The sequence below is a fragment of the Macaca thibetana genome, chromosome Y, assembly GCF_024542745.1.
Source record: "Macaca thibetana thibetana isolate TM-01 chromosome Y, ASM2454274v1, whole genome shotgun sequence".
In the NCBI taxonomy this organism is placed as follows: domain Eukaryota; kingdom Metazoa; phylum Chordata; class Mammalia; order Primates; family Cercopithecidae; genus Macaca; species Macaca thibetana.
Genome location: NC_065599.1, coordinates 12549126 through 12621214, shown reverse-complemented (window position 1 = coordinate 12621214; position 72089 = coordinate 12549126).

Here is a 72089-nt window from a genome sequence, read left to right as displayed (position 1 = left end):
GAGACACCCCTCTGTAGAGTGGATAAAGAGAAACTAACTTCTCCCCGAGGCTTTCCCAAGAGGTATGGCCGGAGTGCAAACACATCAGTTATGCAGTCAATGCTGAGTGAGTTGACGCAGTCAATGCTGAGTGAGTTGACTCAGTCAACGCTGAGTGAGGGGCCATGTAGTCAACGCCACACAGTCAGCCCTGAGTGGGGAGTAAGAGGGAGGGTACCTTGAGGACAAACCATGAAGCATCGTGCACATCTTCACGTGTCTCTGAAGCATAGCTTTATCCAGGATGACCTGACACCGGGACATTCTGCTCCCAGGTCCCATGTTGGTGCCAAGCAAAGGGAATCAGTTAAAAATCATGAACATTCCGGGCGTCTGTTTTTATTCTAAGAATATAGCACTCCATTTGAAAAGAAACAACGTCCTCCACCTTTCTGTTCTGGGAGCCTTTAACTCTGGAGATCTTCTCTTGCACATATACTGCTGGGCTTGCTTCTGTCCCCTACTGGGTGTCTCCACACGGTCGCCCTTGGAGAGACCAAACACCTGGCAGGTGATGTAGTTTCCTGTTGGCTCACAGAGTCTTCCCCCCTAAAAGAATCATCACCCCTCTCCTGACAGCTCAGGGCTGCTGACCAGCTCACATGGGTGCTTCTTGAAAATTCATTGCCCTCCCTTCCGTCATGTATCTCTCCAAGCCGTGCTGTATTTTAATGTACTTTTTCAAGGAGTTTATGATCTCCGCTGCTTTCATAGCATGTCAAGAGTATCAAACTGTGCTCCCCTCTTTGAATTGTTAATAAAACGACAGTACAATAGTGCATGGATATCAGAGGTCTGCAGACCTTTCTCAGGACTTACCAACCTGACACTAAATCATTAACGATTATTCCACCATCCTTGAGTTTTCAGACAGTGGCTGTATAATGATGCTTCTCTTGCTACCTGTTTCTGGTTTCTTGATGAGATGCTTATCTGGGGCTCTGTCAGGTCCTAATGGAATTCAAGCGGACTGGATTCACGTTTTCCTTTCCCGGCGCTGGCTCTGTTGATTTTCTCGTCGTGAAATAAATTAATTGCTTTGACAGGATTCAGGTGAAAATTCCAAACATATGGCTTATTATTTAATAATGATTTTACTGAAGGCTCTATTAAGGAACCCAAATGCAGTCAGGTTTCGATGAGGCCTTTAAATCTTCGATTTTGAAACTAAATGGTACTAACTATTCGAGTGAGAAAATAAGCCAGACCTGTCAGCTTCGAAGTTTAAAAATAACACCCAGGCAGACCCAATCGGTGAGTGGGTCTAATGGATGTTGATTGATTATGTCCTGCTTCCATCCACTTCCCATTTTGTCTTAGAGGCATTTCTACCTCTGGGAGTGGGTGACGGAAGAGAGGCTCTTTCTACCGAACGCTGCATAGTAGTGTAGACAAAAGAGAGTTTAGGGCCAGGCCGGGTGGCTCACGCCTGTCATCCCAGCACTTTGGGAGGTCCAGGCAGGTGGATCACAAGGTCAGGAGTTCGAGACCAGCCTGGCCAACGTGGTGAAACCCCATGTCTACTAAAAATACAAAAATTAGCCAGGTGTGGTGGTGGGCACCTGTCATCCCAGCTACTTGGGAAGCTGAGGCAGGAGAATCACTTGAACCCGGGAGGCGAAGGTTGTAGTGAGCTGAGATTGCACCACTGCACTCCAGGCTGGGTGACACAGCAAGACTCCATCCCAAAAAAAAAAGGAAGGAAGGAAGGAAGGAAGGAAGGAAGGAAGGAAGGAAGGAAGGAAAAGAAAGAAAGAAAGAAAGAAAGAAAGAAAGAAAGAAAGAAAGAAAGAAAGAAAGAAAGAAAGAAAGAAAGAAAGAAAGAAAAGAATGAATGAAAGAAACAAAGAGAAAGAGAGAAAGAAAAAAAGAAAGAAAGAAAGAAAGAAAGAAAGAAAGAAAGAAAGAAAGAAAGAAAGAAAGAAAGAAAGAAAGAAAGAAAGAAAAAGAGTTTAGAAAACAACACAGCTTACAGAAGAATGGTTTGTATTTGCAGTATGATGCATCGCTTTGGGAAGGTTTTGAAAACTTCAGGTTCCCCAGGTTGGGTTGTGAGGTCTTCCTGTGATTTTACCCATTGGAATGGAAGAGAACCGGTGGCCTCAACAGAGATACCCTTCCAGGTATGAGCTGTGAAGAGGGGCTCATCTTGAAAGGCTGTAATTCATGGATACATGTTGTGTTTGTCACCATGACCAACCCACCCCTACCTTTTCCATTATCCAAGTTTTCTTAGAAGCCGCTATATTGTAAACAGCACCGTAACATTTCTGGTCAGTCATGGGGCCATCTGAATTCATAGCATTTTCTCTGGAAGAGGCCTAAACAACGCCTCTTCCCCATGCCACTCCCCTCCACGGTATGCCATTCTCTTTCCAGCAGCCGTGTTGGTGTCATGGAAACGGAATGCGTTAAAATCATGAATATTTGGGCTGGGCGTGGTGGCTCACGCCTTTAATCCCAGCACTTTGGGAGGCCGAGGCAGGTGGATCAACGGAGGTTGGAAGTTCAAGACCAGCCTGGCCAACCTGGTGAAACCCCGTCTCTTTTAAAAATACAAAAACTAGCCGGGCGTGGTGGTAGATGCCTGTAATCCCAGCTACTCGGGAGGCTGAGGCAGGAGAATCGCTTGAACCCGGGAGGCGGAGCTTGCAGTGAGCCGAGATCGCGCCACTGCACTCCAGCCTGGGCAATGGAGCTAGACTCTGTCTCAGAAAATAAAATAAAATAAAATAAAATAAAATAAAAAAAACATAAAAAGAAATAAAAATAAAATAAAATAACAACACTCCCGGCTTCCATTTTTTTCTAAGAATCTAGCCCTCGATTTGAAAAGAAACAAACAAACATACAAACCCAAACCAGAGCTACACGCAATGTTGGGTGATCCATAGGGCTGGACAAACAGACAGAGGAATGTTGGTACGGTTTAGCACTTTTCCTTGTATCCTTTGTTATTAGAAATAAAGTCACTCAAATGAGAACAGATGAGGTCGTCTATCGAGAGGTTCTCTAGCAAGGGGGTCAGACAGCTTTACTTTTGTTTAGCAGAGACTCAAAGACAAGGAGAAGGGTGGGGATGGCTCATAGATGGAAATGGAGGGTGGGGACACTTGAAGAGAGGTTTCAAGTGTCCCCAGATTCGCACCTGCTGGCATGGGGGCGAAGGAAGTGCTGCCCAGTCTATGGTATTCTGTGACAGCAGCCTGAAATGGACTAAGACATCCCATAAGAAGAGGAGATGAGGACACAGACACACACAGAGGGATGAGCCTGTGAGGACACAGGGAGAAGACGGCGTCTCCAAGCCCAGGAGAGAGGCCTCAGGAGGAACCAGCCCTGCCCACACCTGGATCTCAGACTTCCAGCCTCCAGGACTGTGGGAGAATCAATGTCTGTTGTTTATAAGCCACCCAGTCTCTGGTATTCTGTGACAGCAGCCTGAGATGGACTAAGACACCTCATAAGAAGAGGAGATGAGGACACAGACACACACAGAGGGACGAGCCTGTGAGGACACAGGGAGAAGACGGCGTCTCCAAGCCCAGGAGAGAGGCCTCAGGAGGAACCAGCTCTGCCCACACCTGGGTCTGGGAGTTCAGCCTCCAGGACCTCACAAGAACAAATGTGTTAGCCAGTGTTCCTCAAACTTTTTGATACCAGCAACTGGTTTCAGGAAGACAATTTTCCTACAGACTGGCTGGGGGTGGACGGTGCGGAGACATGGTTTCAGAATGATTCAAGCATACTACATTTCTCTCTCTCTCTCTCTCTCTCTCTCCATCTCTCTCTCACTTTTTCTTTCTTTCTTTCACAGCCTTGCTGAGGTGAGAGTGGGTCACGGATACTGCAGCCTCAGTCTCCCTGGCCTCAAGAGATCTTCCCATCTCAGCCTCCCGAGTAACTGGGACTACAGGCACTTGCCACCATGCCCAGCTAATCTTTATTATTATTATTATTATTATTATTATTAGACAGAATCTCCCTCTGACACCCAGGCTGGAGGGATCTCAGCTCACTGCAACCTCCCCTTCCCTGGTTCAAGTTACTCTCCTGCTCCAGCCTCCTGAGTAGCTGGGATTACAGGCACCCACCAACACACCTGGCTAACATTTATGCTTTTAGTAGAGATAGGGTTTCACCATGTTGGCCAGCCTGGTCTTGAACACCTGGCCTCAAGTGATCCACCTGCCTCGGCCTCCCAAAGTGCTGAAATAACAGGCATTAGCCCCCATGCCCTGCCCAGCTAATCTTTTTAATATATTGTAGAGAAGGGGGTTTCCTCAGCCACGGAATGGTGGAAGTGAGGTTTACTCAGCCTGCATACTCTTACTAGGGTAAATTAGTGTGGTTTGTGAACTAGATGTGGAAAGTGTGTGTGTGTGCGTGTTGTGTGTGTGTGCATGTGTTGTGTGTGTGTGACCAAGCACATGACACTTATTGTGTACTTTATTTCTATTATTATTACATTGTAATAGAGAATAAAATAAGTATGCAACTCACCACCATGTAGAATCAACAGGAGACCTGAGCTTGCTTTCCTGCAACTAGATGGTTCCAGCCGGGGGTGATGGGAGCCAGTGACAGATCATCAGGCTTTAGATTTTCATAAGGAGTGCACAACCTAGATCCCTCACATGCACGGTTCACAGTAGGGTTTGCACCCCTGTGAGAATCTAATGCCACTGCTGATCTGGTAGGAGGTGGAGCTCAGGTGGTAACGTGAGCAATGGGGGGGTGGCTATAAATACAGATGAAGCTTCACTTTGCTCACCTACCACTCACCTCTTGCTGTGCACCCCAGGTCCTACCAGGATTGGGGACCCCCGGTTTAATCCCCCAGTCTGGTCTGTGGAACATGCTTATAGCCATCTCAGGAAAAAATACATCTAATAATGTTGTACATCTCTTCATGTGCTTATCTGGCTATGCGTCAAGGAAACATTAATCCATGAGTGCCAATCTACACCTTGATAGCCATAAAAGGGCTGGACGTTTTCCTCCAGAAATCACAACTTTCCAAATAACATTTGCCCAGGGAGAGCCCCGCTAGGAAAAACAATGGGCCCATTGTCTGATGGATTCTGGGGTACATGTCTGAGGAATGGTGTCCCAGAAGATTGATGTCAGGGGCCACATGTCCCTAAGGTACCAGGAGAAGTAGACCCTGAACTGGGGAAGGTTCAGAGGCCATCAGCTCCTGTCCAGCCCAGTGCTGTGGGTTCCAGAGTGGCCCTAGTTGTTAACATTGCAGGCAGCCATGCAGGATGCCTTGGGTGCATTAATTGTCCTCATTGTTCAGCATTGGATGCATCATGTGGATGCAGGATCGGGCACATGCCCACCATCCACTCCAGTTTTGAGTTAATGTTCCATGCACCTCTTCACCCTGGGATCCCTCTGGTGCAATCTTTACCTTCAAGCAGGCTGATGTTTTGTTTTCTTACCATCGATTTTGGAAGACTACCCAATCTGGGGCCACCCTCCTCAGGCTGAAAATGTTGCTTTCTCCCATCTGGAGGAGCAAGGTAAAGTCAGCAAGTTTTTTTTTTTTTAATGGTCCACTTTTATTTTTATTTTTTTTTTTATTATACTTTAAGTTGTGAGGGACATGTGCAGAACGTGCAGGTTTCTTACACAGGTATACACATGCCATGGTGGTTTGCTGCACCCATCAACCCGTCATCTACATTAGGTATTTCTCCTAATGCTCTCCCTCCCCTAGCCCCCACCCCGTGACAGGCCCCAGTGTGTGATGTTCCCCTCCCTGTGTCCATGTGTTCTCATTGTTCAACTCCCACTGTTGAGTGAGAACACGCAGTGTTTGGTTTTCTGTTCTTGCATTAGTTTGCTGAGAATGATGGTTTCCAGCTTCATCCATGTCCCTGCAAAGGACATGACCTCATCCTTTTTCATGGCTGCATAGTATTCCATGGTGTCTATGTGCCACATTTTCTTTATCCAGTCTGTCATTGATGGATATTTGGGTTGGTTCCAAGTCTTTGCTATTGTGAACAGTGTTACAATAAACATACGTGTGCATGTGTCTTTATAGTGGAATGATTTCTAATCCTTTGGGTATATACCGGGTAATGAGATTGCTGGACCAAATGTTATTTCTGGTTCCAGATCCTTGAGGAATGGCCACACTGTCTTCCATAATGGTTGAACTAATTTACACTCCCACCAACAGTGTAAAAGCGTTCCTATATCTTCACATTCTCTCCAGCACCTGTTGTTTCCTGACTTTTAATGAAGCTGGAAACCATCATTCCCAGTAACGGGATGGCTGGATCAAATGTTATTTCTGGTTCTAGATCCTTGAGGAATCCCGACACTGTCTTCCACAACGGTTGATGTCATTGACACTCCCACCAACAGTGTAAAAGCGTTCCTGTTTCTCCACATCCTCTCCAGCATCTGTTGTTTCCAGTCAGCAACTTTTTGATTCAGGTTCTCTTTTGAAAAGCCGCCAGCAGAGAAACTTGGACTTACCCCTGGTGCCCTTTGGTCTTTGCAGATTCCTCTAGTATTTGGAAGACAAACACTGCCAATGTCAGAAAACTCCCACACGTCTGTGATAGCAGGGACGTCAGCCTTTAGACAAAAGATTATGTATTTATTGGGAAAGTGCAGTGGATAGAAAATCACATGCATGTATGGGTGTCTGTGTGTAGGAAGGAAAGGAGCTCAACCTAAATAGGGCATGATTTCTGGGTCCCAGGAAACAGCCTCGGCTCTCTGTTTGCTTTGGAGGTCACCGTCGTCTATGTCATCCCAGCTGCCTCACCTGAGTTTCCTTCCTGTTATCGAGACCCCTGAAATAATCACAGACTTTCCTTGAGTCCCGGTCTCTTGTCATTAATCAGAGAAGCTTTGCAACGCACCTGCTTGGCCAGGAAGACAGGCGGCCTGGCCATGGGAAGGATGCCTGAGGAATTTCAAGGAAGACACATTGTGGTAGATGCTACCTTCATCCCCCTGCTCCCGTGTCAGTATTTTGGGATGGATTTTGTAATGAGGAGGGATTAATGGGTGAGACAGGTGTTCCTTCTGTATCTAGTTTTTGACACAAATCCTTCTGAATGCAAGGCAGTGTTTGCACAGAAAACATCCCCCCTTCCCTCTTTTATTTTATTTTATTTTTTGTTTTTTTTTCCAGTCTGACATCTAAAGATACGGAATCTACAGCACGGTTTGCAAACATGCCTCTTTTTAATTGAGGGAAAATCCCTTCCTTCTTTTATTTTATTTTATTTATTTTATTTTATTTTATTTTATTTTTTTCCAGTTTGACTTCTAAAGATACGGAATCTACAGCACCATTTGCAAACATGCCTCTTTTTAATTGAGGGAAAATCCCTTCCCTCTTTTATTTTATTTTATTTATTTTATTTTTATTTTTTTTCCAGTTTGACTTCTAACGATACGGAATCTACAGCACCGTTTGCAAACATGCCTCTTTTTAATTGAGGGAAAATCCCTTCCCTCTTTTATTTTATTTTATTTTATTTTATTTTATTTTATTTTATTTTTTTCCAGTTTGACTTCTAATGATACGGAATCCACAGCACCGTTTGCAAACATGCCTCTTTTTAATTGAGGGAAAATGCCTTCCCTCTTTTATTTTATTTTATTTTATTTTATTTATTTTATTTTATTTTTTCCAGTCTGACTTCTAACGATACGGAATCCACAGCACCGTTTGCAAACATGCCTCTTTTTAATTGAGGGAAAATCCGTGGCAATCAGGCTCCACTGCTCATTCAGGCGATTTCCTCCTTCGTCTATCAACTCGGCTGGAAATACATTTTATTCAGACGTGTGCATCGTCCTTTTTTTTTTCCACCCCACTCCGTGCCTCAAAAATACGTCCAGCGAAAATGAAGCCACATATGAAAATAACTCTTCAGTATGAAATATTTTCCTCCTGCTTCTGGGATGTGTCTCGGTGGTGCGGGCCCAGCCTGCCGGCCGCATAATCAGTGAGTTACACATGTTCATCAATTCTCTCCTGATTTTCCCCTGCTACCAATACACCTAGATGACAGATCAACAATTCAGATCAACAATTTGAATTAAACCTTTCCTTATACTCCTATCGATTTTTTTTTTTTTCCCCCACCATGGGCTAATAAAACGATTGTGGAACATTCATTCCTGTCCAAAAAAAAAAAGCACTTGATTCAAAATAAAATGCAGGCACGGTTTACCAGAACATGTTTTTTATCATGCTTAGAAGATGAGGAAAATGAGATTCATTGAATAAAAAAGATTCCAGCGAGTACATAGTCTTAGATTCTCTAGCAGAAAAAAAAAAAAAAAAAGCCATTTACCCATGCAAACTTTTCTGTTTCTGACAGGCTTTTTCTGGCTGTGGTTTGGGTATTATTTTCACGGAATATGAGTGCAGAGTAATTGCATTTCAGCCATAATTAACTTTAACACACCCTCCGAATAGCAGAATTCCTTAGGATGTTTAGGGGAGTTTATTTTTTGTCTCGTCCCTGAAACAAAGCCGCATGCTCTGCTCTGCCACAATTTGGACTTGATTAGTTAAAAATAGCCTGGAAACATTTTGGGGTGAAATTAAAATAGCAAAACTGTCACTACCTCCTCCTCTACCCTTCAGTATTGTCTAACGTGTCCCTTTTGTAGATTTCCTTCCCAATAAATGAGAGGAGTCACCATCAATAAACATGCTATGGAAGGTACCAATCTCAAGATGCAAATCATTTACCATGTTTCTAATTTTAGAACCTGGGGAGAGAGAAGAGCAGTATCTGGTTGCCTCAGAAGTTTTCCTCTCGTAGAGAAGGGGGAGACAGGGAAATTGCAAAAGCTACACCCCAGACTGTATTTCCAGTCTATGCCCCCGTGGATACCGTTGTTGGGAGTATCTTTTCTTCCTCGGGTCAGAGCAGGTGACCCTGGACAGCTCTTGCTAGCTGACCTCCAGAAAGAAAAGCACACGTTTTAAAGGCGGAACAAAACAGTTACTATTTCTTTTTTTTTTTTTTTTTTTTTTTTTGTACTATTTTTTTTACTTTGTTTTTTTTAATATAAAATAATAATAATAATTTTTAAAAAATTACTATTTCTAAGAGAGCTGCCGCCTGGGCCTTCATTGTACCAGGCAGGGAACACTGAGTAGAATTAACACATTCTCTCAAGATAAATGCACACCTGGCTTTTTTTTTTTTTTTTTTTCATCGAGATGTGCAGCTGCTTAGGGCTTGAGCTTGCAACTGCTGCAAATGCCAGTTTCTATTTATGCAACTGCCGCCTCCTCCCAAGCCTTTCCGAGGCAGACCTGTCCTGTGTTCGGCCCCTGTGTCTACGCTCTTATACAGACGAGGGACATTTCCCCCCTAATAAGCCTCCAGACGGCACCGAGTAATGTCTCCTGAGCTCTCCAAACTTGGGAATCCTGGAGGAATTTTTTTAATGGATGGGGTTTGCCTTTGCATGGCTAATTCAACACGTTAAAATGGCTTTTTAAAATTTTTTTTTATTTTTTACTTATTTTTATTATTTTATTTTATTATTTATATATTATTTATTTTATTATTTTTATTATTTTTTATTTATTTATTTTTATTTATTTATTTACTTATTTATTTTTATTTATTTATATTTATTTATTTATTATTTATTTTATTATTTATTATTTATTTTATTATTTATTATTATTTATTTGTTTTTATTTATTTGTTTGTTTATTTATTTATCTATTTTGAGATAGAGTCTCACTCTGTCACCCAGGCTGGAGTGCAGAGGCACGATCTCAACTCATGCACCCTCCGCCTCCCAGGTTCAAGCGATTCTCCTGCCTCAGCCTCCTGAATAACCGAGATGACAGGCACCTGCCACCAGGCCCGCCTCATTTTGGTATTTTTTAGTAGAGACGAGGTTTCGTCGGGCTGGTATCGAACCACTGACCTCGTGATCCGCCCGCCTCGGCTTCCCAAACTGCTGGGATGACAGACGTGAGACACCGCGCCCAGCCTGCTTTTTATTTTTTTTTTATTTTTTCTTTCCAAGACAGAGTCTTGCTCTGTCACCCAGTCTGCAGTGCAATAGCCCAATCTTGGCTCACTGCAACCTCTGGCTCCCACGTTCAATTGATTCTCCTGCCTCAGCCTCTGGAGTAGCTGGGACTACAGGCACCTGCCACCACGGCTGGCTAATGTTTGCATTTTTAGTAGAGACGGGGTTTCGTCATTTGGGCCAGGCTGGTCTCGAACGCCTGACCTCAGGCGATCTGCCCACCTCGGCCTCCCAAAGTGCTGGGATTACGGGCATGAGCCACCGCCCCCGGCCGTGCATATGCATTTTGTAAGCAGTTAACATGCATAAAAAACAAACTACCATATGATTACACTCTTGTCTTTTTTAGGTGGTTGGAACACCGGAGGTGGGGAGTTCAAGACCAGCCTGACCAACATGGTGAAACCCCGTCTCTACTAAAAATACAAAAATTAGCCGGGCGTGGTGGCGGGTGCCTGTAATCCCAGCTACTCAGGAGGCTGAGGCAGGAGAATCGCTTGAACCTGGGAGGTGGGGGTTGCAGTGAGCCGAGATGGTGCCACTGCACTCCAGCCTGGGCGACAAGAGGGAAACTCCATTTCAAAAAAAAAAAAAAAGTATCCCTAATTCCATTTCTCCACATCTGTGGCCGTGGAGTGACTGAGTACAAGGAGATGATATCCGAGAAACGTGTGTGTTGTTTGTATTTGCTTAATATCTGTGTTCCCCCAATTTGAGTATCCTGCCAACAATTTCCCAAAGAGGTGATGGGCCAGGGGCGCGGTGGCTCAGGCCTGTCATCCCAGCACTTTGGGAGGCCGAGGCGGGCGGATCACTTGAGGTCAGGAGTTCGAGACCAGCCTGACCAACATGGTGAAACCCCGTCTCTACTAAAAATACAAAAATTCGCTGGGCGTGGTGGCAGGCGCCTGTCATCCCACATACTTGGGAGGCTGAGGCAGGAGAATCGCTTGAACCGGGGAGGTGGAGGTTGCAGTGAGCCGAGACCACACCGTTGCACTCCAGCCTGGGAGACACAGCGAGACTCTGTCTCAAAAAATAATAAAAAAGCCAGAAAGTGGGTCACTGGCTTGCCTCGAACACTTCTTTTGCATAAGCAGTTTGATGTGAACGGCTCTGTAAAAACACTGTTTAAAAATCATGTAATTGCCAAATTTACTGTTTTAACTTTTCTTTTTAATATGCCATATTAAAAAGATATATCTATATATATCTATATATAGATATATATATATATATCTACATATATATATATATGTAGAAAGTTCTGACCCATTCTCATTCCTTTGATTGATTAAAAGAGAGATTTGGCCAGGCGCAGTGGCTCACGCCTATAATCCCAGCACTTTGGGAGACCGAGGTGGGCGGATCACCAGGTCAGGAGATTGAGACCAGCCTGGCTAACATGGTGAAACCCTGTATCTACTAAAAATACAAAAAAATTAGCCAGGCCTGGTGGCGGGTGCCTGTAGTCCCAGCTACTCGGGAGGCTGAGGCAGGAGAATGGCATGAACCCGGGAGGCGGAGGTTGCAGTGAGCCGAGATCACACCACTGCACTCCAGCCTGGGTGACAGAGCGAGACTGTCCCAAAAAAAAAAAAAAAAAAAATGGGTCACTGACTTGCCTCGAACACCTCTTTTGCATAAGCAGTTTGAAGTGAATGGCTGTTTAAAAGCAATCTTTAAAAATCATATCATTGCCAAATTTACTGTTTTAGCTTTTCTTTTTAATATGCCATTTTTTATTTTTTGTTTTTTTGGAAGTAAGAAGTTGTGAGCCACTCTTTTTCCTTTGGTTGATTAAAAGACAGAACCATGTTTTTCTTTTCTTTTGCTTTTTATTATTATACTTTCGGTTCTCGGATACAGGTGCAGAACGGGCAGGTTTGTGAGACAGGTGTACACGTGCCATGGTGGTTCGCTGCACCTGTCAACCCGTCATCTACATTAGGTATTTCTCCTAATGCTCTCCCTCCCCTAGTCCCCCATCCACCAACAGGCCCCAGTGTGTGACGTTCCCCTCCCTGTGTCCATGTGTTCTCATTGTTCACCTCCCACTTAGGAGTGAGAACATGAGGTGTTTGGTTTTCTGTTCTTGTGTGAGTTTGCTGAGAATGAGGATTTCCAGCTTCACCCATGTCCCTGCAAAGGACACGAACTCATCGTCAAAGAGAGATTTTTAAGTCCATGAAGAGTCTCTCCTATGACATCAGGCCACGTCGCGTTAACAAGATATAACCCCCGGTTCACAGACACCGCGGGATCTCTCCTGAATTTCTGTTTGTTTCTTTTTCTTTTTTTGTTTCTGTGTTTTAACTGGTCGTGAAGCTCTTTCGGGTACCCTCAAACCTCCTCCTTCATCGGACAGGAGATGGGAGCCACAGTCCAGAGTAATAAGGTTTTGCTTTCATTGTGGCAGAAAAAGTTGGTGTGTGTGCATCTGTCTGGTCAGGGAGTCGGGGCTTCAAAGAGCCTGTATGGTGCACCGGTCTTTGAAGTCACCGGTTAGTGGATTCGTTTGCAAAACCTGCTGTAATAAATGACCACAGGCTTGAATATTCGTTTGCAAAACCTGCTGTAATAAATGAGCATGAGTTTGCAAAACCTGCTGTAATAAATGACCACAGGCTTGAGCATTAAAACAATACAGACTTAGCCTCTCCCTCTCCTAGAGACCAGAAGTCTAAGATGAAGATGTTTCAGGGCTGAGGTCCCTCTGGACGCTGTAGGGGAGGCTCCTTCCTGCCTCTCCCAGCTCCCGGGGGCTCCAGGCATCCCTGGGCTTGTGGCCGCATCACTCCAGTCTCTGCCTCCGTCTCCACGTGGCCTCCTCCTCTGCGTCTGTGTGTCCTCTTCTGTCTCTAGAAGGACACCTGTCATTGCATTTACGGCCCACCGTACTCCAGGATGATGTCATCTCATACTTCTTGAGTTAACTGTGTCTATAAAGACCCTATTTTGAAATAAGGTCTCATTCACAGATACTGGAAGCTTGAGACAACAGAAGTTGATCCTTTCCCAGTCCTGGAGCCCAGGAGTCTGAGGTCCAGGTGTCTCAGGGCCACGTTCCCTCCAGAGGCTTTCATGGTGGATCCTTCCTGCCTCTCCCAGCTCCTGGGGGCTCCAGGCGTGGCCGTCTCCTCGGTGTCTGTGTCTCCTCTTCTGTCTCTTAGAAGGACACCTGTTATTGGATTTAGGGACCACCGGGATAATTCAGGGTGATCTCATCTTAAGGTCCTTTATTTACTTACATCTGCAAACACCCCTTTTTCGAATAAGGTCTTGTTCACAGGTTCTGGGGATCGGGACCTGGATAGACCTTTTTGGGGGATTACAATTCAGTCTACGTCACTTGTACCCAGTTCCCTCCGGAGGCTCTAGGGGAGGCTCCTTCCTGCCTCTCCCAGCTCCCGGGGGCTCCAGGCGTCCCTGGGCTTGTGGCCGCATCACTCCAGTCTCTGCCTCCGTCTCCACATGGCCTCCTCCTCTGCGTCTGTGTCTCCTCTTCTCTTAGGACACCTGTCATTGTGTTTAGGGCCCATCCTAATGTAGGATTATCTCATCTCCAGATCTTTAATCATATCTGCAAAGAACCATTTTCCAAATGAGGTCTCATTCCCAGGTTCCAGGGCTTAGGACATGGACAGATCTTTTGAGGTCACCATCCCAACCCATTGCAACTATGTTTGGTTCCTTCTTGAGGCTCTAGGGGAGGCTCCTTCCTGCCTCTCCCAGCTCCCGGGGGCTCCAGGCGTCCCTGGACGTGTGGCCGCATCACTCCAGTCTCTGCCTCCGTCTCCATGTGGCCTTCTGTTGTCTGTGTCTCCTCTTCTTTTTTTTCCTTTCTTTTTTTTTTTTTTTTTTTTTGAGATAGAGTGTCAATCTATTGCCCAGGCTGGAGTGCAGTGGCGCCATCTCGGCTCACTGCAACCTCCGCCCCCAAGGTTCAAGCAATTCTCTGCCTCAGCCTCCCAGATAGCTGGAAATACAGGCATCCACCACCACGCCCAGCTAATTTTTGTATTTTTTTTATTTTTATTTTTAGTAGAGACGGCGTTGTTGGCCAGGCTGGTCTGGAACTCCTGACCTCAAGTCATCCACCCTCCTCAACCTCCCTAATACCTTGTTTCTTAAAAGCCATCTTTGTCCTTTCCAGATGCACGTGCCCTGTTTGCAAGAAAGTGTGCAAGATGGCACGGGGCGTCCTAAGAACCGCAAAGCATTCTGAGGGTAGAACTCTCCCAAGCCTTGCTGATGTGAGCGGTGTGTGTGGGTGGGGTGGGGGGAGTCCTTCTAGGCCCAGTGAACCCTGGAACCTGTCCAGAGGTGGCAGGTGGGTGCACGAGGCTGCTGGGGAGAGCACACAGCCGCCACTCAAATCCCCTACTTTATTCAGTCTAAGTAATAGGTCCAGTGGGCCTGTAACCTGGTTTTATGGGTCTGTGGGGTCCTACTGTAAATCTCACACGCCATCCTGGCTGGCAATCGTTCCCCAGCCTGCGTTTTCGTCCCCTCCCCTGCATCCCCAGCCAACTTTTTCCATCGTTATCCTCGCAACGTTTCTGATCCCCTTGGCCACTTCGAGGGCGGCGGCACAGGGCCCCCGTTTGAACAGCTGTAGGTGGTTCCCTGCCAAGAGATGTCCCGGGAAATGCTGCAGAAAAATAAGCCGGCTGAAGGGAAAGTGGGTTCTAAAAAAAAAAAAACAAGATGCTCAGATTTTCACCTGCGTGGGATCCTAGGCCTGGCCACCTGGACAGTGGGGCAGAAGGAGGAGGAGGAGATGAGTTTACAAGACCTCTCCCCGCTGTTTCTCGCGGGCACTCTCAAAAAGTATTCGGAAAGCAGGTGTTCAAATGAAAATGTGTGCGTGGGTTTTCATAAGAGCTGAAACGTGGAAATGGAGCAAGGCCGAGCACGAAGATATGTGTCTGGGTCTGTGGTGCGTTCAGCTTACAGACAAAAGTGGCATCACCGTATATAGACACATAGGTATTTTATATATATTTATATATTATGTGTAATATATATACATTAGTTTGCAAAACCTGCTGTAATAAATGACCAGACTTGAGCATTAAAACAATAATATAATATACAACAATAAATATATATTTATATAATATATATTTTTACATATTTATATATTTTATAATATATAATATACATAAATACATATATATTTATATTATATTTTTTATATTTATATATACGATACAATTATATATTTATATATTATAATATACAATTATTATATTTATATATTATAATATACAATTATATATATTTATATATTACACAATTATATATATTTATATATTACTATATATTATATAAATATATTATATATTATATATAAAATGTGTATTTATATAAAAATATATAAATATATTATATATTATATGTATATTTAAATATATAAATATAAATAAATATGTTTATATAAAAATATGTATAATATATATATAAATATATATATTTAGAACCTGGAGGCAGAGGTTGCAGTGAGCCGAGATCACGCCACTGCACTCCAGCCTGGGCAATAGACTCATACTCCATCTCAAAATAATATACACAGATATATAAAAATACATATTATATATTTATATAAAATATATGTGTATATAGTGATAAATATTTTATATATAACTTATGTAAATATTGTATATATGTATATTATATATTATATATGTATATTATATATACTGCATATATATATTTTTTGAGAGAGTCTCAGTCTGTCAACCAGGCTGGAGTGCAGTGGCACAATCTCAGCTCACTGCAATTTCTGCCTCCAGGTTCATGTGATTCTTGAATATTGAATATTGAATGTTGTTATATTATATACAATAAAAATATTATATATCAAAAACACATTATTGATAGTATAGATTGATATATAGTATATGAAATTATATACTTAAAGATATGAAGGTGTGTATCTAAAAATATTTTATGTTTGTAATATAAAGGAAAAGATTTCTAAGTACTATTATATGAGAAGATGATGGTTATACAAATATATAATCTTTTCTTCTCCAGATTTTCTTACACCACATTCCCCCAATGTCCCCTTCAAGAATGTGGTGCTGGCCGGGTGCACCTGTCATCCCAGCACTTTGGGAGGCGGAGGCAGGTAGATCACTTGACGTCAGGAGTTCAAGACCAGCCTGGCCGACAGAGTGAAACCCCGTCTCCAGTAAAAATACAAAAAAATGAGGTGGGTGTGGTGGTGCTCACCTGTAATCTCAGCTACTCTGGAGGCTGAGGCAGGAGAACGGCTTGAACCTGGGAGGCGGACTTTGCAGTGAACTGAGATCGCACCACTGCCTTCCAGCCTGGGTGACAGAGTGAGACTCCATCTCAAAAACAAAAACCAGAATGTGGTCCTCACCTCTAATACTAATGCCCCAAATCCCTTACTGGGTCTAAAAAGCATGACTCATGTTTGTGACAACCTCATAGAGTTATTTTTTGTTCGGGGTTTGGAATTTTCCTTCAACGGTTGGATCAGTCCCAGAATTTTTGGCAGGTAACAAAGCACTATGATGACCGTGTATTTTTTCAAACATGCATTTTCTGGCCAGGCGCGGTGGCTCACACCTGTAATTCCAGCACTTTGGGAGGCCGAGGCGGGCAGATCACCTGAGGCCGGGAGTTCTAGACCAGCCTGGCCAACACGGTGAAACCCCGTCTCTACTAAAAGTACAAAAAAAAAAAAAATTAACCGGGCGTGGGGCAGGTGCCTGTAATCCCAGCTACTCGGGAGGCTGAGGCAGGAGAATCGCTTGAGCCCGGGAGGCGGAGGTTGCAGTGAGCCAAGATCACGCCTTTGCACTCCAGCCTGGGTGACAGAGCGAGCCGTTTAAACAAGAAAAAAAAAAATGCATTTGCTGATACCGGCTGCTTGAGGAACTCCTTCCTTGGAAAGGAAAACGTATATGATTATTTCACACCAACAAATGCTGCATCTCTGAATTTAAAACAAAAACACCTTCAAACATTTTTCTACAGTTTCAATTAAATGAATGAGGAAAAGTAAAGAAGTCAGTGCCAATTACAGATTTCTCATGTGTGTGATTAAGGGGCGGCGGCCGGACGTAAAACGAGTTCATGGCTTGGATTCTAAACAATGGGCATTTTGTTAAATTTCCATCGTTTTGGAACTGATTACTCCTGAAAAGGTAACAGGAAATTCACCACAGAGGTATTACCCCTCCAACGTACTCTCTTATGGACTAAACCTGCATTTGACGCATTTTGCAAATAATCCTGCATTTGGTGTCTTTTGCAAATAATCCTGCATTTGACATCTTTTGCAAATAAACTTGCATTTGATGCATTTTAAATAAACCTGCATTTGACGCATTTTGCAAATAATCCTGTATTTGATGTCTTTTGCATTCTGCATTAGGATTGCAAATAAATCCTGTATTTGATGCATTTTGCATTTTAAATAAACCTGCATTTGACGCATTTTGCAAATAATCCTGTATTTGATGTCTTTTGCAAATAAACCTGCATTTCACGCATTTTGCAAATAATCCTGCATTTCACGCATTTTGCAAATAATCCTGCATTTGACATATTTTGTCAATAATCCTGCATTTGATGTCTTTTGCAAATAAACCTGCATTTGACATCTTTTGCAAATAAACCTGCATTTGATGAATTTTAAATAATCCTGCACTTGACGCATTTTGCAAATAATCCTGTATTTGACGCATTTTGCAAATCATCCCACATTTGACGTCTTTTGCAAATAAACCTGCATTTGACGCATTTTGCAAATAATCCTGCATTTGACATCTTTTGCAAATAAACCTGCATTTGACTTTGCAAATAAACTTGCATTTGACGCATTTTGCAAATAATCCTGCATTTGACGTCTTTTGCAAATACACCTGCATTTGACATCTTTTGCAAATAAACTTGCATTTGATGCCTTTTAAATAATCCTGCATTTGACGCATTTTGCAAATCATCCCACATATGACGTCTTTTGCAAATAAACCTGCATTTGAAGTCTTTTGCAAAGAATCCTGCACTTGATGTCTTTTGCAAATAAACCTGCACTTGATGTCTTTTGCAAATAAACCTGCGTTTGACTTTTGCAACTAGTCCTGCGTTTGATATCTTTTGCAAATCATCCTGCATTTCACATCTTTTGCAAATAAACCGCATTTGACGCATTTTGCAAATCTCCCACGTATGACGTCTTTTGCAAATAAACCTGCATTTGACGTCTTTTGCAAAGAATCCTGCACTTGATGTCTTTTGCAAATAAACCTACATTTGACTTTTGCAACTAGTCCTGCGTTTGATGTCTTTTGCAAATCATCCTGCACCTGACATCTTTTGCAAATAAACCGGCATTTGACGCATTTTGCAAATCATCCTGCATTTGACGCATTTTGCAAATCATCCTGCCTCTGACGTGTTTTGCACATTCGATTGTGCGTGTGTGCTCGCGCATGTGGAGAACAGAACGTTCTGATACCCACAGAACAGAAGCGAAAATGCGGAAGCATTAGAAGGGGAAACTTACCGAAGCTCACTCAAAACCCCACATCTATTTCAAAGCGTGAAAGGGGTCCGGGTTAAGAGAACAGCTCTGCACCACAGGAGTCCACGCAGAGAGGCAGATGTGCGGTGCTTCATTCCAGCTTGCAAGGCCAGGGGCAGGAGGAGCTGCGGAATGCAGGGATTTAAAAGCATTCTATTTATTTCTTTTTTTTCTTTTTGGCTCTGCAGGACAAGACATACACACAGAATGCCACAGCCTTCCTCAGAAAGAACCGATTCATGAGGACACCGTCGGCTCACGGGTCTGGCCTGATGCTCGCAAACGCTCCCAAATGCCACAGGCTTTTCTACTTTCTTTCTTTTTTTTCTTTCTTTCTTTTTTTTTTGAGATGGAGTCTTGCTCTGTCGCCCAGGCTGGAGTGCAGTGGCACCATCTCGGCTCACTGCAACCTCTACCTCCTGGGTTCAGGCCATTCTCCTGCCTCAGCCTCCCGAGTAGCTGGGACCACAGGAGCCCGCCACCACCCCTGGCTAATTTTTGTAATTTTAGTAGAGACGGGGTTTCACCGTGTTGGCCAGGCTGGTCTCGAACTCCTGACCTTGTGATCCACCTGCCTCGGCCTCCCAAAGTGCTGGGATGACAGGCGTGAGCCACCGCGCCCGGCCAACTTTTCTACTTTCAATTTGCTAACCGGGGAATAATCGTTTGTAGTAATGAGCCCAGAGGGAATGAGTGGTGGCCGGCCACACGTTGTTAGAACCTGTCGCCCAGCACAGACACCCACCAGGGAGGCCGGTAATGATACTCAAAGGAGACCCGTGCCAGCACTGGTGACTTCGACGGACCCGGTGGCTGGAGTCTGGGTTAGACTCAGGAGTCCCTTCCATGTCCACACTGTCCAAAGCAGCATGACTGTCCGAAGCAGACCACTAAGAAAGTAAGAAATTGCAGGATGACCTTGAGTTCTCTGTGGTTTCCCGAAGTCCTTACAGACATCGGGGTAAGAGGCCGAGCCGGGGGGCTCAAGCCTGTCATCCCAGCCTTTTGGGAGGCTGAGGCAGGAGGGTCACCTGAGGTCAGGAGTTCGAGACCAGCCTGGCCAACATGGTGAAACCCCATCTCTACTAAAAATAAAAAAAATAATTAGCCGGGTGTGGTGATGTGCACCTGTCACCCCAGCTACTTGGAGGCTGAGTCAGGAGAATGGCTTGAACTCGGGAGGTGGAGGTTGCAGTGAGCTGAGATCACGCCCCTGCACTCCAGCCTGGGTGACAGAGTGAGATTCTGTAAACAAAAAATAATAATAATAATAAACAAACAAAAAAGGCCGGTTGCGGTGGCTCAGGCCTGTCATCCCAGCACTTTGGGAGGCCGAGGCGGGCAGATCACCTGAGGTCAGGAGTTCAAGACCAGCCTGGCCAACATGGTGAAACCCCCGTCTCTGCTAAAAATACAAAAATTAGCCAGGTGTGGTGGCAGGTGCCTGTAATCCCAGCTACTCGGGAGGCTGAGGCAGGAGAATTGCTTGAACCCAGGAAGCAGAGGTTGCAGTGAGCTGAGATTGCACCATTGCACTCCATCCTGGGTGACGGAGCAAGACTCCGTCTCAAATAAACAAAAAAAGAAATCCCAGCAGTTTGGGAGGCTGAGGCAGGTGGATCACCTGAGGTCAGGAGTTCAAGACCAGCCTGGCCAACATGGTGAAGCCCCGTCTCTACTAAAAATACAAAAAATTAGCCGGGCGTGGTGGCGGGCGCCTGTCATCCCAGCTACTCGGGAGGCTGAGGCAGGTGAATCCCATGAATCTGGGAGGTGGAGGTTGCAGTGAGTCTAGATCGTGTCCTTGCACTCCAACCTGGGTGATGGAGCAAGATTCTGTCAAAAAAAAAAAAAAAGACCAGGCACAGTGGCTCATGCCTGTAATCTCAGCACTTTGGGAGGCCGAGGCGGGCAAGTACCTCAGGTCAGGGGTTCGAGACCAGCCTGACCAATATGGTGAAACCCTGTCTCTACTAAAGATACAAAAAATTAGCAGGGTGTGGAGGTGGATGCCTGTCGTCCCAGCTACTCGGGAGGCTGAGGCAGGAGAGTCACTTGAACCCAGGAGGCGGAGGTTGCAGTGAGCCGAGATCGTGCCATTGCGCTCCAGCCGGGGCGACAGAACGAGACTCCGTCCCACAGAAGATCAAAATAAAAAAAAAAAAAAACGGGGTGGGGTGGCCCAGCCATTCCGTATCCTTTTTCTCCCAGATGTGAACCATCCATTTCTAAGATGTGGGTCACAGACAGCGGAACACAAGACTCACTGGTGTCCAGAGACTTGGGACCGTGTGGCCTTTGAACATCTGAACACCCTCCATTCCCCCCTCATATTCTCCAGCTCCCCTGTATGGAGAAGTGGGCCTTTGGGGGTCCTTTCAATCCTCTTAGGGTCTCTCTGCTCATCCCTGCAGAACAGAACAGATAGCCCAGCAGCCCGGCGGCCAGAGATGCTGTCCCTGAAATAGGCGTCCGTGGCAGCCTTATTGAAATGGGAAGGTTCATTATCCCGTTGCCATTTAATTGTTCTTTTGCCGGCAGAAAAGCCTGGAGTTTCTCTGAAAGGCGGTGATGATGTTGTCCTTTTACACTCCCTGGGGAAGAATGTTACAAAAATTCCCTCCCCAGCTTCTCCGGTGCCCAGCGTTTGCCTTCACATTGACTGACTCTGTAAAGTACGGATGTTACAGAGGGGAGGGCCTCCCAGCTTCCCTGGCTTCCCAGAGAAATTGGTGAGGGTTGTCTGCAGCCTCCCAGCCTTAAAAACACTTGACAAGTTGACATCCTTACTGCTAAGTGGGGCTGATGGAGGCTCGTCAGCCCCGGGACCCGCTGATGAACCGTGGCAGGGATCATACCCACAGCCTTATGCGAAGTGATAAGTTGGATTTGCTTCCAGCAGGGGTGAAAGCAATTGGGTCTCCCTCTTGTTCTCCATGTACGGCAAGAGCCAAGCGAGGGACTGACTCAGAACCCGTGTTCCCTCCGTTTGCAGTTCAGTCATCTCGGAAACACACTGCAAATTGTTTCAACCTTAAAAACGCGGCGGCGTGAACGTGCCTCCTGATGGCACCGGGTTTTGAGAAGATGAGAGGCCGTGGCGATGGATTTCAGATGTGGGTTTCCGAGGTTTGCCAAAATGCTGGGAGAAAGATGAAGGTAATTGCCAGGGTGGTTGTGGCCTTGCCAATAATCTTCTCTCTCTCTCTCTCTCTCTCTCTCTCGCACGCTTTTTTTTTTTTTTTTTTTTTTTTTTTTTTTTTGCTTCAAGAATCTGGTTGCCTTAATGAGGATCTTTGCACTGCTACGCTGACCTTTCACGTCTGGAACCCAACACAGAAGCTTGGCCTCAGCCGGAGTGATGTGGAGCCGTGTGGATCTGAAAGCTCTCGCTGGCCAAAGCAGCAATGATTTCTGACAAGGCCAGGCTGAATTCCCAAAGCACAGTCACAGCCACCCCCCTCTCTCCTCTCCCCCTCTTTTTTTTTTTTTTTTAAATGGTCCAAAATTGGCTGTTTAATATCTGAGCAGGCCAGAGTCTTGAAGGATGCCAGATATGGAAGGTTTATGCCCTGGGGTCATGGCAGGGTCCCTACCAGGTGAGGCAGCCCGTGATGACAGTCCCCAGTGAACAAGCAGGCGGCAGCCCGGTCCAGTGTGGGAGGGTGACCTTGGGAACCTGTGTAGATAGAAATTTCCGGAAGGATTTAAGCAGGTTAGGTTCCCACCCCATCACCCTTTTTTCAACATAGACACTCCATAAATAAAAAGGAGATTAAAAATGTGTCTTTCGGCCGGGTATGGTGGCTCATGCCTGTCATCCCAGCACTTTGGGAGGCCGAGGCGGGCGGATCACTTGAGGTCAGGAGTTCGAGACCAGCCTGGCCAACATGACGAAACCCCGTCTCTACTAAAAACACAAAAATTAGCCGGGTGTGGTGGGCATCTGTAGTCCCAGCTACTCAGAAGGCTGAGGTGGGAGAATCACTGGAACACGGGAGGTGGAGGTTGCAGTGAGCCGAGGTCATGCTACTGCACTCCAGCCTGGGCCACAGAGTGAGACTCCATCAAAGAAAAAAAGTGGGGAAAGGAAGGGAGGAAGGAAGGAAGGGAGGGAGGAAGGAAGGGAGGGAGGAAGGGAGGAAGGAAGGGAGGGGGGAAGGGAGGAAGGAAGGGAGGGAGGGAGGGAGGGAGGGAGGGGGGAAGGGATGGAGGGAAGGGAGAGAAGGAGGGAGGAAGGGAAGGAAAGAATGAGGAAGGCAAGAAAGGAAGGGTGGGAGGGAGGGAGGGCAGGAAAGAATGAGGGAGGGAGGAAGGGAAGGAAGGTAGGGAGAGAGGGAGGGAAGGAAAGAAGGAAGGGAGGGAAGGAGGGGAGAGAGGGAGGGAGGGAGGAATGGAAGGAAAGAATGAGGGAGGGAAAGAAGGAAGGAAGGGTGGGAGGGAAGGAAAGAATGAGGGAGAGAGGGAAGGAAGGAAAGGAAGAAAGGAGGGAGGGAGGGAAGGAAGGGAGGGAGGGAGGGAGGGATGGAGGAAGGAAAGAGAGGAAGGGAGGGAGGGAGGGAAGGAAGCAAGGAAGGAAAGGAAAGAATGAGGGAGGGAGGGAGGGAAAAAGAGGGAAGGAAGGAAGGAAGGAAGGAAGGAAGGAAGGAAGGAAGGGAGGGAAGGGAGAGAGGGAGGGAGGAAGGGAAGGAAAGAATGAGGGAGGGAGAGAGGGAAGGAAGGGTGGGAGGGAAGGAGGGAAGGAAAGAATGAGGGAGGGAGGGAAGGAAGTAAAGGAGGAAAGGAGGGAGGGAAGGAAGGGAGAGAGGGAGGGAAGGAAGGAAAAGAGGAAGGGAGGGAAGGAAGGAAGGAAGAAAGGAAGGAAGGAAAAGAATGAGGGAGGGAGGGAAGGAAGGAAGGAAGGAAGGAAGGAAGGAAGGAAGGAAGGAAGGAAGGAAGGAAGGAAAAGAATGAGGGAGGGAGGGAAGGAAGGAAGGAAGGAAGGAAGGAAGGAAAAGAAAGAAGGGAGGGAGGGAGGGAGGGAAGGAAGGAAGGAAGGAAGGAAGGAAGGAAGGAAGGAAGGAAGGAAGGAATTACAGGAAGGATTTAAGCAGGTTAGGTTCCCACCCTATGACCCTGTTTCACCATAGACGCTCCATAAAGAAAACAGAGACTAAACCTGTGTCTTTTGCAATGCAGGCTGTTGACAAAAATGAGGAACGGGATTTGGAGCTGCATGTCACCTGCAATGGCCACAGAGGAAAGCCTAGGCGGCCACTCTGGAAACAAAGGGGCTGTTCCAGGTGACGCCAACCGGCACAGACGAGGCTCAGAAGAGACGCCTGTGACAGAAGTGGAAGAGAAAGCTTCAGAAAGGGCAAAATTCAGCCACCGAAGCACAATCGAGGCCAAAGAGACGGCTGTCACGGAATCAGGCAGTGTCCGAAAGCCTCATACACACCGACATTGCAACATAACCTTTACCTGAGCAAATGTCCAGGTTCACCGCCTGGGGAAGCAAGCTACACTCTACAAAGAAATATCCAGTGGGCACAACAGGAGACATCTAACCTACACGGTAAAATAGAAGTAACGAGTCTCCCGCATCTACGGAGCCGTCTACACTTTACGATAGACACACTCACTGTCCTCCATCTGGGATCCACCTACAGTCTACAATAGACACACTCAATGTCCTCCATGTGGGGTCCACCTACAGTCTACAATAGACACACTCACTGTCCTCCATCTGCGATCCACCTACAGTCTACAATAGACACACTCAATGTCCTCCATGTGGGGTCCACCTACAGTCTACAATAGACACACTCACTGTCCTCCATCTGCGATCCACCTACAGTCTACAATAGACACACTCAATGTCCTCCATCTGGGATCCACCTACAGTCTACAATAGACACACTCACTGTCCTCCATCTGGGATCCACCTACAGTCTACAATAGACACACTCACTGTCCTCCATCTGGGGATCCACCTACAGTCTACAATAGACACACTCAATGTCCTCCATGTGGGGTCCACCTACAGTCTACAATAGACACACTCAATGTCCTCCATCTGGGATCCACCTACAGTCTACAATAGACACACTCAATGTCCTCCATCTGGGATCCACCTACAGTCTACAATAGACACACTCAATGTCCTCCATCTGGGATCCACCTACAGTCTACAATAGACACACTCACTGTCCTCCATCTGGGATCCACCTACAGTCTACAATAGACACACTCACTGTCCTCCATCTGGGACCCACCTACAGTCTACAATAGACACACTCAATGTCCTTCATCTGGGATCCACCTACAGTCTACAATAGACACACTCAATGTCCTCCATCTGGGATCCACCTACAGTCTACAATAGACACACTCAATGTCCTCCATGTGGGGTCCACCTACAGTCTACAATAGACACACTCACTGTCCTCCATCTGCGATCCACCTACAGTCTACAATAGACACACTCAATGTCCTCCATCTGGGATCCACCTACAGTCTACAATAGACACACTCACTGTCCTCCATCTGGGATCCACCTACACTCTACAATAGATACACTCACTGTCCTCCATCTGGGGATCCACTTACAGTCTACAATAGACACACTCACTGTCCTCCATCTGGGGATCCATCTACCCTCTACAATAGATACACTCACTGTCCTCCATCTGGGATCCACCTACAGTCTACAATAGACACACTCACTGTCCTCCATCTGGGATCCACCTACCCTCTACAATAGATACACTCACTGTCCTCCATCTGGGATCCACTACAGTCTACAATAGACACACTCACTGTCCTCCATCTGGGATCCATCTACCCTCTACAATAGATACACTCACTGTCCTCCATCTGGGGATCCACTTACAGTCTACAATAGACACACTCACTGTCCTCCATCTGGGGATCCATCTACCCTCTACAATAGATACACTCACTGTCCTCCATCTGGGATCCACCTACACTCTACAATAGACACACTCACTGTCCTCCATCTGGGATCCACCTACAGTCTACAATAGACACACTCACTGTCCTCCATCTGGGGATCCATCTACCCTCTACAATAGACACACTCACTGTCCTCCATCTGGGATCCATCTACAGTCTACAATAGACACACTCACTGTCCTCCATCTGGGACCCACCTACAGTCTACAATAGACACACTCACTGTCCTCCATCTGGGACCCACCTACAGTCTACAATAGACACACTCAATGTCCTCCATCTGGGATCCACCTACAGTCTACAATAGACACACTCACTGTCCTCCATCTGGGATCCATCTACCCTCTACAATAGACACACTCACTGTCCTCCATCTGGGATCCACCTACCCTCTACAATAGATACACTCACTGTCCTCCATCTGGGATCCACCTACAGTCTACAATAGACACACTCACTGTCCTCCATCTGGGATCCATCTACCCTCTACAATAGACACACTCACTGTCCTCCATCTGGGACCCACCTACACTCTACAATAGATACACTCACTGTCCTCCATCTGGGATCCATCTACCCTCTACAATAGACACACTCACTGTCCTCCATCTGGGATCCACCTACCCTCTACAATAGATACACTCACTGTCCTCCATCTGGGATCCACCTACAGTCTACAATAGACACACTCACTGTCCTCCATCTGGGATCCATCTACCCTCTACAATAGATACACTCACTGTCCTCCATCTGGGGATCCACTTACAGTCTACAATAGACACACTCACTGTCCTCCATCTGGGGATCCATCTACCCTCTACAATAGATACACTCACTGTCCTCCATCTGGGATCCACCTACAGTCTACAATAGACACACTCACTGTCCTCCATGTGGGGATCCATCTACACTCTACAATAGACACACTCACTGTCCTCCATCTGGGGATCCATCTACCCTCTACAATAGATACACTCACTGTCCTCCATCTGGGATCCACCTACCCTCTACAATAGATACACTCACTGTCCTCCATCTGGGATCCACCTACAGTCTACAATAGACACACTCACTGTCCTCCATCTGGGATCCATCTACCCTCTACAATAGATACACTCACTGTCCTCCATCTGGGATCCACCTACAGTCTACAATAGACACACTCACTGTCCTCCATGTGGGGATCCACCTACACTCTACAATAGACACACTCACTGTCCTCCATCTGGGATCCATCTACAGTCTACAATAGACACACTCACTGTCCTCCATCTGGGACCCACCTACAGTCTACAATAGACACACTCACTGTCCTCCATGTGGGGATCCATCTACAGTCTACAATAGACACACTCAATGTCCTCCATCTGGGACCCACCTACAGTCTACACTAGACACACTCAATGTCCTCCATCTGGGACCCACTTACAGTCTACAATAGACACACTCACTGTCCTCCATCTGGGATCCACCTACAGTCTACAATAGACACACTCACTGTCCTCCATCTGGGACCCACCTACAGTCTACAATAGACACACTCACTGTCCTCCATCTGGGGATCCACCTACAGTCTACAATAGACACACTCACTGTCCTCCATCTGGGACCCACCTACAGTCTACAATAGACACACTCAATGTCCTCCATCTGGGATCCACCTACAGTCTACAATAGACACACTCACTGTCCTCCATCTGGGGATCCACCTACAGTCTAAAATAGACACACTCAATGTCCTCCATCTGGGACCCACCTACAGTCTACAATAGACACACTCAATGTCCTCCATCTGGGGATCCACCTACAGTCTACAATAGACACACTCAATGTCCTCCATCTGGGATCCACCTACACTCTACAATAGACACACTCAATGTCCTCCATCTGGGATCCACCTACAGTCTACAATAGACACACTCACTGTCCTCCATCTGGGATCCACCTACAGTCTACAATAGACACACTCAATGTCCTCCATCTGGGATCCACCTACACTCTGCAATAGATACACTCAATGTCCTCCATCTGGGATCCATCTACAGTCTACAATAGACACACTCACTGTCCTCCATCTGGGATCCACCTACAGTCTACAATAGACACACTCACTGTCCTCCATCTGGGGATCCACCTACAGTCTACAATAGACACACTCAATGTCCTCCATCTGGGATCCACCTACAGTCTACAATAGACACACTCAATGTCCTCCATCTGGGACCCACCTACACTCTACAATAGACACACTCACTGTCCTCCATCTGGGGATCCACCTACAGTCTACAATAGACACACTCAATGTCCTCCATCTGGGATCCATCTACACTCTGCAATAGACACACTCAATGTCCTCCATCTGGGACCCACCTACAGTCTACAATAGACACACTCACTGTCCTCCATCTGGGGATCCACCTACAGTCTACAATAGACACACTCAATGTCCTCCATCTGGGATCCACCTACAGTCTACAATAGACACACTCAATGTCCTCCATCTGGGACCCACCTACACTCTACAATAGACACACTCACTGTCCTCCATCTGGGATCCACCTACACTCTGCAATAGACACACTCAGCCTCATCCATCAGAGGATCCCCCTACACTGTACAATAGAGATACCCAGTGACCACCGTCTTGGCACCCACCCACACTCTCCAACGGAGATAGATTCCCACTGTCCCCTCTTTTGGGAACCTACCTGCACTCTGCAATTAATATGCACATCGTCGACTTTCTGGGGTTTCTTCCTGCGATCTGGGATACACCTATGTGTCGTTCTCTGTCCTTGAGTAGCTGAAGGTAGTTGCTCTGGCATTTTTGGAAGGAAGGTTGGTCACAATCTAAGGCAATTTTGGAAGGAAGGTTGGTCACAATCTAAGGCAATTTTGGAAGGAAGGTTGGTCTCAATCTAAGGCCATTTTGGAAGGAAGGTTGGTCTCAATCTAAGGCATTTTTGGAAGGAAGGTAGCCCTTCATTTCGTGTCCACCTGCAGCCTCTTATGTTTTATTCTTGCGTTTTCTCTCACTATTTTGCCTTAGCAGAAGCTCAGCCATGAAGCCATGTCCATGAGATGTTCTGTAGAGTCTGGAGTAATCCCTCCTTTCCACGTGTTGTCCTGCCATGGAGTGCCCCAGAGTTCTGGGACGTGAAAGGTGCCATCCCCTGCCCAGCACCGTGCTGCCTGGCTCCCTCCTCATCCCAGTGGCTTCTCGAACTCCCCGGGCCTGCTGGAGGAAACACCTGTGCTGAAGGCCCGGAGGCCCTTCCCTCCAAACCCTGACTCCGGGGTCAGCCACAGCAACAGGTGTTTTTTCTCAGAATCGCCTTCTTGTCTGAACTGAGCCCCAGGATCAGAAGGCCAAGGGGCCAGGGGTCAGACGTAGCCATGCAGGGTTCCCCGGGGACCAGGGCTTACCAGGTGGTTGATATTATCAGAGCTCATTTGCTGAAGCTGGACTGGCGTGTTCTCGGCGGTCTCAAATAAATTTAACGAGAGGGACTTTCAAAGTCCACCTATTAGGGCCGTCTGCTCAATGGACGGGAGGGTTAACCGTAATTCGAGGAAGCAGTTTGGCCGTCTCCAAATACGAACACATGGACTGTGCGGCTTGGCCCCATTTGTGGTAATTTTCAGGTCTCATTTCCATTTGTAAGAAACATAACTACTTACATATGGAAAGAATGAATAAGAGAAGTCATTAAAATTTCTCTCATTTAGAGGGGGGAAAAAAAAAACAACTTAATGAAGTAATATCTTTACCAGGGCAGGCAGAAATGTAAATTAGACATTGGAAGAAAAGCTATTAACAGGATTGCTGGATGGCTGCGTTGCTTGCCCTGGTTTTTTTTTTTTTTAAATCTAATGAATTTATGAATTGCTAGTTCTCGGGTCACAGATTTTGCTAATTTCCGATGTGTTTAGCTCTCTCTGCAGTAAGAACAGAGGGTTTCCTTATGAACCACGGATGTTAAGTCCATTAGTGGGGTGTTTGCTAATCAGAACATAAATGGTAATACGTAGGGTCCAGCATTAAAAAAAAAAAAGACGGGAAAACACATGAATTATTTTAATTTGGGGTTTTCCCAACTGCTGTCCATTGTCACTGCAGATCATCAGAAAATTTAAACATCAGGGAGTAAGAGGCAACCTAGCTACGTAAAATATATGTCAAACCTTTCTCTTTTTTTTTAAACAGAGTCTTGCTGTGTCGCCCAGGCTGGAGTGCAATGGTGAGATCTCGGCTCACTGCAACCTCTGCCTCCCAGATTTGAGCAATTCTCCTGCCTCAGCCTCCTGAGGAGCTGGGATTACAAGCGCCCGCCACCACGCCCGGCTAATTTTTGTATTTTTAGTAGCAACGGAGTTTCACCATGTTGGCCAGGCTGGTCTCGAACTCCTGACCTCAGGTGATCCACCTGCCTCCACCTCCCAAAGTGCTGGGATGACAGGCATGAGCCCCGGTGGCTGGCCAAAAAAATTCTTTTTAAAAGGAGTCTTGCTTTGTGGTCTAGGCTGGAGTGCTGTAGTACAATCATGGCTCACTGAACCCTCAACCTCCCGGGCTCAGGTGATCCTCCCACCTCAGCCTCCCAAGCAGCTCAAATTATGAGCGTGCACAACCACGTCTGAGTAGGTTTTAGGTTTTTTTGTAGAGACAGGGATTCACCATCTTGCCCAGGCTGGTCTCCAACTATTCAGCTCAAACCATCTGCAGGTCTTGGCCTCCCAAAGAGCTGGAATTACAGGCATGAGCCACCGTGGCGAGCCTTAACATGTTTTCTTACCAGGCTGGGCATCGTGGCTCACGCCTATAATCCCAGCACTTTGGGAGGCTGAGGCAGGTGGATCACCTGAGGTCGGGAGTTCGAGACCATCCTGGCCAACATGGAGAAACCCTGTCTCTACTAAAAATACAAAAATTAGCTGGGCGTGGTGGTGGGCACCTGTGATCCCAGCTACTCGGGAGGCTGAGGCAGGAGAATCACTTGAACCCGGGAGGCAGAGGTTGCGGTGAGCCGAGTTCGTGCCATTGCACTCCGGACTGGGCAACAAGAACGAAACTCCGTCTCAAAAAAAAAAAAAAGTTTTGTTACCATCTTCTTCTCGGAAGAGAGGGCTGCACGCAGTAATCGCATGAGAATAGAGGGAAACGCTGGACAGAACAGCAATCTCATTGATCTTCCCGTGAGGCAGCGTAACCAAAAAATGAGAGCTGCTTCTATTTCAGCTGTGGCTTCTGCAGACGTCGAGGACATCTTATGACTGAAGGAGTGGAGAAGTGCTGTGTGTGCCTCAGCATAGTTCTGGGGAGAGAAGGATACTCCTGGCATCTCAACGCCATCTGCTGTCTAGACACTGTGCCCTTCCAGCTCTGGCAAGATTCTCTCCGTCTCCACCAGCATATTTTGTTGATGTTAGATACTGTCGATGCTCACAGACTTTGTGGACCTCCAGGTTCACCTGGTAACTCTTGCATCTTGGAGGCCCATCGAGTGGCTTTGGAATGCATGAGACAGATGTGGGACAGATGCTTCTCCCTTAACTTTTGTTTCCACCATCCAGCCATCGAGCGTGACCGCCGTATCTCACGGCTCTCCCTAAAAGCACCTCGTAAAAATAAGAAGGTGCCATTGTGAGTCTGATGGACTCTGCATGGTCCCCCCCACCGCCCCGTCCATATTCATGTGTGGAAGTCCTAAACCCCAGGACCTCAGCAAGGTGACTGGATTTGGAGCTGGGGTCTCTAAAGAGGTGATTGAGGTAAAAAGAGGTGTGTACGGTGGAGCCTAATTCAAGATGGCTGGAGTCCTTAGAAGAAGAGGCGATGAGGACACAGACACACACACAGAGGGACGAGCCTGTGAGGACACAGGGAGAAGACGGCGTCTCCAAGCCCAGGAGAGAGGCCTCAGGAGGAACCAGCCCTGCCCACACCTGGATCTCAGATCTCCAGCCCCCAGGACTGTGGGAGAATCAATGTCTGTTGTTCATAAGCCGCCCAGTCTATGGTATTCTGTGATAGCAGCCTGAGATGGACTAAGACATCCCATAAGAGGAGGAGATGAGGACACAGACACACACAGAGGGACGAGCCTGTGAGGACACAGGGAGAAGACGGCATCTCCAAGCCCAGGAGAGAGGCCTCAGGAGGGACCAGCCCTGCCCACACCTTCATCTCAGACCTCCGGCCTCCAGGACTGTGGGAGAATCAATGTCTGTTGTTTACAATCCACCCAGTCTATGGTATTCTGTGATAGCAGCCTGAGATGGACTAAGATGCCTCATAAGAGGAGGAGATGAGGACACAGACTCACACAGAGGGACGAGCCTGTGAGGACACAGGGAGAAGACGGCATCTCCAAGCCCAGGAGAGAGGCCTCAGGAGGGACCAGCCCTGCCCACACCTGGATCTCAGACGTCCAGCCTCCAGGACGGTGGGAGAATCAATTCATCTTATTGAAGCCACCAGGTCTGTGGGACTGTGTGATGGCAGCCCACGCGGACTAATGTGATGATAGACCAGCCATTCCCCAAAGCTGCTAGAGGAGTTGCTCTCTGCTCCCTGCTGTGGTCTGAATGTCGGTGTTCCCTTATATTCCTGTGTTGACATTCTCTGCTTCACGGCGATGGCATTAGGAGGTGGGAAGCTTTGGGAGCTGACAAAATCATGAGGATGGAGCTTCATGAGTGCTGTCTATGAACCGGGAACCCGGATCCCACCAGACTCTGAATCTTCCACGCCTTGGTCTTGGACTTCCAACCTCCAGAAACGTGAGCAATAAATGTCCAGATGTTTAACCAGGCTGTGGTATCTCCTGTCGTAGAAGCCTGGGTCAACCAACACACCTGTACAGAGAAGACCAGGAAAGTTACAGAAACGCTGGTCCTGAAATGGTGTTCATTTCTCTGCTCAATTCTTCTGGGGCATCATCCCACTGAGAACCAGCAAATAAATGATAATCCTGGAGAGCAGGTGTGTGCGGGTTTAAGAGGAGGCAGAGAGAGAAGGAAGTCATCGTTTGCCCCAACCCCTCCATGTATCTTCGTCCTACTGTAATCAAGTGGAAATGAGTAAGAAGAACCACGTCTGGGCCGGGCGCGGTGACTCACGCCTGTAATCCCAGCACTTTAGGAGGCCGAGGTGGGTGCATCACAAGGTCAAGAGATCGAGACCATCTTGGGCAACATGGTGAAACCCCGTCTCTCCTAAAAATACAAAAACTAGCCGGGTGTGGTGGCACGCACCTGTAGTCCCAGCTACTTGGGAGGTTGAGGCAGGAGAATTGCTTGAACCCGGGAGGTGGAGGTTGCAGTGAGCCAAGATCGCACCACTGCACTCCAGCCTGGGCGACAGACTGAGACGCCATCTAAATAGAAAAAAAAAAATTAATCAGATCTTGTGAGAACCCACTCAGTATCACGAGAACAGCATGAGGGTAACCATCCCCATGATTAAATTGCCTCCCACTGGGTCCCTCTCATGACAGCTGGGGAGAATGGGAACCACAATTCATGATGAGGTTTTGGGGTCAGGGGACAGAGCCAAACCATATCAAACAGCTTTATTTCTGCCCCCCAAAAAACTGACATGAGGATCTTGAAGAAATACCTGGATTCCCATGGTCACTGATGAATTATCCACAATAGCCAAGACACGGGCAAACCAAGAGACCATGAATGGGTGAATGGATAAAGAAATTGTGAAAATTAGGCCGGGTGCGGTGGCTCAAGCCTGTAATCCCAGCACTTTGGGAGGCCGAGACGGGCGGATCATGAGGTCAGGAGATCGAGACCATCCTGGCTAATACGGTGAAACCCCGTCTCTACTAAAAAATACAAAAAATTAGCCGGGCGAGGTGGCGGGTGCCTGTAGTCCCAGCTACTCGGGAGGCTGAGGCAGGAGAATGGTGGGAACCCGAGAGGAGGAGCTTGCAGTGAGCTGAGATCCGGCCACTGCACTCCAGCCTGGGCGACAGAGCGAGACTCCGTCTCAAAAAAAAAAAAAAAAAAGAAATTGTGAAAATTATCCACAATGGCCAAGAACAGACCAAACCAAGAGGCCATGAATGGATGAATGGATAAAGAAATTGTGAAAATTATCCACAATGGCCAAGACGGGGAACCAAAGCAACTGAGCATGAATGGATGAATGGATAAAGAAATTGAGAGAATTATCCACAAGAGCCAAGACATGCAACCAAGTGACCGTGAATGGATGCGCGGATAAAGAAATTGGGATATCAATAATCTAGTGCATTGGAATATTACTCAGCCTTGAAAAAGAAGAAAATCTTGTCCTTTGCAACAACACAGGTGAACCTGGAGGACATTATGTTTCGTGAGATAAGCCAGGCACGGAAATACAAATACTTCATAATACCCCTTACATGAGGAATCTAAAATAGTCATACTCATAGAATCAGAGAGTAGAACTCACGCCATGTCTTCCTTGGATTGATTTTGGCCAAGGAGAACAACGCATTCACGTGAAACATGGATATTCTTCTGCAAATGTGGTGACGTGACCTAAAGGCCTTTGCTGTGTTCATGCCAGCGCTGCCTGTCTTTATCCTCTGAGCCAAGAGATATTTCTCACATTTGCCTCAGAGCGGTGCCTCATCGTGAAACGACAGAAGGGAAGAGAAACCTCTGAGCTCTGGACGCGCTTTCCACACTCCCACGAGAGCTGACCACGGGTTTCGTCTGTCTTCTTCCCTTTCCTTTTTCATTTTTTATTTTTCATTGACCAATAAGAATTGCATATATTTAATATGCAATCAATGTACCCCATAATATATAATGTACAAATATATATACATTTAAATAGATATAATGTAATACATATCTATTTATATATTTATTTATATGTATAATAACATACCTATATTATTGTACCGCATAATACATTTATATAACATATACATATATTTTAAATATATTTACATATAAATACACATTTATTATATGTATTTATTATATTAAAATAAATATATATTATTGTACCCCATTATATAGTTATGTATGTAATATGTATAAATATATATTTAAAGATATACAATATATTTAAAATAATATATTTATATATTATATAATAATTGTACATATTATATATAAAATATAATTATACATATGTGTAAATATAATTTATTATATTATACATAAAATATAATATAATATACATAAAATATAATTGTATGTATTATATATATAAAATATATACTATATAGTAATTGTGCATATTATATATTATTATATATAATAATATATTTTATATAATTTATATAATTATATAAATATAATAAAAATATAAATAATATATTTTATATAATTAATATATTTTATATAATTAAAATATATTATATTAATATTAATATATTATATATATTATTATATATAATGTTATAATAAATTTTATATTATAAAATATATTATTATATATAACATTATAATATATTATATATTATAAAATATATATAACATTATAATACATTTTATATTATATATTATATAATTATACGTGTTATATAGTATAATTAATATTAAAATAATATAATTTGTAACATCATATATTATATAGTGTATAATATATAAATATAAATTTACATATGCATATTTATTATATGTATTTATATGTATTAAATGTATAATAAAATAAATACATATTATCATACCCTATTACATATCTATACACACACATACCCCATTATATACATATATGCATATGTATATAATGAATTGAAATTAGGATCTATAATGTACATATTATGGGGTGTAATGTGACATTTTGACATAGGGTTATACACGTTTCACATTTTGAAATCTCTGAAAGAGTCAGTTTTCAACGTTCTCTCCAAGCCCATGTTTAACGCGGCTGTTGAAAGTGTAAGCCAAGATTTAGGACGTCCCCGGCTGCAAATATCTTACCCTCCACGCCAAGGCACCATCATCTCCCAAGCTGGGTTCTTGGAATTTTGCACAAGAATGTACAGCGTCTAGGCCCCCAGATGTCTGGCATCCTATAAATGCATTCAACAAGGCCAGGTGCAGTGGCTCACGCCTGTCATCCCAGCACTATGGGACGCCAAGGCAGGTGGATCACCTGAGGTCAGAAGTTCGAGACCAGCCTGACCAACATGGTGAAACCCTATTGCCACTTAAAATACAAAAATAAGCCGGATGTGGTGGTGCAGGCCTGTAATCCCAGCTACTCCGGAGGCTGAGGCAGGAGAATCACTGGAACTCAGGAGGTGGAGGTTGCAGTGAGCCGAGATCCTGCCATTGCACTCCAGCCTGGGGGACAAGAGGAAAACTCTGTCTCAAGATAGATAGATAGATAGATAGATAGATAGATAGATAGATAGATACATAGATAGATAGATAGATAGATAGATAGATAGATAGATAGATAGACAGATACATAGATAGATACATAGATACATAGATAGATACATAGATAGATACATACATACATACATAGACAGATACATAGATAGACAGACAGATAGATACATAGATAGATAGATAGATAGATAGATAGATAGATAGATAGATAGATACATACATACATACATACATACATACATAGACAGATACATAGATAGACAGACAGACAGATAGATAGATACATAGATAGATTAGATAGATAGATAGATAGATAGATAGATAGATAGATAATAGATAGATATAGGTAGATAGACAGATACATAGACAGACAGACAGACAGATAGATAGATAGATAGATAGATAGATAGATAGATAGATAGATACATTCAATGTCCCCTCAGTTGGCTCCATACCCTTCTCCTGTAAAATTCCCAACGTCCCACAGCCAAACCCAACTTCTTGTTGCCTGGGCAACAAGAGCGAAACTCCATCTCTAGATAGATAGATAGATAGATAGATAGATAATAGATAGATAGATAATAGATAGATACATAGATGATAGATAGATAGATGATTGATAGATAGATAGATAAATAGATGATAGATAGATAGATGATAGATAGATAGATAGATAGATAGATAGATAGATAGATAGATAGATAGATACATTCAATGTCCCCTCTGTTGGCTCCATACCCTTGTCCTGTAAAATTCCCAATGTCCCACAGCCAAGCCCAACCTCTTGTTGCCTGGGCAACAAGAGCAAAACTCCGTCCCTAAATAGATAGATAGCTAGATAGATAGATAGATAGATAGATAGATAGATGATAGATAGATAATAGATACATAGATAGATAGATAAATAGACAGATGATAGATAATAGCTAGATAGATAGATAGATAATAGATAGATAGATAGATGATAGATAGATAGATAATAGATACATAGATAGCTAGCTAGATAGATAATATATACGTAGATAGATAAATAGATGATAGATAGATAGATAGATGATAGATAATAGATGATAGATAGATGATAGATAATATAGATAGATAGATAATATATAGATAGATAGATAATAGATAGATGATAGATAGATGATAGATAGATGATAGATAGATGATAGATAATAGATAGATAGATACATAGATAGACAGATAGATGATAGATAGATAGATAGATAGATAGATGATCGATAGATAGATAGATGATATAGATAGATAGATAGATAGATAGATAATAGATAGATAATAGATAGATAGATAATAGATAGATAGATGATAGATAGATGATAGATAGATAGATAATAGATAGATAGATAGATGATAGATAGATAATAGATAGATAGATACATAGATAGATAGATAGATAGATGATCGATAGATAGATAGATAGATAGATAGATAGATAGATAGATAGATAGATACATTCAATGTCCCCTCAGTTGGCTCCATACCCTTGTCCTGTAAAATTCCCAACATCTCACAGCCAAGCCCAACTTCCTGTTGCCTGGGCAACAAGAGTGAAACTCCATCTCTAAATAAATAAATCAATTATATTCTATTCTATTACATCATATTTATTCTATTATATTATATATTGAATGTCCCCTCAGTGGGCCCCATACCTGGTCCTGTAAAACTCCCAACATCCCACAGCCTAGCCCGACTTCTTAGGATGGATCCTTTCTTAGGCTATGCAATCTTTTCCTAATTTCTTGGGATAAGAAAGCTGTCTTAGGCTCAGACAGATTAGGACGGACAGAGAAAACCCGAAAGCATCTTCAGGTACCCATTCTCGGGCGTCTGGCTGTTTTCCTGAGGTCCCCCCAATGCGTTTTCTTACCCGAAGAGAGCTCTGGGAACAGTGGGGTTTTTGTTTCTGTGGGATTTGCCCCCCTCTCACACAGGGCAGGTGCTAAACGTAGATTTTCCTAAGCGGTGGTTTATGGGGCTCTGGGGGGGGGTGTCAACGGCCTTAGACAAGCGCACAACATAAAAGTCAGAGGCTGTTGGAAACGTTTAAAGAAACGGGAAGGGGGCGGCCGGGGATTTTATGTCCCGACCACACTGGGTGTGGATGGAAAGAGCTGGGTGGGTCTGTGTGAATGAAAACATTTATAGAACCCCACGCTCCTGTTAGCTCTTAGGTGAGTTATTAAAGTCCAGTTAGTGTAAACACGGGGGTCGTAAACCTGCAGGGCTCAAGCACCAATTAAAATAATAAAAAGCAAAGGGGCCACCGCCAACTGAAGGGTCTTTGGCACGGGCTGCGAGGGAGAGGAGGAGGGAGGCCCCAGCCGGGCTGCCTGGGAGGGGGAGGCCGGAGGATTCCGGCTCCATGAAGAAACACACAAGGTCACAGGGACAGACACAAGGCTATGGGGACAACCAGGATAGGCATCCCCGGGTATGGGACAGCTGGAGATTAAACGGGTGTTGACGGGTTCATCCTGGTGTCCATCAAGGGGTAGACACTGCATATGCTGTGGACGCCCGGGCAACAGAAAGGACAGGGGTACCATGGGCATGTCCCCAAAGTCCTCAGCCGCTGGGTTTGGGATGCAGGAGGGGATGCGCCGTCTCCCCCTTGGGGCTGGGATGGAGGAAGGGTCAGGTCTACACCTGAAGTCCCTGGGATTGAGGTGGAGGAGAGGCAGTGTCCACACCCTCACCCACTGGGGCTGCAATGGAGGAGGAGGAGGGGATGTGTCCACACTCTCCCCTGGGACTGGGATGATGGAGGAGGAGGAGGGGATGTGTCCACACTCTCCCCTGGGACTGGGATATGGAGGAGGAGGAGGAGGAGGGGATGTGTCCACACTCTCCCCTGGGACTGGGATGATGGAGGAGGAGGAGGAGGGGATGTGTCCACACTCCCCCCTGGGACTGGGATGATGGAGGAGGAGGAGGAGGGGATGTGTCCACACTCTCCCCTGGGACTGGGATGATGGAGGAGGAGGAGGAGGAGGGGATGTGTCCACACACTCTCCCCTGGGACTGGGATGATGGAGGAGGAGGAGGGGATGTGTCCACACTCTCCCCTGGGACTGGGATGATGGAGGAGGAGGAGGAGGGGATGTGTCCACACTCTCCCCTGGGACTGGGATGATGGAGGAGGAGGAGGAGGAGGGGATGTGTCCACACTCTCCCCTGGGACTGGGATGATGGAGGAGGAGGAGGGGATGTGTCCACACTCTCCCCTGGGACTGGGATGATGGAGGAGGAGGAGGAGGAGGAGGGGATGTGTCCACACTCTCCCCTGGGACTGGGATGATGGAGGAGGAGGAGGAGGAGGGGATGTGTCCACACTCCCCCCTGGGACTGGGATGATGGAGAAGGAGGAGGAGGAGGGGATGTGTCCACACTCTCCCCTGGGACTGGGATGATGGAGGAGGAGGAGGGGCCGTGTCCACACTCTCCCCCCAGGGGCTGCCATGAAGGAACTGGCTCTCTCCTGACCCCCTCGTTCCTCCCCATCCTCCTGAAACCGCCTTTGCAAACATTATACCTGAAGAAGTTACGACAGCGAAAGAGATTAGACCTCGCCACCGCCCCCACCCCTCTTCCTTCTCACCTCCAAACTGTCTTCATTCGTTCCTGGGCATAGACCAAAGTAGCCTCCTGGAAGGAATTTAGCTTCTAGTTTAAACTCTGACACAAAACTGACAATGGCCCTTTTCTTGGAGGGCAGGGAGGTGGGGAACCCTCTTGCTTGGGGACCAGTCTGCCTCGGCAGGACTAACCAGTTAGCTACAAGAGGAGGAATTACCGTTGAGGGACCATATGGAGCCTCTGGCTCCAGCAGTCTGAACCTCCCCAATAGTTCCTGGGGATGCACCATTGATGCAAAACCTAAGGTCAGGGTTGGATGAATAGCTCCTGGGGATGCACCATTGATGCAAAACCTAAGGTCACTGTTGGATGAATAGCTCCTGGGGATACACCATTGATGCAAAACCTAAGGTCACTGTTGGATGAATAGCTCCTGGGGATACACCATTGGTGCAAAACCTAAGGTCAGTGTTGGATGAATAGCTCCTGGGGATACACCATTGGTGCAAAACCTAAGGTCACTGTTGGATGAATAGCTCCTGGGGATACACCATTGATGCAAAACCTAAGGTCACTGTTGGATGAATAGCTCCTGGGGATACACCATTGGTGCAAAACCTAAGGTCACTGTTGGATGAATAGCTCCTGGGGATGCACCATTGATGCAAAACCTAAGGTCACGGTTGGATGAATAGCTCCTGGGGATACACCACTGTTGCAAACCCTGAGGTCACTGTTGGATGAATAGCTCCTGGGGATACACCATTGATGCAAAACCTAAGGTCACTGTTGGATGAATAGCTCCTGGGGATGCACCATTGGTGCAAAACCTAAGGTCACTGTTGGATGAATAGCTCCTGGGGATGCACCATTGATGCAAAACCTAAGGTCAGGGTTGGATGAATAGCTCCTGGGGATACACCACTGTTACAAAACCTGAGGTCACTGTTGGAGATATATTGCAGACCCTGGATTCCAACGCAGGAGATGACACCACCCAGACCTGTAATCTGGCTCAACCACATATCAGCCATCCCACACAGGAGCAGACAACAGCAAGAATTCACTTCAACCCCCTACGATTTCATCCCCAACCTGACCAGTCAGCCCTCTCTACCTCCCGAGCCCCCAGCCACCAAATTACCCTTAAAATCTCCAATCCCCTGCCGGGCGCGGTGGCTCACGCCTGTCATCCCAGCACTTTGGGAGGCTGAGGCGGGTGGATTGTGAGGTCAGGAGTTTGAGACCAGCCTGACCAACACGGTGAAACCCTGTGTCTACTAAAAATACAAAAATTAGCCGGGTGTGGTGGCGGGCACCTGTCATCCCAGCTGCTCGGGAGGCTGAGGCAGGAGAATCACTTGAACCCGGGAGGTGGAGGTTACAGTGAGCGGAGATTGTGCCACCGCACTCCAGCCTGGGTGACAGAGAGAGACTCCGTCTCAGGAAAATAAAATAAAATAAAATAAAATAAAAGTAAAGTAAAGTAAAATAAAGTAAAATAAAATAAAGTAAAGTAAAATAAAATAAAGTAAAATAAAATAAAATAAAATAAAATAAAAAGGTAAAGTAAAATAAAGTAAAATAAAATAAAATAAAATAAAATAAAATAAAGTAAAGTAAAATAAAGTAAAATAAAATAAAATAAAATAAAATAAAGTAAAATAAAATAAAGTAAAATAAAGTAAAGTAAAATAAAATAAAATAAAATAAAGTAAAATAAAATAAAGTAAAATAAAATAAAGTAAAGTGAAATAAAATAAAATAAAGTAAAGTAAAATAAAATAAAGTAAAGTAAAGTAAAATAAAATAAAAAAGTAAAGTAAAATAAAATAAAATAAAGTAAAATAAAACAAAACAAAATAAAGTAAAATAAAATAAAGTAAAGTAAAATAAAATAAAATAAATAAAACAAAATAAAGTAAAGTAAAATAAAATAAAATCAAGTAAAATAAAGTAAAATAAAATAAAATAAAAATAAGAATAAAAACTTCAATCCCCAAATTATCGGGGAGACGGATTTGAGTAATAATGAAACTCTGGTCTCCCACACAGCCGGCTCTGCGTGAATTACCCATATTCTCCACTACAATTCACCTGTCCTTTCTTCCCATAACCAGTCGAAAACCCTATGCTCTTTGGGATTGTAAATTTCCTTCCTCTTTTTCCAGGTCTTCCTCCGAGCTCCTGTGTTCACCTTCCCGGCTGTGATGATGGCAGGTATCTCAGCAGGGCCATCCTCTTCCTTGGGAGTTTGAACGTGGCACGCAGCTTTTAAGCCTTCCCAAGACTAATTACACCATCTGAGAACCCTGGGCTGTGGACGTGGTTGCCGTCGTGCACCGGTTGCACGTGATTTTCAGGTGCGTTGCTGTTTGATTGACCCGTCTCGTCCTGGGAGGAGCCTTTGACCATGTCTCCTGGGTTTGAGTTGCAGCCTGGGATGACCCTGCTAGACCTCGAGTGACCCCCACAAAGGAAATCCTTGCTGAGTGTATCTGATGGGACAGCCGTGTTTGTTGTTGGAAAGGCCAGCATGGCTGTGTCTGGGGTCAAAGCAACATCTATTTTTTTTTTTTTTCTTTCTGAGATGGCGTCTCACCCCGTTGCCCAGGCTGGAGTGCAATGGCGCAGTCTTGGCTGACTGCAACCTCCACCTCCTGGGTTCAAACCATTCTCCTGCCTTAGCGTCCCAAGTAGCTGGGACTACAGGTGCACACCACCAAGCCTGGCTAATTTTTGGATTTTTTCATAGAGACGGGGTTTCACCGTGTTGGCCAGGCTGGTCTTGAACTCCTGACCTCAGGTGATCCACCTGCCTTGTCCTCCCAAAGTGCTGAGATTCCAGGTGCCCACCACCACATCTGGCTAATTTTTGTATTTTTGGTAGAGACGGGGTTTCACCACGTTGACCAGGCTGGTCTCGAACGGCTGACCTCAGGTGATCCACCCGCCTCGGCCTCCCAAAGTGCTGGGATCACAGGCGTGAGCCCCCGCGCCCGGCTTCTATGTGTATATATTTGGAGACAGGGTCTGGCTCTGTCTGTGGCCCAGGCTGGAGTGCGGTGGCGCGATCATGGCTCACGGCAGCCTCGACCTCCCGGGCTCAAGGGTTCCTTCTGTTAAGGTCACCCGTGCCGGACCGTTCCCTTCTCCTCCCACAGGCCTCACAGTCTCTGGCGCTCACGCCCCTCTTCACTGACCCCTCCAGTAACTGTTTGTCCAGACAGTTACAGGATGCGGTTAACACGTGTGTTCACCCCGCATAACAACGCTGGAAAAATCATCTCCAGGATGCGGTCAAGATACCTGCCCCTCCCTACTCAGCTCTCCCGACCCCAACCCAGTTCTCCTGCACCCCTGACCCACCTTCCCCACCCCCCGACCTGGTTCTGATCCTATAAAACCCTGCTATCGTCTGTAACTGGGGCTGCCTGCTCTAACTCTGGTAAAAACCCAGCCAAGCAGCTCACTAAAGCTTGCTTGCCTGACTTTGGGTCTCCCCATCCTTTTTTTTTTTTTTTTTTGACTGACTTTCCACCTCCCAAACACCTGGGACTGTAGGTCTGTGCACCAGGACACCCGGCTCATTTTTGTTAGTGTTTGTAGAGCCGTAGGTTTGCAACGTGGCCCACGCTGGTCTTGAACTTCTGAGCTCAAGCCGTCCTCCCACCACAACCTCCCAAGTCGCTAGGACGAGAGGTGTGATGGTCATTCCCAGCTAAGCTATTTTAGCTTTTATTGATTGACTTATTTTTGGAGACTGAGTCTCACTCTGTCGCCCAGGCTGGAGTGCAGTGGCACGATCTCGGCTCACTGCCACCTCCACCACCTGGGTCCAAGTGATTCTCCTGCCTCAGCCTCCCGAGTAGCTGGGACTACAGGCACCTGCCACCACGCCCGGCTAATTTTTATATTTTTAGTAGAGACGGGGTTTCACCGTGTTAGCCAGGCTGGTCTCGATCTCCTGACCTCGTGATCCCCCCGCCTCGGCCTCCCAAAGTGCTGGGATTACAGATGTGAGCCACCGCGCCTGGTGTATATTTGGAATTTATACCTGCGCTCCTACAACACTGGCCTTAAAACCCTGGTTGTTGACCGAATGATAGAAATAGACGAACCACAGCAGAGTTTGTCTAAATGCACCGTGTTTTGAAAGGGTTTTAAGGACAGGGGCTGGGAGCCAGAGGGTGCAATCCCGTGATTTGAGGTTTGGAACGTTCTTTCCGTCCCCCAGGCTGGAGTGCAGTGGTGCGATCTCGGCTCACTGCCACCTCCGCTTCCCGGGTTCAAGTCGAAGGGGTGGCCTCCCTCTCCACACCTGTGGGCGGTTCTCGTCAGGTGGACCCCGAGAGGCTGAGAAAAGAAATAAGAGACAGAGACAAAGTATAGAGAAAGAAAAGCGGGCCCAGGGGACGGGCGCTCGGCATAAGGAGGACCGTGCTGGCCTGGGACTGGTCTCTGAGTTCCTTCAGCATTCATTGATCATTATCTCTTTACCATCTCAGAGAGGGGGATGTGGCAGGACAATAGGGTAATACTGGGGAGAGGGTCAGCAGGAAAACATGAGAACAAAGATCTCTGTGTCATAAACAAGGTGACGCAAAGGTGCCGTGCCTTGAGGTGCAGGTCTACAAACATATATACAAACATCTATACAAACATCCCGTATGCAAACATCTGGAATACAAACATCTCTGCATGAAAGAGCAGTATTGCCGCTAGCACGTCTCGCCTCCAGCCCTAAGGCGGTTTTCTCCTATCTCAGTAAATAAAACATACAATGGGTTTTACACCATTGCCCAGAGACCAGCAGGAGACCGAGGCCTTCCTCTTATCTCAACTGCAAAGAGGCCGTCCTCTTTTACTAATCCTCCTCAGCAGCACAGACCCTTTACAGGGTGTCGGACTGGGGGAAGGTCCGGACTGGGGGAAGGTCCGGTCTTTCCCTTCCCACGAGGCCATATCTCAGACTATCCCATGGGGAGAAACCTTGGACGATACCTGGCTTTCCTGGGCAGAGGTCCCTGCGGCCGGCCTTCCGCAGTGTTTGTGTCCCTGGGTACTCGAGATCAGAGAACGGTGATGACTTTTACCAAGCAGACTGCCTTCAAGCCCTTTTTTAACAAAGCACATCCTGCATAGCTCTGAATCCATTAAACCTTGAGTCAACACAGCACACATTCCTGCAAGCACAGGGAGCACACATTCCTGCAAGCACAGGGTTGGGGCTATAGGGTTACAGATTAACAGCATCTCAAGGCAGAAGAATTTCTGTGAGGACAGAACAAAATGGGGTCTCTTATGTCTGCTTCTTTCTACATAGACACAGCAACAGTCTGATCGCTCTTTCTTTTCCCCACACAAGTGATTCTCCCACCCATACCTCCCAAGTAGCTGGGACTACAGATGTGAGCCACCACCTCTGCCTAATTTTTGTATTTTTGGTAAACACAGGGGTTTCACCATGTTGGCCAGGCTGGTCTCGAACTCCCGACCTCAGGTGATCCACCTGCCTCGGCCTCCCAAAGTGCTGGGATGACAAGCATGAGCCACCGCGCCCAGCCTCACACAGTGGTTACTAATCCCTCTCCCATTGCACCAACAAATTAAGTTATGTCATCCCAGCCCTTCGGGAGGCCGAGGCAGACAGATCACACAGTCAGGAGTTCAAGACCAGCCCGGCCAACATGGTAAAACCCCGTCTCTACTAAAAATACAAATTAAAAAAAAATCACCTCAGGTGATCCACCTGTCTTCAACTTTACCTCCAACCTCCAGAGAAAGGAGAGGGGGATGGAGATGGAGTTTAATGGCCAATGGCAGATGAAGTGGTGTATTCCGGCCATCTAATAGAGCCTCTTTAATCCCTGCCAGAGGGCTGGGGGTTGCTGGTTGGCGAATGCACGCAGATGTTGGGACCAGCCAGGTACCACACAGCTTGCCCTGAGTACCTGCTTCACCTTGTCCGTCATCCTTTGTAATAAACCGGTTAATACACCGAGCTGTGTCCTTTACCACGGTGAAGAGAAAATAAAACTTGGGGTCCCCCAAGTCACTAAGCTAAAGGGAAAAGTCAGGCTGGGAAATGCTTCGGGCAAACCTGCCTCCCATTCTATTCAAAGTCACCCCTCTGCTGACGGAGGTAGACGTATGTCTGCTTGTCTCCTTTCAGAAGGTTCGTCAGAAACTCAGAAGAATGTCAGCAGGGCCGGGCGCAGCTAATTTCTGTGTGTGTGTGTGTGTGTGTGTGTGTGTGTGTGTGTATGCATATACTTGTATATATTTTGTATATATGTATGTGTTTTGTATATATATGTGTATGTATCTTGTATATATGTATTTTGTATATATGCGTATATGTATACATGTATATGTGCACACATATACACATATACACATATACACATATATGTATAAATATGTATTATACATGTATACACATATATACATATACACACATATACGTATATATACATATACACACATATATGTACATACATATATACATATATACATGTATACATATACACACATATACGTATGTACACATATATACACATATATGTATATATACACATATATACACACGTATATACACATATATGCACATATACACATATAAACACATACACACATATACACACATATACACATACATATATACATATACACACACATATACACATACACATATACACATACATATATACATACACATAAACACACATATACACATACATATATACATATACACACATATATACATACATATATACACATATACATATCTACACACATATACACATATATACATATATACACACACACACACATATATATATATATATTTTAAGTAGACACAGGGTTTCACCATGTTGACCAGGCTGGTCTCGAACTCCTGACCTCAGGTGATCCACCTGCCTCGGCCTCCCAGAGTGCTGGGATGACAGGCGCGAGCCGCTGAGCCCGGACCCCACTCAGATTACAGGCGTGAGCCACCTCAAGAGACGGTTCTTTCCCGTCCACGCTGTGTTCTTGCCAGTGAGGTTACACATCACCCACGTTCAGGCGTGCTGATCAAATAAAACCCGTCCTCAGAGGAAAGAAGACTGATTACTCAAGAAAGAAAGATGGCTGGATACTGTGGCTCACGCCTGTCATCCCAGCACTTTGGGAGACTGAGGCGGGCGGATCACCTGAGGTCAGGAGTTCCAGACCAGCCTGGCCAACACGGTGAATCCCCGTCTCTACTAAAAATACAAAAAAATTAGCTGGTCGCAGTGGCAGGTGCCTGTAATCCCAGCTACCCAGGAGGCTGAGGCAGGGGAATTGCTTGAACCAGGGAGGTGCAGGTTGCAGTGAGTCGAGATCACGCCACTGCACTCCAGCCTGGGCAACAGAGTGAGACTCCATCTCAAAAAAAAAATAGGCCGGGCGCGGTGGCTCAAGCCTATAATCCCAGCACTTTGGGAGGCCAAGGCAGGTGGACCACGAGGTCAGGAGATCGAGACCATCCTGGCTAACACGGTGAAACCCCATCTCCACTAAAAATACAAAAAATTAGCCAGGCGTGGTGGCAGGTGCCTGTAGTCCCAGCTACTCAGGAGACTGAGGCAGGAGAATGGCGTGAACCCGGGAGGCAGAGGGTGGAGTGAGCCAAGATCGTGCCACTGCACTGCGGCCTAGGAGACAGAGCGAGACTCCGTCTAAAAATAAATAAATACATAAATAAATAAATAATAAGGACACTGTTTCTTCCAGAGATTTGAGTGATGAGTGACGTGTAAAAGGGTCCACTGTATTGAAAACACCAGATAAAGACACTGTCCAGGATGGAGATGAGATCAAGGAAACAGATTTCACTGGAGACTCGGATAGGACAGGGGAGCTATTGACGAACTCAGACGGGGTTTCCTCAGCATTAGCTGCTCCATGCAATGCTGACAATAGCAACGTTTTGCCCTCACAGCGGTTAATTAGTTGGTGCAATGGGAGAGGGTTCAGTCAGCAGACTCTTGCCATAAAATATGCAAGGAGGAGATGATGTTGGATCAAACTGTTAAAATCAAGCCATCATCCATCAGTGTGGACAGCGGTGAGTCAATGCCTTGAAAGTCTGAGGGGACTCGGCCGTGTCTATGTAGAGGAATGTGAAGAATGGTTGTGTCTTTCGGGTAAGCAGCTTTGCTGACAAGAGTTTTCCCTGCAAAGCTTATATAAAAGAAGAAAGAAGGAAGGAAGGAAGGAAGGAAGGAAGGAAGGAAGGAAGGAAGGAAGGAAGGAAGGAAGGAAGGAAGGAAGGAAGGAAGGAAGGAAGGAAGAAGGAAGAAGAAAGAAAGAAAGAAAGAAAGAAAGAAAGAAAGAAAGAAAGAAAAAAGAAAGAAAGAAAGAAAGAAAGAAAGAAAGAAAGAAAGAAAGAAAGAAAGAAAGAAAGAAAGAAGAAGGAAGGAAGGAAGGAAAGAAAGAAAGAAAAAAAAAGAAAGATGCAAAGAAAGAAAGAAGAAATAAAGAGAAAAAGAAAGAAGGAATGAAAGAAAGAGAAAGAAAGAAAGAAAGGGAAAGAAGGAAAGGAAGAAAGAAAGAAGAAGGAAGGAAGGAAAGAAAGAAAGAGAGAGAAATAAAAAAAGAAAGATGCAAAGAAAGAAGAAAGAAAAAGAAAGAAAGAAGGAAAGAAAGAAAAAGAAAGAAAGAGAAAGAAAGGAAGAAAGAAAGAAAGAGAAAGAAGAAAGAAAGAAAAAAAGAAAGAAAAAGAAAGAAAGGAAGGAAGGGAAATAAAAAAGAAAAAGAAAGAAAGAGAGAGAAAGAGAAATAAAAAAAGAAAGAAGGAAAGAAAGAAGAAAGAAAGAGAGAGAGAGAAAGAAAGAAACAAAGAAAGAAAAGAAAGGAAAGAAAGGAAAAGAAGGAAGGAAGGAACAAAGAAAGAAAGAAAAAAGAAGGAAAGAAAGAAGAAAGAGAGAAAGAAAGGAAGAAAGAAAGAAAGAAAGAAAGAAAGAAAGAAAGAAAGAAAGAAAGAAAGAAGAAAGAAAGAAAGAAAGAAAGAAAGAGAGAGAGAGAAAGAAAGAAAGAAAGAAAGAAAGAGAAAGAAAGAGAGAGAAAGAAAGAGAGAGAAAGAAAGAGTTAACTCAGGTTCAATGGTTTCATTCTATCAGAGCCTTCTCTTTCTGGCAGACGCTGACTTTGGTGCAGGTCTTTACAGCTTTGAGCCTTAATCCTGAGACGCACCAGACGAGGCTGTTGGGACGAAATGAATCATGCAGCCGCGTGAAAGCATGTTGAAGCCGTCACTTCCAGGACTTATGAATGGAGCCTTATTTGGAAATACGGTTTTTGCAGATGTCATTAAGTGAAGGATCTTGAAATGACATCACCCTGGATTAGGATGGGCCGTAAATCCAATGACAGGTGTCCTTCTAAGAGACAGAAGAGGAGACACAGACACAGAGGAGAAGGCCACGTGGAGACGGAGGCAGAGACTGGAGTGATGCGGCCACAAGCCCAGGGACGCCTGGAGCCCCCGGGAGCTGGGAGAGGCAGGAAGGATCCTCCCCTCAAGCCTCCAGGGGGAAGTAGATACAACTGTAGCCCAGAATCTGGTAAGAAGATTTGCAAATAGGTTCTCTGCAGATGTAATTACTGAAGGATCTGGAGATGAGATCATCCTGGAGTAGGATGGCTCTTAAATGCAATGACAGGTGTCCTTCTAAGAGACAGAAGAACCAGGCGCGGTGGCTCACGCCTGTAACCCCAGCACTTTAGGAGGCCAAGACAGGTGGATCGCGAGGTGGAGAGATCAAGACCATCCTGGTCAATATGGTGAAACCCCATCTCTACTAAAAATACACACACAGGAAAGGAATTAGCCGGGTGTGCTGGCGGGCGCCTGTAGTCCCAGCTACTTGGGAGGCTGAGACAGGAGAATTGCATGAACGCGGGAGACGGAGGTTGCAGTCAGCTGATATCGTCCCACCGCACTCCAGCCTGGCGACAGAGCGGGACTCCCTTAAAAAAAAATTACAGAGGAGGAGACACAGACACAGAGGAGGAGGCCACGTGGACTTAGAGACAGAGACTGGAGTGATGGGGCCACAAGCCCACGGACACCCGGATCCCCCAGGAGCTGGGAGAGGCTGGAAGGAGCCCCTCCTAGAACCTCCAAAAGAACCACCGCCCTGCAGACACCTTGATCTCAGCTTCTGCTTCCAGAATTGGGAGACCCTAAATTTCTGTTGTTTTAAGCAATCCAGTTACTGGTGACTTTTTGCAGCGGCCCAAGAAACTCAAACCGTTCATCCATCGAAGATCATCAAAGAAAAGAGTGTCCTGGCCGGGCGCGGTGGCTCATGTCTGTCATCCCAGCACTTTGGGAGGCTGAGGCGGGTGGATCACCTGAGGTCAGGAGTTCGAGACCAGCCTGGTCAACATGGTGACTCCCCGTCTCTACTAAAAATACAAACATTAGCCGGCCGTGGTGGTGGGCAACTGTAATCCCAGCTACTCAGGAGGCTGAGACAGGAGAATCACTTGAACCCGGGAGGCCGAGGGTGCAGTGAGCCGAGATTGCGCCACTGCACTCCAGTCTTGGAGACAGAGTGAGACTCGAAAGCAAGCAAGCAAGCAAGCAAGAAAGAAAGAAAGAAAGAAAGAAAGAAAGAAAGAAAGGAAGAAAGAAAGAAAGAAAGAAAGAAAGAAAGAAAGAAAGAAAGAAAGGAAGAAAGAAAGAAAGAAAGGAAGAAAGAAAGGAAGGAAGAGGAAGGGAGGGAAAGGAAAGGAAGGAAGGGAGAGAAAAGAGTGTCTTTGTCAATGAAAGAAAGAAGAAAGGAAGGAAGAAGGAAGGAAGGATGGAAGGAAGGAAGGATGGAAGGAAAGAAGGAAAGAAAGAAAGAAAGAAAGAAAGAAAGAAAGAAGGAAGGAAAGAAAGAGGGAGGGAAAGGAAAGGAAGGAAGGGAGAGGAAAGAGTGTCTTTGTCAAAGAAAGAAAGAAAGAAGAAGGAAGGAAGGAAGAAAAGAAGGAAAGAAAGAAAGAAAAGGAAAAGAAAGAAAGAAAGAAAAGAAAGGAAGGAAGGAAGCTTAAGGAAGGAAGGAAGGAAGGAAAGAGGGAGGGAGGGAAAGGAAAGGAAGAAAGGGAGAGGAAAGAGTGTCTTTGTTAAAGAAAGAAAGAAGAAGAAGGAAGGAAGAAAAGAAGGAAAGAAAGAGAGAAGGAAAGAAAGAAAGAAAGAAGGAAAGAGAAAGAAAGAAAGAAGAAGGAAAGAAAGAAAGAAGGAAAGAAAGAAAGAAAGAAAGAAGAAGGAAAGAAAGAAAGAAGGAAAAGAAAGAAAGAGAGAAAGAAAGAGAAAGAAAGAAAGAAAGAAAGAAAGAAAGAAAGAAAGAAAGAAAGAAAGAAAGAAAGAAAGAAAGAAAGAAAGAAAGAAAGAAAGAAAGAGAAAGAAAAAAAGAAAAAGAAAGAAAGAGGAGGGAGGGAATGAAGGAAGGAAAGGAGAAAGAGAAAGAAACAAATGGGTGAGGGAGGGAGGAAAGGAGAGAGAGTGAGGTTTGAAAGGGTGCACTTGAGTTCTTGCTGTTGAGAAAGTGTTGTATATTCTCTACCCTCTGCAAATCTACCTGAGGAAGACACACCACCACTTCCAGCAGTGGAGATCAAACACCTTAATGAACACAGCAAGTCCCGTGTCCACCGCTGCCTTAGCAAGACAGGTGCTCCCCAAGGAGCCTTCTCGTGGAAGGAAAGGTAGACCTGTTACGGGACACGGGTCTCCATCTGGATCCCAACAGAGGGTTCTGGCATCCGGCGCAAGCAAGAATTCCGGGCCAGTCCACGGTGCAAAGCAAAAGTAACACTTTATCACGAAAGTAAAGTGGAGAAAATCCAGCTCTACCCCGTAGCCAACAGGTTTGCTGAAATGGTAGACAAGAGGGATGAGTAAACTGATGAATTCACAGGGACTGAATCCACGAATTAGGCCTCCGTTTCTATATCTAGGTATCAACAACCGTGGGATGGATCTGACATGCCCAGTTCCCAGAGCATTTAAGATTCTTAAGAAAGCAAAGTACTGAAAGTAGAGCTATGCCAGAGACAGAATGGGGGGTTCCCAAAAGTACAAGGAGGAATGTGTCCACCCTGGGTACAATATTCATTTATATACACGCGAAAAAAAGATCATGGGCAAACTGGGCGTCCTGGCTCAAGCCTGTAATCCCAGCATTTTGGGAGGCCAAGGGGGACCTGATCCCCTGAGGTCAGGAGTTCGAGACCAGCCTGGCCAACATGGAGAAACCCCGTCTCTACTAAAAATACAACATTAGCTGGGCGTGGTGACGTGCACCTGTAATCCCAGCTACTCGGGAGCCTGAGGCAGGAGAATCGCTTGAACCCGGGAGGCAGAGGTTGCAGTGAGCCGAGACCGCGCCACTGCACTCCAGCCTGGGTAACAACAGCAAAACTCCATCTCAAAAAAAAAAAAAAATCATGGGGAGATGTGTTCATCTACAAGGGTTTGTGATAAAGGATTAATTTTCTTAATTACAATATATTTTTATTTTTATGTATTTATTTTTGAGACACAGTCTCCCTCTGGCACTCAGGCTGGAGGGCAGTGGCACGGTCTCGGCTCACTGCAACCTCCTTTTTGGTTCTTTCTCTCTCTGTCCCTCTCTCTCTCTCTCTCTTTCCCTCTCCCACTCTCCCTCCTTTCTACCCTCTCCCTCTCTCTCAGGTTTAACTGATCCTCCCACCTCAGCTTCCTGAGTAGCTGGGATTACAGGCAAGCACCACCACACCCGGTTAATTTTTGCATTTTTTTTTAGTAGAGACTGGGTTTCACCATATTGGCCAGGCTGGTCTTGAACTCCCGACCTCGTAATCTGCCCACCTCGGCCTCCCAACGTGCCAGGATGACACGCGTGAGCCACCGCGCCCCGCCCTGCACCTCCCTTTTAATTCATACAAGGGTGGGCTTGCAATGTACTCCCAGGCCAAAGTTTGAGCTCCCAACTTGCACTTTCAGACATTACTTTGAAGCATTTGAATAACAACGAATTCAAACGAATAACAACCAACACTTGGCAGCTCCAAGACCATTCTTTCCTTTACTTTTATTTCATTATTTATGTGCTATTCTCAGTACATTAACATGAAGCGTTGGCCGCGGCCGGAGATGGAAATTTTATTATTTATATGTAATAAACGTATTCATTAATAATTGACGGAATTACACAGACAGCACACAAATCAAGACAGCAAATTATTAATTTATAACACACTAGAGGGGATTTATAAAATTCCAGTAAATACAGTGTTTAATCAACTATAGACTTTAAAAAAGAAAAAAAAAAAACTTTTTGTTAGGATGCAGATCTTGTTTATATTCCTTCGTGGCTTATTTCTATATTTGCATATTAGCAGATATAAGCTACATTTAAAGATAGTATATGTATATTTCTTTTTCTTTCGTAGAGATGAGGTCTCAGTATGTTGCCCAGGCTGGTCTCAAATTCCTGGTTTCAAGTGATCCTCCTGCCTTGGCCTCCCAAAGTGCTGGGATTATAGGCAGGAGCCACCACACCAGGCTAGCGTAGCAGGACGAGCCACAGACAAAATCCCTCAGACACCGAGTTGTAGAAGGAAGGCCTTTATTCAGCTGGAAGTGTCGATAAGCTACTGTCTTAAAATCCGAGCTCCTTGAGTGCACAATTTCTGTCCCTTTGAAGGGCTCACGGCACTAGAGATTTCACATGAAAGCGTCGCGATTGATGGAACAAGCAGGGGGCACGTGACGGGGGCTGCACGCACCGGTGGTCAGAGAGAAACAGAACAGGGCAGCGAGTTCCACAACGTTCTTCCGCACCACGTGTGGAATCTACGGATAACATCGGTTGCTAAGTCATGAGTTGATTTTTTTTAACTACTAGGTTTAGGCCAGGCAGGCCCAGGCCTGGTTTCGGCTCCAGTGCCTGGCGCCGGGCTGCCTGCCTTTGGTTTCACTTCCTTGTTTTTTCTTAAAACAGGTACTGAGTATAAAACAATGTAAAACAATATGAGAGGGTCTCTCTCTTCCCTCACTAGTATACCTATTTTGTTAAAATAATATAGTATAATATAATAATATAATAGGCAGGAGATATAGCTCAGTTTGCTGAAATGGTAGACAAAGATAGTGAGTCAATTAATGAATTCCCTGTGGCCAAATCCTCTAAGTAGGGACTCAGGTTCCACATCTGGGTATCAGCAACCATTTGATGCGAAATGCCCAGTTTCCAAGTCTAGCCGTCGTTGAGGATGTACAAATTAGACCGAACTTGAAGTCGAGAGCAAACATTCCTCTTAGCTCTCTAGACCACCCATTACATCTTCATTGAAATGAATATTCTCTCTCTCTCTTCCATTTAACTCATAAAAATGGTTTGAACTGAGGATAGGAAATCTTTATTTGACACATTTCCAAATGATCTGAGTGCAATTATCCTGGCTGTTGTCTCTCTCTGTCCGTCTGTCTGTCTCTATGTCTCTCGGTCTGTCTCTCTCTCCCTCTCTGTCCGTCTCTCTCTCTCTCTCTGTCTCTCTCTCACTCTCTCTCGCAAGGAGCTGCTCTCCTCTCTCCTTTCTTCTGTTCCGACCTGCGTGTGTATGTGTCTGTCTGTCTGCATGCAACATTATTTTGCATGCATTTTACAGCAAGGAGCCAGCGTCCTTTTTTTTCTCTCTTTTTTCCTTTTTTTTTTTTTTTTGGCATTATGAGAATTGAAATAAAGACATGTATGTGGGAGTTAAGAAGAAATCACTTAGGCAAATAGTAAGGATATGGAAGTCCTTAGCGAGGCTTTTCTCTTTAATGAAAACCAGCCCCAAGTCATTTTCTAACAAAGAGCAGTCTGTAAAGTTGAGCTGCAGACATAGGCAAGCCAGCGAGCAGCTTGCAAGGGGGGGGTGCATCCTGGCAGGGACTAGGCACTAGACACGTTCAAGATGGCGGCTCCATCTTCCCGGCAGGAACTAGGGACAAGACACGTTCAAGATGGCGGCTCCATCTCCCCGGCAGGAACTAGGGACAAGACACGTTCAAGATGGCGGCTCCATCTCCCCGGCAGGAACTAGGGATTAGACACGTTCAAGATGGCGGCTCCATCTCCCCGGCAGGAACTAGGGATTAGACACGTTCAACATGGCGGCTCCATCTTCCCGGCAGGAACTAGGGGACTAGACACGTTCAACATGGCGGCTCCATCTTCCCTCCTCTTTGTCAACCACATGTACAGTAAGAAAAGCAGACAAGGCAGCGCCGAGCAACTGGCAATGCCACTGGCACAAGGTTAGGGTGAGGCCACCGGCCTTCCGCGCTCACTCTGTGGACGGCGCACCTGATCCAACCAATCTTTGAGCCCTACCTAAATTCAACACGGTCTTCGCCCGCCTGCCTGTAAAGTCTGCGCAGGTCAGGTGCCTCCCCCCTTGATGGCTCTCTCTCTCTCTCTCTCTCTCTGCCTTGCTCTCTTTTTCCCTCTCCCTGCCCCCTCCTTCCCTCCCTCCGCCTCCCTCCCTCCTTCCCTCCCTCTCCCCCTCCCCCTTTCTCGCTCTGTCTCTGTGTCTCTCGGTCTTTCTCTCTCTGTGTCCCTCTCTCTCTCTCTCTCTCTCTCGCAAGGAGCTGCTCTCCTCTCTCCTTTCTTCTCTTCAGACATGTCTGTGTGTGTCTGCCTGTCTGTCTGTCTCACTCTGTCCCTGTGTCTCTCTCTATTTCTATATCTCTCTCTATGTCTCTTGGTCTGTCTCTGCCTCTCTATCCATCTCTCTCTCTCTCTCGCAAGGAGCTGCTCTCCTCTCTCCTTTCTTCTCTTCAGACCTGTGTGTCTGTGTGTGTCTGTCTGTCTGTCTGTCTCTGTTCCTGAGTCTCTCTATCTGTCTCTCTCTTTCTCTCTCTATCGCTCTCCTCTCTTCTTCTGTTTGGACCTCTCTCTGTGTGTGTGTGTGTGTGTGTGTGTGTGTGTGTGTGTGTGTCTGCCTCTCTCTCTGTGTCTGTCTGTCTCTCCCTTTCTCTCTCTCTCTCACGGAACTGCTGTTATCTCTCCTTTCTTCTGTTCAGACCTGTGTGTGTGTGTGTCTGTGTGTGTCTCTCTCTGTCTCTCTCTCTGTGTGTCTGCTTCTCTGTTTCTCTCTGTGTCTCTCTGTCTGCGTGTGTGGGTATCTGTCTCTGTCCCTCTCTGTCTCTCTTTTTCACTCGCAAGGAGCTGCTCTCCTCTCTTTTCTCCTGTTCGGACTTCTGTGTGTCTGTCTGTCTGTCTCTCTCTCTCTCTGTCTCGGTCTCTGTCTATGTCTCTCTCTGTCTTTCTCACAAGGAGCTGCTCTCCTCTCTCATTTCTTCTGTTCATTAAACTTTTCACTGTTTAACCCATCATACGCAGTGAGTCCGTGTCCTCAATTCTTTCTCAGTGTGAGACAACGAACCCCGGGATATATACCCCAGACGACATAGCTGTTTCCAACCCCAGGGGTCTTAGCTAGAAAAAGTGAGTGCATGTAACCGTCAGCATTTGCTACTGATGACAGAATAAAACAAATTCTGCCAAGATATTTAAAGAGGTTTATTCTGAACCAATATGAGCACCTCTGCTCCAGGGTTCCATGGTCTCAAGAGAGCCTGAGAAAGTGTGTTTGGGAGGTCTGGTTACAGTTCCATTATTATTATTATTATTATTATTTTAATTGAGAGTCTCTGTCATCCAGACTGGAGCGCAGTGGCACAATCTCCGCTCACTGCGACATCTGCCTTCAGGGTTCAAGTGATTTTCCTGCCTCAGCCTCCCAAGTAGCTGAGATCACAGGCCCCCACCACCACACCTGGCTAACTTTTTGTATGTAGAAGAGATGGGGTTTCACCATGTTGGCCAGGCTGGTCTCGAACTCCTGACCTCAGGTGATTCGCCCGCCTCGGCCTCCCAAAGTGCTGGGATTACAGGTGTGAGCCACCGCGCCCAACCTACAGTCCCATTATATATATTTCAGGGATACAGGAATTGTAGGTAAAAATCATAAATCAATACATGGAAGGTGTACCTTGTTTTGGCCCTAAAGACGAAACATCTTGAAGTGGGTTCCTAGGAGTCATAGGTGGGCTTTAAGGATTCTTTAGTTGGCAATAGGTTGTATGAAACAACAATAATAATGTAAGGCCGGACATTGTGCCACTGTACTCCAGCCTGGGTGACAGAGCGAGACTCTGAAGAGAGAAAGAGAGAGAGAGAGGAAGGAGGAAAGAGAAAGCAAGAAAGCAAGAAAGCAAGAAAGCAAGAAAGCAAGAAAGCAAGAAAGAAAGAAAGAAAGAGAGAAAGAGAGAGGGAGGAAGGAGGAAAGAGAAAGCAAGCAAGCAAGAAAGAAAGAAAGAGAGAGAGAGAGAGAAAGGAGGGAAGAGAGAAAGAAAGAAAGAAGGAAGGAAGGAGAGAAAGAAAGGAAAGAGAGAGAGAAAGGAGGGAGAGAGGGAAGAGAGAAAAAGAAGGAAAGAAAGAGAAGGAAGGAGAGAAAGAAAGAAGGAGAGAGAAAGAAAGAAAAGAAAGAAAGAGAGGGAGGGAAGGAAGGAGAGAGAAAGAAAGAAAAGGAAAGAAAAGAAAGAAAGAAAAAAGGGAGGAAAAGAAAGAAAAGAAAAAGAGAGGGAAGAGAAGGAAAGGGGAAAGAAAGGAAGAAAGAGAAAAGAAGGAAGGAAAGAGAGAGGAAGAAAGGAAGGAAGGAAAGGGAAGGAAAGAAGGAAGGAGAGAGAAAGAGAAAGAAAGAAAAGAAAGAAAGAGACGGAAGAAAAGAAAGAAAGGGAGAGAAAGAAAGAGAAAAGAGAGAGGGAAAGGAAGGGGAGGAAAGAGAAGACAGAGGGGAAAGAAAGGAAGAACAAGAAAAGAGACGGAAGGAAAGAGAGAGGAAGGAAAGAAGGAAGGAAGGAAGGAAGGAAGGAAGGAAGGAAGGAAGGAAGGAAGGAAGGAAGGAAGGAAGAATTTTGTAGACATGGTGATATGGAGTGGCTCTGTCCCCACCCAAATCTCAAATTGTAGCTCCCATAATTCCCACGTGTCTTCGGAGGAACGGGTTGGGGGGTAACTGAATCACGGGGGCAGGTCTTTCCCTTGCTCTTCACATGATAGTGAAGACGTCTCACGAGACCAGATGGTTTTACAAAGGGCACTTCCCCCGCACACGCGCTCTCGCCTGCTGCCGTGTAAGGCATGCCTTTGCTCCTTCTTCACCCTCCGAGGAGGTCCTCCTCAGCCATCTGGAACTGCGAGTCCATTAAACCTCTTTCCTTTTTCAGTCTCAGGCCGGGCGCGGTGGCTCACGCCTGTCATCCCAGCACTTTGGGAGGCCGAGGCGGGCGGATCACCTGAGGTCGGGAGTTCAAGACCAGCCTGGCCAACATGGTGAAACCCCGTCTGTACTAAAAATACAAAATGAGCCAGATGTGGTGGCAGGTGCCTGTAACCCCAGCTACTCGGGAGGCTGAGGCAGGAGAATTACTTGAACCTGGGAGGCGGAGGTTGCAGTGAGCCGAGACCACGCCATTGCACTCTGGTCTGGGTGATAAGAGCGAAACTCCATCTCCATCAACCAGTCCATCCATCAATCAATCGATCAGTCACCCAGTCTCAGAAATGTATTAGCAGCCCGAGAACAGAGGCATATACAGGGGGTCTTGCTATGTTGCCCAGGCTGGTCTCGAACTCCTAGGGTAAGTGATCCTCCCACCTCAGCCTCTCAAAGTGGTGGGATTACAGGTGTGAACCCCCGTGCCTGGCCTTCGTGAGTCTGATTTTAACCCATCTCTCTTGTATTTCTCAGTCTTTGCCCCCACATCTCATCACACAGGTGCACAGCAAACAGGCACACAGTGTGAACCCGAGCACACCTGCCGAGGCAAGTCTAGTCAACAGGGCCTATGTGGGACCTCGGCTATATTTCTGGTTCCTCTCCTTCTTTTCTCTCTCTTTCTCCTGTTTCCTAAAACTCTGTTGTGTTTCTGACCTGTTGACGTCGCTTTCGGGCAAAAGGAAAACGCAGTGGTGAGTGGGGTGTATAAATCTATCTTCGTTTTCAAGGGAAAATTGAAACGGCATGGAGACAAATGAGATTAACCGTGCACGGGAGACCCTGTCAACAAAACACTGATAACTGCGGAAAGACCGTGTAGAAGGAAACACATGTTGAAAAAAAAAAAAAAAGATCTTTATCATGGTTTAAGCTTATCGGATGGATTTCAACAGAAACACATCAAGCTTAATTCAATGTTTACATGGGCTTCTTATGGTTTCTGCATTCTGTGTGATGAGGCAACATTAAAAAAAAAAAAAACAGCATTGAAACGCAAGAAACTTTAGGGTTCTTTTAAAGGGAGAGTGGAGTTTACAACATTCAACAGGGACCAGCTTCTCATCTGTGTTTCAACAGGGTCCTTGTCTGCGAACGTAGAGATTTCTCTGACAGCTTCATGGCCGTCCTGGGTCTCGAACTCTTTGAATATTCATCATTTAAACATCTGAGAACGTGGGATGGGGTTTGGCATTCTCTGGGTCTACTGAGAGAGGTTCTGGAATGCAATTTAACTTTAAATGCCTACCCACCTGCTTACCTATCATCTATCTGTCTATCTCACATCTATCTGTCTTTCAATCATCTATCAGTCAATCATCTATCCATTCATCTCATCTATCTACCTATCTATTTATCCATCTCATCTATCCATCCATCTATTCATCCTTCATGTATCCATCTACGTATGTGTGTATGTATCTGTCCGTCCGTCCATCCATCCACCCACCCATCCATCCATCCATCCATGTATGTGTGTATCTATCATCCATCCATCCATTCATCTATGTATGTATGTATCTGTCTCTCCATCCATCCACTCATCTATTCATGTATGTATGTATCTATCCATCCATGTCTGTCTGTATGTATGTATCCATCTGCCCATCCATCCATCTATCCATCCATCCATTTATCTATGTATTTATGTATGTATATATCTATCCATCCATCCATTTATCTAAGTAAGCATATATGTATGTATGTATGTATCTATCTATCCGTCCATCCATCTATTCATGTATGTATCTATCCATTCATCGATGTCTGTATGTATGTACGTATGTATCCATCTATCCGTGTATCCATCTATCTGTCCATCCTTGTATCCATCCATTCGTCCATCCATCTATTCATGTATGTATGTATCTATCCATCCATGTCTGTCTGTATGTATGTATCCATCTGCCCATCCATCCATCTATCCATCCATCCATTTATCTATGTATTTATGTATGTATATATCTATCCATCCATCCATTTATCTAAGTAAGCATATATGTATGTATGTATGTATCTATCTATCCGTCCATCCATCTATTCATGTATGTATCTATCCATTCATCGATGTCTGTATGTATGTACGTATGTATCCATCTATCCGTGTATCCATCTATCTGTCCATCCTTGTATCCATCCATTCGTCCATCCATCTATTTATGTATGTATCTATCCATCCATCCATCCATCCATCTATTCATCTATGTATGTATGTATGTATGTATGTGTGTATCTATCTATCTATCTATCTATCTATCTATCTATCTATCTATATCTCTGTCTATCCATCCATCCATCCATTGATCCATCTATTGATCTATGTATGTATCTGTCTATCTATCTATCCATCCATCCATGTCTGTCTGTATGTATGTATCTATCCGTTCATCTATCCCTCTGTTCATCTACCTATCCATCCATTCATCCATCCATCTATTGATCTATGTATGTATGTATCTATCTAGCTATCTACCTAGCTATCCATCCATCCATCCATCTATTCATCTATGTATGTATGTATGTATCTATCCATCCATCCATCCATGCCTGTCTGTATGTATGTATCCATCTATCCATGTAAACATCTATCCATCCATCTATCCATCCATTCATCCATCCATTTATGTATGTATGTATGTATGTATGTATGTATGTATGTATGTATCTATCTATCTATATATCTACCTGTCTAGTTATCCATCCATCCACCTATTCATCCCTGTATGTATGTATCTATCTATCCATCCATGTATGTATGTATGTATGTATGTATGTAGGCATGTATGTATCTGTCTGTCCATCCATCCATCTAAGTACGTATGTATGTATCCATCTGTCCATCCATCTATCCATCCATTTACATATGCATGCATGTATGTATGTATGTATGTATGTATCTATGTATCTGTCTACCTGTCTAGCTATCCATCCATCCACCTATTCATCCATGTATGTATGTATCTATTTATCCATCCATGTATGTATGTATGTATGTAGGCATGTATGTATCTGTCTGTCATCCATCCATGTAAGTATGTATGTATGTATCCATCTATCTGTCCATCCATCTATCCATCCATCTATGTATGTATCTATCTATTCATCATCCACATCTATTTATCTATCTCATCTATCTGTCTATTTATCATGTATCTGTGAATCATCCGTGTATCCACTCATCTGCTGCCTCCTCCAGCTGTGTATGTACTTGTGTACTTACCTATCTATGACAAACAGAGAGATTTTACCCCCAGGAAATATTTTGCAACATCTGGTGACAATTTTGGTTGTCACAACTGCGGAGGGGGTGGTCCTGGCACCTGGTGGGTGGGCCCCAGGGTCTCTGCTCAACACCGTGCAGTGCTCAGGACGGCCCCACCACAAACAGTCCTCCATCCCCAAATGTCAGCAGAGCCTGGGCTGAGGGACCCTGACATACACAAGGATTTCCTTCTCTCAGCTGTCGATTTAATAACTCTACAAAAATGTCTGTTCCGTGCCACCGTCTCTGATGTTTCACTATTACAGTTCCCCCAAATAGAACACCACAAATGCACTCAGAGCTAAAGCTGCATGGCCTCTATTGGAAGAAAAAAAACAGGACCCCAGAAACAATTCCTGGCATCTAAGTGACCCTTGCTGGTTTTGCCAGGACATTAAGAAGTCATTGTGGGCTGTCCCCAGGGCCCCAGAGTCATTGTGAGAGACTCAGAGAGGCTGGGGGCCCCCCCCCGTGGACAGCAGCTGGGCAGGGGGTCCTGCCTTTGTGCAAAAGTCTTTCAAATTCAAATCTCCCTCCCTCCCCTGGGTGGTAAAATGTCTCCTCCCACCAGTAACACAGCTCTCCCTGGATTTACAGCTGGAATGTTGACCACCAGCCTGCTGAGCTCAGAGCTTAGAGCCAGGCTTACCCCTTTCAGAGCGAATTTTCACTGAGGCCAGTCTCCTTTGCAAGCAGAGAGTGTAACAGTGTGTTCTGAGCTGTGCCATAACTACCCAAAGGGTTCTTCCTGCCTGCTGAATAAACACCACAGCATTGCTGTAGACAAAGAGTTTGAGAGACACAAGACGGGCCATGCCATGTGGGAGGCGGAGTACCTGCTTCAAGCTGAGAGATGAGGGGCTTTGCAAAGAGAGTTTTCTTACCATAGAGTAAAGTGAAAGCAAGTTTACGAAGAAAGTAGAGGAATAGGCTGGGCGCAGTGGCTCACGCCTGTTATCCCAGCACTTTGGGAGGCTGAGGCAGGTGGATCGCCGGAGGTCAGGAGTTCAAGACCAGCCTGGCCATCTCATTTAGTAGAGATGGTGAAACCCCGTCTCTACTAAAAATACAAAAATTAGCCAGGGGTGGTGGGTGCCTGTCATCCCAGCTACTTGGGAGGCTGAGGCAGGAGAATCGCTTGGACCAGGGAGGCAGAGGCTGCCGTGAGCCGAGATCGCGCCACTGCACTCCAGCCTGGGTGACAGAGCAAGACTGTCTCAAAAAAAAAAAAGAAAAAAGAAAAAAAGAAAAGAAATAATGAAAAAATTTTAAAAAGCATAAAATGGAAATGTGAAATATAAAGCATATAAATATGTATACATATAAATACAAATAATGTAATAGAAATTCATATAACAATACATATAATACAAATATAATTTAATTATACTTTAATTTTATGTATATCTTATTTTAATTGTACGTTAATCTTATAAAACATAATATAATAAATACATATAATATAAATACATAGATACATATAATATAAAGTAAATATAAATAATAAATATATTTTTAATTTTATTTATATTTTCTTTTAATTATATTTTAATTATCTTATAAAATATAATAAATACATATAATATATACATGTAAATATAAATACATATATACATAGAATGTAAATACATATAAAAAAATATAATTTTAACTGTATTTTACTTTAATTATCTTATAAAATAGAGTATAATAAATATAATATATACATAAATATAAATACATATATACATATATCGAATGTAAATACATATAATAAATATAATTTTAATTTTATTTATATTTTATTTTAATTATATTTTAATTATCTTATAAAATATAAATACATATAATATATACATATAAATATAAATACATATATACATATAATAGAATGTAAATACATATAATAAATATAATTTTAACTGTATTTTACTTTAATTATCTTATAAAATAGAGTATAATAAATATATACATATAAATATACATATATAGAATGTAAATACATATAATAAATATAATTTTAACTGTATTTTACTTTAATTATCTTATAAAAAAAATAATAAATACATATATACATATAAATACATACATAATAGAATGTAAATACATATAATTAATTTACTTTTAATTTTATGTGTATTTTATTTTAGTTATATTTTAATTATCTTATAAAATATACTATAATAAATACATATAATATCAATACATATACATACTAATACATATATACATATAATATGATGTAAACACATATTAATAAATACAATTTAATCTTAATGTTATTTATATTTTACTTTAATTATATTTTAATTATCTTATAAAATATAATAAATGCATATAAATACATGCACATATAAATATAAATACATATCAATACAATGACGGTTGTGATCATTGCAAGGAAGTATTACATGTCCAGGAGTAAAGCTGATAATAAACACATTGAGTGACAAGAGAGGCAACTGTGGACATTCCAGGCACGTGTAAGTAGAGAAGGCGGGAAATGTAGAAGAAAAATATCTTGGGGTCCCCAAAATCAGAAGCTAAAGAGAAAACTGAAGCTGGAAAGTGAGGAGGGCAAAGCTGCCTCCTATTCTATTCCAAGCCACCTCTGTGTTCATTGTGATCCATGCATATCTGATTACCCCCTTTGGAAAGGCTTACATCAGACACTCAAAACAAGGAAACTATTTGTGTGTGACCTGGAGGGCCCCTCTCTGCTATGAGTAGTGTCTCCACCTTTCTGGACAGAACTAATGTACCTCTTATATATATATAGACAGAGGCCTCATGTCTCCCTAAAATGTATAAAACCAAGCCATGCCCTGACCACCTTGGACACCTGTTGCTAGGACCTCCTGAGGCTGGGGCATGGGTGCCCGCCCTCAACTTTGGCAAAATAAACTTTCTACGTGAACGGAGACCTGTCTCGGATGTGCGGGGTACTCGGGAAGTACGTGAAAGAATGCTTTGGCCAGGCTGTGTGGCTCACACCTGTCATCCCAGCACTTTGGGAGGCTGAGGCGGGTGGATCACCTGAGGTCAGGGGTTCGAGACCAGCCTGGCCAACATGGTGAAACCCCGTCTCTACTAAAAATACAAAAATTAGCCAGATGTGGTGGCTTACATCTGTCATCCCAGCACTTTGGGAAGCTGAGGCGGGTGGATTACCTGAGGTCAGGAGTTCGAGACCAGCCTGGCCAACATGGTGAAACCCCATCTCTACTATACAAAAAAAATTAGCCGGGTATGGTGGTGGGCGCCTATAATCCCAGCACTTTGGGAGGCCGAGGCAGGCGGATCACCTGAGGTCAGGAGTTAGAGACCAGCCTGGCCAACACGGCAAAACCATGTCTCTACTAAAAATGCAAAAATTAGCCAGGTGTGGTGACGCGCACCTGTCATCCCAGCACTTTGGAAGGCTGAGGTGGGCAGATCACCTGAGGTCAGGAGTTCGAGACCAGCCTGGCCAATGTGGTGAAACCCCGTCTGTACTACTAAAAATACAAATATTAGCCGAGAGTAGTGGGCGTCTGTAGTCACAGCTACCCGGGAGGCTAAGACAGGAGAATCGCTTGAATCTGGGAGGCGGAGGTTGCAGTGAGCTGAGATGATGCCGTTGTACTCCAGTCTGGGCCACAGAGCGAGACTGTGTCAAAACAAAACAGAACAAAAAGAATGCTTTAAGTAGAGAAGCCTGGGTGACAGAGCGAGACTCCATCTCAAAATAAATAAATAAATAAAATAATATGTCAGTATGTCCCAAATTAAAATGCAGCCTTAATCCCTGCGGAAACTTTTTGTTTTTTTTGTTTTTTGTTTTCAGGTCTGGAAATCTGTACAGTGATTTCCAAACGTTTCTGTAAAAATAGATGGGTAAAAAAACTCCAAGTTATTTCTTAAAAACCAGCGAAACTCAGGTCTGAGCATGAACAGACGAGAAAGTCCTTTATAAAGATAATAATCAATGAAAGCTGTAAGACAGCATCCCGTAAATAGACAGACAGAACAATGACAAGAGGTAACACAAAGGGCTGGGCGCAGTGGCTGTCGCCTGCAATCCCAGCACTTTGGGAGGCCGAGGCAGGTGGATCATGAGGTCAGGAGATCGAGACCATCCTGGTCAACATGGTGAAACCCCGTCTGTACTAAAAATACAAAAAATTAGCCGGGCGAGGTGGCGGGCGCCTGTAGTCCCAGCTACTCGGGAGGCTGAGGCAGGAGAATGGCGTGAACCCGGGAGGCGGAGCTTGCAGTGAGCTGAGATCGCACCACTGCACTCCAGCCTGGGAGAGAGAGCCAGACTCTGTCTCAGAAAAAAAAAATAATAATAATAATAATAAGTAACACACTGAGAGTTTATGACGTGACACAGGTGGTTTTTCAAATTCATTCCATTAAAAAAAAAAAAAAGAAATCCAAGATTTCTGTGTGTCACAAAATCTATACAAAATGAAAGGCAGGTTCAGAGACCACATGGAAAATACATTATGTACCAAAAAAGCATCATTAGAACGCACAGAGCTGTTTCAAATCAAACCTAAAATTTCCCCCAATAAAAAAAGCCAAAGGGCACAAGATAAATGGCCGGAATCAAAAGAACATGTTCGACTTCAGTAAACATTACGGAAATAGTTTCTTTAAAACAAGGAGACTCTACCTGAGTGTTCTAAATGGATGCTTTTCTGACCTCAATGTGTTCCTTGCCAGAGGCCGCACACCATAAAAACACTTTTGGAGGGGAGAGGATTTCATTGAAAAGTCAGAAGCTTTGAAAATGCCCATTCCCGTGGCCGGGCGCGGCGGCTCACGCCTGTCATCCCAGCACTTTGGGAGGTCGAGGCGGGTGGATCACTTGAGGTCAGGAGTTCAAGACCAGCCTGGCCAACATGGTGAAACCCTGTCTCTAGTAAAAATACAAAACTTAGCTGTGTTTGGTGGTGCATGTCTGTCATCTCAACGACTGGGGAGGCTGAGGCAGGAGAATCGCTTGAACCCGGGAGGCGGAGATTGTGGTGAGCTGAGATCGCACCGCTGCGCTCCAGCCTGGGCGACAGAGCGAGACTCCGTCTCAAAAAAAAAAAAAAGAAAAAATAAAAGAAAATGCCCATCTCGTTGTATCCAGGTATTGCATTTTTACTAAGTGGTACGTGGTCAAAACAAGCAACGAGAGACCACAGCAAAAGGAAAATTACACAGTGCGAACACCCCCCAAAATGAGAGAAGCGTGTCTGTGTGGAAGGGGAGAAGAAGACATGATTTGGGGGGAGGAATTTTGTCTTTTTGAGTGTGTACTTTAGAGATTTTCTACAAATACGGATGAGAAAGAGATGCATGTCAAAATAGACTATGTGAAAAATAGAATAAAATCACACATATGAAAAATAGAATTTAAAATGACGGGCTGCGTGTGGTGGTTCGTGCTCGTAATGCCAGCACTTTGGGAGACCGAGGCAGGAGCATTGCTTGAGCCCAGGAGTCTGAGACCAGTCTGGGCAACATGGTATGAAAATCCCATTCTCCTGCCTCAGTCTCCCAAGTAGCTGGGATTACAGGAGTGTGGAGTCCCAGCTACCTGAATGTGGCCGCCCACACCAAAGGTCCCAGCTAGTCGGGAGGCTGAGGCAGGAGGATTGTGTGAGCCCAGGAGGTGGAGGCTGCAGTGAGCTGTGGTCACGGCTTTGTACCGTAGCCTGGGTGACAGAGCAAGACCCTATCTTTAAAACAGAACAGCAGGCCAGGGGTGGTGGCTCACGCCTGTGATCCCAGCACTTTGGGAGGCCGAGGCAGGTGGATCATTTGAGGCCAGGAGATCGAGGCCATCCTGGCCAACACGGTGAAACCCTGTCTCTACTAAAAATATAAAAATTAGCCGGGCGTGGTGGCAGGTGCCTGTCATCCCAGCTACTCAGGAGGCTGAGGCAGGAGAATGGCTTGAACCCGGGAGATGGAGGTTGCAGTGAGCCGAGATCGTAGTTACAAGATACGAATAGCAATGTGTTGATGTCCTTACCTCGGTGAACACGGTATGCATAGTTATCCTATTTATTTATTTATTAGTATCATTTTGAGACGGGGTCTCACTCTGTCGCCCAGGCTGGAGTGCAATGGTGCGATCTCGGCTCACTGCAACCTCCGCCTCCCCGGTTCAAGCAATTCCCCTGCCTCAGCCTCCCGAGTAGCTGGGATGACAGGTGCCCGCCACCACGCCCAGCTAATTTTTTTTTTTTTTTGTATTTTTTAGTAGAGACAGGGTTTCACCGTATTAGCCAGGATAGTCTCGATCTCCTGACCTCGTGATCCGCCCGTCTTAATTTTTGTATTTTTAGTAGAGACGGGGTTTCACCATGTTGGCCAGGCTGGTCTCGAACTCCTGACCTCAGGGGATCCGTCCGCCTCGGCCTCCCAAAGTGCTGGGATGACGGGCACGAGCCACCGCGCCCGGCCAGTAATCCTATTTAAATCAACAATTACGTGTATTTAAATAAATAACATTTATATAAATAGTATTGTGTTTAATCATATTTAATAATTAAAAACATTTTAAAATAATATTTCATGCAGCGGTGGATTACTTCAACCACGACTTCCCAGCGTCCCTCGGAAGACAATGCTGAAATCCCGTTTTGCGTCTGTGGGGATGGCAGACGGGGAACAGCCAGATTCTCAAGGCGTCCCCGGCCACATCTGTTCCCATTTTCTCCTCGGCCGGACCATACCAGCGACGGAGGAAATGCAGTTTTAATAAAACGGTCCCAGGAACCTATTTCTGAAGGCAGGGATGGTGGGGGGTTTCAAGGGTGACCTCAGTGTGGATTGTAAATATAAAATTCATATGTGCTGGGTTTCCTGACTGTAATTACCTATCAAAAGGTTCAGGGTTTCAGGGAAATTCTTTATGAAGCAGTAAATGGTCTGGTGGCGGAATCCCAGCCCCTCGTCTCCCTCTCCACAGGCCTGGGACAGAGAAATGATTCTCACGTTTCAGACACAGGACACACAGCGGCACGTCCAAGCCTATCTGAGTATTTTAATCCCCTCCCAAGATGTGTGTGTGGAATTAATTTTCCTCATGGGATATTTCCTTTCTCCGCATGTGCTACAGGAGAAGAGCAAACCACGACTCTGCAGGCAGTGTGGCAGGAGCCGGGCGCGGTGGCTCACGCCTGTCATCCCAGCACTTTGGGAGTTCGAGGCAGGTGGATCATCTGAGGTCAGGAGTTTCGAGACCAGCCTGGCCAACATGGTGAAACCCCGTCTCTACTAAAAATACAAAAATTAGCTGTGTGTGGTGGCGGGCGCCTGTCATCCCAGCTACTCGGGAGGCTGAGGCAGGAGAATCGCTTGAACCCGGGAGGTGGAGGTTGCAGTGAGCCGAGATCGCGCCACTGCCCTGGGCGACAGAGCGAGACTTTGTCTCAAAAAATAAAATAAAATAAAAAATAAAATAAAATAAAAAATAAAATAAAATAAAAAATAAAATAAAATAAAATAAAAAATAAAATAAATAAAATAAAATAAAATAAAATAAATCCCCTGTCCCTTCCTTTTGTGGTTCAAGACATCGGGTGTGACGTTTGCAGTGCAACAGAACCAGGTATTACTGGTGATTCTTTGTACGTTGTGGTCATTCAGGCCTTCATACCTCAGAAGGAAAAATTCTCTTTACTTTTATTTATTTATTTATTTATTTTTCAGACAGAGTCTCGCTCTGTCGCCCAGGCTGGAGTTCAGCGGTGTAATCTCAGCTCACTGCAAACTCCAGCTCCCAGGTTCAAGCGACTCTCCTACCTCAGCCTCCCGAGTAGCTGGGATGACAGGTGCCCACCACCACGCCCGGCTAATTTTTGTATTTTTAACAGAGACGGGGTTTCACCGTGTTGGCCAGGCTGGTCTCGAACTCCTGACCTCAAGTGATCCACCTGCTTCGGCCTCCCAAAGTGCTGGGATGACAGGCGTGAGTATCGCGCCCGGCCCTTATTTATTGCTTTTTTAGAGGCTTTCCTTGATTTCGTCTTCTCCTGTCATAAATTCTTCCAGGAAACCTTTTGTTCACTCTGGGTCCGTCCCAGGAATGTCTGATTCTGTTCTAGTCACGGGGAAAGGGTATATTATTTCTACCTTCTATGGTTTTCTCTTGGTGAGGAAATCACCATTTGAGGGCTCATTGCTGTCACATGTTTCTCTAGCCCAGTCAGAAGGATTTCTTGAGCCTGGGAGTTCCAGACCAGCCTGGGCAACAGAGTGAGAGCCCCATCTCTTAAAAAAAAAAATTATAAAATAAATTATCCATGACTGCGAGTGGTGGCTCATGCGTGTAATCCCAGCACTTTGGGAGGCCGAGGTGGGTGGATCACCTGAGGTCAGGAGTTCGAGACCAGCCTGGCCAACATGGTGAAACTCCATCTCTAGTAAAAATACAAAAATTAGCCGGGCGTGGTTGCACAGGCCTGTAATCCCAGCTACTCGGGAGGCTGAGGCAGGAGAATCGCTTGAACCAAAGAGGCAGAGGTTGCAGTGAGCTGAGATTACACCATTGCACTCTAGCCTGGTCAACAAGAGTGAAACTCCATCTCAAAACTCAACTGAAAACGAAACTAGCCAAGCGTGGTGGTACCCCGTCTATGATCCTAACAAGTTGGCAGACTGAGGCAGGAGGACCACTTGGGCCCAGGGGTTCAAGACCAGGCTGGGCAACATAGTGAGACCGTCTGTCTGCAAAGGAATTATTAAAAATAAAGATAAATGAGCTAAGCATCGTGGCACGTGTCTGTGGTCCCGGCTACTCGGGAGGCCGAGGCGGGAGGATCGCTTGAGCCCGGGAGGTAGGAGGCTGCGGTGAGGTTTGATTGAACCGTGGCACTGTAGTCTGGGTGAAACACCGACACCGTAGCTCAAAAACAAACAAGTCTTTGGCCAGGGTGTGATGGGCAGGACTGGGCTGACTCTGATGGAAACGCAGTGTCCCAGCAGGCAGAGTCCTGGAATTCCCACAGCCAAGGCAGCGTGGTAGACGTCACACAAGCTGTCGTTCTTCCAAGGATCACCCGTGGTCTGGCAAACGCATATCACCGACATGAATGTTTCTCTCTGCTGGACAAATAAAGCTGTGACAGGTGTTCCCGATTTTTCTGTCTTTTTTTTTCCCTCTGCGTGTCATTTTTAAACTTTTTTTTTTTCTTCCTGCCCACTTTGGCTCCGTGGTTGACACGAAACGAAATCAAACTAATTCTAGAGAAGTAGGAAATCCGGGCTAATCGGAGCCTGCGCTTATGAAGGTAAAGACTGTGCGGTCACATGTGATCTCGATTTGAAGGAGCTCCTTGGAGAAAGCTGCGAAGCTGTAGGGGCTAAGAGGTGCGGCCAGCGGTACCAGAGCCCTTGTGGGATGTGAGGATGGCCGTGTGAGCCCTGAGCTTGTCTCAGAGCCAGACGGAGGCATAGCAGTGGCTGGGGAAAGACTGAGGTGTGGACCTGGGTCCTGTGGGTGCCTCCCGGAGATGCTCCGAAAAATCCTAATTATGAAGCCAGAAAGTTTCCAAAAGGATGTCTGGACCGGGCACAGTGGCTCAGGCCTATAATGTCAGAACTTTGGGAGGCTGAGGCAGGAGGATCGGTTAAGCCCAGGTGTTTGAGAACAGCCTGGGCGACATAGCAAGGCCCCATCTCTACAAATAATAAAAATAAATAAATTTAGCCAGGTGTAGTTGCGTGCACCTGCAGTTCCAGGTACTCAGGAGGCTGAGGCAGGAGGCCTGCCTGAGCTCATGAGGTTAAGGCTGCAGTGAGCTATGATCGAACCCCTGCACTCCAGCCTGGGCAACAGAGCAAGACCCTGTCTCAATTAATAATAACAATAATAATAATAATAAAAAGGATGCCTAACCAAAGAACAAAGGCTAACATCTTTTCCAAGATTCTGCTCAGTTCAAATGAACCTCAGATCATTTCAGAAAAATCCTTTTTCCTTTTTTGAGACGGTGTTTCACGCTGTCGCCCAGGCTGGAGGGCAGTGGCACGATCTCGGCTCACTGCAACCTCCGTCTCCCGGGTTCAAGCCATTCTCCTGCCTCAGCCTCCGGAGTAGCTGGGATTAAAGCCGCCCACCAGCACGCCCGGCTAATATTTGTATTTGTAGTAGAGACAGGGTTTCGCCATGTTGGCCAGGCTGGTCTCCAACTCCTGACCTCAACTGATCCACCTGCCTCGGCCTCCCAACGTGCTGGGATTGCACGCGTGAGCCACTGTGCCCGGCTCAGAAGCATGTTGACCAGGAAAAAAAATCTCCTTGCTCAGTTTCTACACGTGTCTTTCTCCTTCTCTTTCCATGTATATGTATAAAGATACAATACGTTCATCACAGACTCGTGATTTTTCAAAATCATTTGCAATTATTACTTTTCCTTTCTTTCTTTCTTTCTCTTTCTTTGTTTCTTCTTTCTTTTTCTTTCTTTTCTTTCTTTCCTTTCTTCTTTCTTTCTCCTTCCTTCCTTCTTTCCCTTCTTTCCTTTCTTTCTTTTTCTTTTTCAGACACAGTCTCGCTCTGTCACCCAGGCTGGAGTGCAGTGGCGCGATCTCGGCTCACTGCAACCTCTGCCTCCCGGGTTCAAGCGATTCTCCTGCCTCGGCCTCCTAAGTAGCTGGGATTGCAAGCACCCACCACCACGCCCGGCTAATTTTTGTATTTTTAGTAGAGACAGGTTTTGCCCTGTTGGCCAGGCTGGTTTCAAACTCCTGACCTCAGGTGATCTGCCCACCTCGACCTCCCAAAGTGCTGGGATGACAGGCGTGAGCCACCGCGCCCGGCCAGTTTGCTTAACGACTGAGTTTTTGGTGCTCTTTTAAATTATATGTATATATAATACATATAAAATAAAATATATGTTTTAAATTATGTAAAATATATGTGTAATAAAATTTAAATACTTGTATTTTCTTTATGCTAGAACC